General features: G+C 46.7%; 5 pseudogenes; 3 read left to right on the plus strand and 2 right to left on the minus strand.

The window, feature by feature from the left end:
- The window catches only part of LOC136449433 (uncharacterized), a 5,023-nt pseudogene extending 1,277 nt beyond the window's left edge, over window positions 1–3,746 (plus strand).
- Window positions 3,747–6,761: 3,015 nt separating this feature from the next.
- Window positions 6,762–7,364, minus strand: LOC136454189 (uncharacterized; annotated as a pseudogene).
- Window positions 7,365–21,745: 14,381 nt separating this feature from the next.
- Window positions 21,746–32,329, plus strand: LOC136449425 (homeobox-leucine zipper protein HOX29-like; annotated as a pseudogene).
- A 9,321-nt stretch (window positions 32,330–41,650) lies between these two features.
- Window positions 41,651–52,764, plus strand: LOC136454190 (uncharacterized; annotated as a pseudogene).
- A 5,051-nt stretch (window positions 52,765–57,815) lies between these two features.
- Window positions 57,816–58,418, minus strand: LOC136454191 (uncharacterized; annotated as a pseudogene).
- Window positions 58,419–58,907: the final 489 nt, after the last annotated feature.

Here is a 58,907-nt window from a genome sequence, read left to right on the forward strand (position 1 = left end):
AACGAAAATTGTAGATCTCCAAAAGTTATGAAACTATGTAGTTGACAACTTTTTGATTTGAAATCATCTTATCATGCAAAACTACGTTTGAATCTCTCAAATTTAAAATTCGAATTTTTCAAACGACCTCGGATGGAAAAACTTCCTAAATAAAAATTGTATTTTTTTATTTAAATTCGTTTAGGGCCTCAAACAAGCAATTTACTCTCGGTTTAGTATAATATATGAGGATAGATAACGGAATTTAGACACAAGTGACAGTGTAGTGCAATAGTAGAGCAGCAGACACGCGAGGGAGAGGTCGTGATTTCGAATCCCACCGGCCATGTTAGCCGTGAATTTTGCGCAAAAAATGCAGCGACTTCGATGGCCGGTGGCGCTGGACGGACGGGCGCTGGCCGGTGGCGGCCTTCCCCGAAAAAAAATTGCTATTATTTTTGGGTTTTTTCGCATTTTCATTTTGCCGAGTGCTTTTCCGGCACTCGGCAAAGGCTTTGCCGAGTGCCGGACAAAAAGCACTCGGCAAAGGCTTCTTTGCCGATTAATTCTTTGCCGAGTGCCCTTTGCCGAGTGCGGCACTCGGTAAAGCCTTTGCCGAGTGTATTTCGGGCTTTGTCGAGTGCCGCAGAGCCACAGACACTCGGCAAAGTGCCGGTTTCCAGTAGTGGTTATTGGAGATGAGGCTTACTTCACGCTGCGGTGGGGTAACGCAATTGTCAAGTATGATTGGGGCAAAAATTCCATATCCTTGATTAATCCACCGACACAGTATGTGTATCATGTTGCTCTCATGGTGATGGAGGACAGCTCACTGGGGTTTGCCTGTGTTCAGGGTTCCAGCCTTTATCTGTGGTCAAGGAAGGTGAATTGAGAAGAAACTGCAGAATGTGTACAATGCAGGTCCATCGAGCTGGAAGAAATTATACCTGTCACCAGTCCTTATGATGAGCCATTCGTGGTTGGCTGTGCAGAGGGTATGGATGCCATGATGCCATCTTCGTTAGCACAGATGCTGGCTTATTCACAATCAGGCTCCATTCTAAGCTAGTTAAGAAGGTTGATGAGTCTGGGGTCTACTTTAGTGTCCTACTACCCTACATGAGCTTCTACACGCCTGGTATTGTACTGGCCCCTGCTTCTTCTCTATGTTTGCCTAATTAGCTGGTTATGATTTGTGAATAATTAGTCATAATGTAAGTAATGTCTGTTAATTTGATTCACATATAGAGCTTGCCAAAAACAGATCTGCGTATGCTAGTTCAAACTGAATACATGATATTGGAAGACAGGAAATGATTTTTGTTATGAGATTTAACTTGTTTAGGAGCATGACCAAGCACTAGTGGAATTGCTAAATATGCTGACAAACTTGTTGATTAGTATTACACTGTTACCTTGCTTCATATTTTCTTTTAAAAAAGATTTTGTTATTTTCTGGCACACAGCTAAAATTCACATCTGAAAATCAGTCTTGTAACCTCTAGAATGAGTACTAGCTCATAGTTCATCAATCTGGAATCATGAGTTGAACGGTCAGTTATGAGTTTGGTGCATGGCATCCATTCAGATCGTGGCACATTGTTATTGTGCAAGTCATTATGTTCAACTGGGGTTGTCTCATTGAATCCATCCTTATCATACCGTGAAAAATTTGCACTTCAGTTTATTATGCCAGGCATAATTTAGTTACTGCTTGGTTAATATTCGATTCAACTACTTGGAACGGAAGTCATGTTTAATCTATGTTGTTCCTTTTTTCCTGTAAGTTTAATATATTTTGTAATGTTATTTTCACCTTCAAAGGACTGTCAAGTAGTTGTGTCAACCTTTTTGGACATACAATTGGAGATACAAGGATCTGAGCCTTAATTTAGTTTGACTGTAAAATTTTATCATTTGTAAATAGATTGAACAACTGAGTATTGCAGAAATGTGTATGTTGCGATGGATTTGCGGTCACACAAGAATGGACCGAGTTCAGAATGATGATATACGTGATCGCCTAGAGGTAGCATCAATTGAAGAAAAGCTTGTCCAACATCGGTTGAGGTAGTTTGGCAATGTCCAAAGGAGACCCCCAGAGGCACCAGTGCATTGTGGAGTCCTAAGTCAAGCTAATAATATGAGGAGAGGTAGAGGATGACCGAAATTAATATAGGGGAGGCAATAAAAAGAGATTTGAAAGCTCATGATATACCTAGAGATCTATGTTTGAATATTAGTACTTGGAAAGCAGCTATTGAAGTGCCTGAACCGTGACTTGGGGCTCTTGGTGGGTTTCAACTCTAACCTACCCCAACTTGTTTGGGACTGAAAGGCTATGTTGTTGTTGTTGTAAATAGATTGAACAACTTCATCTAGCAGGCATGGAACTGGGATGTTTTACTACTAACTTGGAAAATGATGTTAAGGTTATGCTGTTAGTCATAAAAGCACCTCTTATTTATATGGTTTTTGAGTTCATGACTCAAGTCTGTCTATTCTTTGGAATAATTTCATCGATACCACCATTTAATGTTCGCTTTTCATCTATGCCATCATTTGGTTCATGAAAACCCTGTGCTACTATACGTAGCAGTGCAAGGGAAGAAGGATCAAGTTGATTGGTTGAATAGTTGATCAAGCATTAAATTTTGTTATTTTCTGGCACAGCTAAAGTTCATCTCAAACTCAGTCTTGTAACCTCTGGAATGAGTACTACCACATAGTTCAATTGTACTGGAATGCTGGGTTGGACGGTACGGTTATGAATGTTGTTCATGGTCTTTGCAGATCATGTCACATGTCTTGTTGAATCCATCCTTATTGTACTGTCGAAAATTTGCGCTTCAGTTTATTGTAACAGAAATATTTTAGTTACTGCTTGATTATGTTAGATTCAGCTACTTGGGATGATAATCATGTTTACATTGATTCTTTTTCCTGAATTTTTAATATGACTTCTAGTGTTATTGCTGCCTTTAAAAGGGTTGTCAAATAGTTGTGTCAAACATTTTTGGATAAAATTAGAGATACAAGGATTCGAGCCATAATTTAGTTTCACCGTCAAATGTTTGTCATTTGTAAGTAGATTGAAAAAGCTTATTCACAAGTGCTGAACTCTGATGTTATACAAACTTGGAAAAATTATGTAAAAGGTTATGTTGTTATAGTCACAAATAGCACCTCTTGTCTGTATAGTGGTTGCTGAGTTCAGGACTCAAGTCTGGCTATTCTTTGGAATAATTTCATCGATACTAGCCTGTTCGTTTCGGCTTATTCGCTCGTATCTGGTTTATAATCCACGGCTTGAATAATATTTTTCTCTCACACCAAACTAGTCAGCAGTACTTTCAGCCATGGCTTATAAGCCAGTTCAGCCGAAACGAACAGGCTGATTCCTGAAGACCTCCTTGTGCTATTGAGTAGTACAAGGGAAGCAGGATTGAGCTGATTGGTTGGATAGTCGATGAAGCATGAAATGGCTGCTAGTAAAAAATGGAGATTGCTAAATGTTTAAGCAAGCTTGTTCTAGTATTGTACGGTTACCTGCTACACATTGCCTTTAAATATTATATTATTTTCTGGCATAGCTGAAGCTCACATCTCAAATTAAGTCTAATAACTTTTGATACGATTTCTAAGTACATAGCTCATTGAGTTGTAAATTCAGAGTTGACATTTTGTTATGACTTACGAGTTTTTTGGTTGGCATCTTTTTAGATCGTGGCAGATTGCTGTCGCTCAGAGGACTTACTGATCTCTGATGTGCTGCTCACAGTGATAAAATTGCAGAATTGACAAATCCAGCCTTGATTCTGATGGTGTTGGCTCGAGTTATTTTGTTTCCTGTTAGTAATTTCATGTCATTATGCTCAAGTGCGACCATTCTCGTTCAAGTTGTTCCGATCATGTTGCCGATAAAAATGTATTTTTGTCGGTTTCTCATCTGTTGAACAGTTTTAGTAGGAATGGGTCAAGCTGCCATGTTCAAGTGTTGTCCTGTAGAATATTTCCTGATTATATTTACGATAAACTGTGTTTCTGTCCGATATGTCAGGAATATTTAGCTACCTTTTGGTTAATGCTTGATTCAGCTACATGGAACTATAATTATATAGACTCTGCCGTTACCATTTTCTTAAAAGATAATATCATTCAGTGTTGACTGCTGCTCTTCAACAAGGTTGTCAACTAGTAGCAGTGTAATATTTTTTTATACATAACTGGAAGGTTTCAGTTTCGGGCATCTCTTAGTAAAGTCAGGGCTGAAGTCTGGTTATTGAGGAGTCTTTGGGAAGCAGGACCTATTGAATAATTGATCTAGTTGATTGAGCATCAAGCCACGGCTATGAAAAAATGGAGATGAAACTTTACCCCCGAGAGGGCTTAGTTGATCATGATTTCTGTTTTCTCTTTTTTTTTCCTTTTTATTTGTTTCGAAAAAGAGGATGCCATGTTTTTCCTGTTTTCTTTTTCTAAGCTAGATTTCTTATGCATCACTTTTTCATTCGTCACAAGAAAAAGATTCAGAATGTTTTCATGTGAATCTGCACCGACGATTTCTACCCAGAGTCTATTAGAAAGTCATTTGCATTGTCAGATCGAAATAATGGGCCAATTCTTACCAGTTGCCATAATTGCTACTCCCACCGTCCCAAATTATAAGTCATTCCAAAAATCTTGGAGAGTCAAAGCATCTCAAGTTTGACCAAATTTATATGATAAGATAATAACATTTATAATATCAATTAAATATCATTAGATTCTTTATTAATTATATTTTCATAGTATACCTATTTGATGTTATAAATTTTTGTAGTTTTTTCTATAATTTTGGTCAAACTTGAGATGCTTTGACTCTTCAAGATTCTTGAAATGACTTATAATTTAGAATGGAGGGAATAACACTGAACATTTACATGAGATATCCTCAAGCCCCAACCGATTACTACCTGACTGCATCCGAATTCAAAATAAACAAATTACTTTCAAAGCAACTGTGCTTTTGTCAAACCTAAGAAGGATCAAAATTTCTTGGTTCAGAGAGAAGGACATATAGTTCACTTTTCTTTGCCAAATTGAGTGGCACAGCCCATGGTCCAATTGCACCCTCGGAAGCAAAATGCCAGTGACATGTGAACACTTTATTTTTTAGTAAAGTCTACCACGGGTCCTAAACTTGCGCCACCGTGTCATCCCAGTTCCAAACTTGCAAAACACTCACCTAGATACCTAAACACCATCCAGGTCTAATCGTCCATCCAAACGGGTCTCGACCTACTATCCGCCTCCTTCTCCCAGACAGCCCATTGCAGCGCGTGGAGGCGGGCTGAGGCTGAGCTCCGCGGCATAGGCTAGGTCGACCGTGAGCACTAGGCCGATGCCGACACCGTTGATGCGCATTGACGAAGGTCTCAACCGTGATGGCTGTGAAGCCGGTGGTGAGGCCCCGGGCGATAGCTCTGATGCAGAGCACGGTCTGGCTGTCTCCGATGAGGCATTGAGCTCTGAAGGACGCTATCATGCTGAGGCTAGAGGAAAGTGCGATGGTGCATGCCATGACCTTTAGTTCATCTGGGCAACGCCCGTCTCTGGTGTTACTTTCACCAAGCATTCTGCATACGGGTGAATTCATATGAGGCGATGGATCAAGAACAAGAGGCGAGTGTATGCCATCGCATGATATCTTGAAAGTAGTTTGGTTTGGTTTGGTCATGACGGGGTAGCTGTTGGCTAGCATTGGCATCATGGTGGTTGGTGGTGCACATGTACATGACAAAGATCTCCCCTGCAACCCTGTGGGACTTCCTGACGTCCTTCCATGAGGAGTTAAGATGGCAACGCGTGCAAGGACCAAAGTGAGAGGTCTAAACACCTTTAGTCCCGGCTATAGGAACCGGGACTAAAACTCGAGACCTTTAGTCCGGATTGCATATATAGTTCTGGTTCCCAAAATCAGGACTAAAGGCGGTTGGGAACCAGGATTAAAGTGTGTTTCTCAGTTAGTGGTATATTATATGTAAAAATTATGTTTTACATATAGAAGGAGAGAGAGAGAGAGAGAGAGAGAGAGAGAGAGAGAGAGAGAGAGAGAGAGAGAGAGAGGAGAATTTCAAGTAGACAAAATAAACAAAAGTATATGTAAAAACTATTTTGATGTAAAAATATTCTAAAAATGTTACAGTAAACAAACTCAAACTATCGATGCTATTGACTATCTTGTTTTTTTTTTAGGAAAAATTGACTATCTTGTTGGTTCATTCTAAAGGGGAAAAGGGCTCTAAGCGCGAGGGAGAGAAGTGCGGCCCATGAGGCAAACAGTTAGGTTGTTCTGTTCAAGTTATTGCCACTCTGGGCCGTGCCTCAACTTGAGCGCCAACGGCCTTCAAGGTCGATTTTATTCAATTACACGATCTAGTGGCAAATTATTATTTAAAAAACATATTCGAAGGGCATATGTAAATCACAAGTTCAAATGTTCAATTGTTCGGTTTATTCAGTGACAGGCAGGCTAATTTCATAAACGAGCAAGATCTCCGCCAATTCAGAGATATACCATACACTGAATGTTATGGATCACCTCACCAATACGTAGTGAATGACAAAGTGAAGATGGCACACAAGTGCATACATGGTACATAGAATAGAAGCATCAAAATGCTTGAAAGATGAGCTGCAAGCGAAATATATACACAACGAGAGGTAAAGTATGTAGCTCGGAATGGCCAGCGAGAGCGTGGTAGTAGGATAGTACATGCACGATGCGTGTGTTCGATCGATCACCTCCAGCGATCGCCGGCAGCCGCTCCGTTGACCACGTCGGCGGCCAACTACTGGTCGCAGCTGGCCGACCTGGTGAGCGCCGCGGCCCGGGCCGCCGACGCGTCGAGGCTGCTCCTCCGCTCCTGGCACGACGCCGTCCTCCGGTCCAGGCTCCGGCGCGCGATGCGGCGCATGGAGCCCGCCAGGGACAGCGTCGGGTTGAGCCTCGTCGTGGCGTTGAAGTCCCTGCACTCGGCCTCGTGGGCGCCCAGCGCCGCTGCCACGCCGCCGCAGCCGCCGCCCGCCGGGTCCTGCTCCTGCCGCCGCACCCGCTCCTTCACCGCCTCCGCGCACAGCCCGCACAGCCAGTCGCCGCAGAAGGACGCGCGGACGCCGCGGATGTACGCCGCCGTGCAGTCCTCGCCCACGCCGCAGCACGCGCAGTGCACCGTCTCCACCTGCTGGTCGGAGCCGGCGGCCACCGCCTTGGCTGCGGCCGTGGCGGCGCTCGAGGCCACGACGTCCGGGCGCGGATTGCTGCTGCCGAAGCCGATGATGACGAGTTTCTCCAGCTTGCTTGCGATTTCTGAGCATGCCCGTCGCAGATCTTGGCTCTCCATCTGAATAGCGCGCGCTCCGTTATTAAGCACGTATACCGATTGCATATATTATTCATTCGTCTATCTATATACACATATGTAGCAGGGAATGATCATATATTCATACATCTTGTGAGCCCACTGTGCACATTATGTTTTTTTTACGAAAAATATCTCTTTTTGCTCACTCCCTCCTATGTCTATTATACCTGCATGCATGGCATCTTAGAATATATGATGGCAGGGTTTCTAGCTCACACATTAATGTTAAAAGTACCACGTTCATTTCATTGCAAATTGCAAGTCGTTTTAGCTTTTCTACATAACAATATATCTAGTAGATATAGCATATATTTAGGTGCGTAACAAAAATTATGTATCTAAAAGAATCAAAACGATCTACAATTTAGAACGGATAAATTATTTAATTACTGTGGTACGTTGATTCGTTGAGTGAAGATAGAATTTACCGTTGCAGGGAGCTCGCTCGCTCTTTTGGGCCTCGATGATATACTTGTATCTTCCTCTCTCGCTCGCTCCTAGATTGGAAGCAATATATGGTGAGAGCATGCGATCCTATATGGTATTTATAGGGCTAGATGGCATGTGCATGCCCACACAAGTAGTGCCCAAAGGAAGCACAACTTGGATGAGCTTTTCTTGCAACTTGTACATGATCGAGATCACCGGCAGCACTATTCCAACAAGCAGCTAGTTCAACCACAAAATATATATAAAGAAATTTATTAATTTGCAGAGAGACGATGATGGATAGGTGTATCCAGGGCAACATCTTGCATGTGAAAGAGAGAGATGTTGTTTGCATTGGTAGAGAGCACAGAGCCTAGAGGCATGTCATTGTGACTTTCCGAGTATATGGCAGTGCTCAACAACGACACACCTATGTGCGGTGGCGCCGCAAAGCAAAGAGATAGTATACGTCGGATCGTTAAAAGCGCAGCACTTGTAGACGGTGTTCATGCATCTATCATCCCATGCAAACTACTTCAACAGCCGTTTTCATCACTAGGCAGTAGCTAGTGTAATGAGCAATCATGGATCTTGCAAAAAGGAGTAAAAAAAAGAACATGGAAAGGGCAAAAGGCACCGTTTGTATTTTGCTAATGGATGATGCATGTGGCTGGGAATCGTCGGACACCTCTTATTTGTGCTCCCGGCCGTCTCTATGATCACATGACCTAGAGTGCTTTCGCTTTACTCTAGCGTTGTATTTGGTTTAGCTTCTGGAAATTACTTTTGCTGCTAAAAAGCAAAACACTAGCCAATAAATGAGTAGAACTTGAAGCTCGTTTGTGTAGTACAATTTTCGCAGCACCTTAGACCTTGCTTTTGGCTTTATGCTTTTTCAAATGGGTGAAAATAGAGATAAGTTTCAAAATTGTTTCAAGGGAGATTAAGAGAGAAAGCAGGTTTCATAGTGTTTCAAATGAAAAAAATTTAAATACAAAGTTATAGATCGCATTAAGCTATACAATTTTGATATAAAGTTAGTATTTATCGTACTTTATATGAAAATCTATGATTTTTATATAATATAAAAAGAGATCACTTGACATGTAAACCCAACCACCATGTCAGCAAAACCACCCAAAAAACCGCTTTGAAATGTTTTAGGGGGTATTTTGTACGGTTTTGGGAGTTAAGGGGGTAGGTTGTTTAGTATTCGAGTTCAAGGGTAAATTTGGCGACAATTTCAGGGGATAAATCAAACATTACTCTTTTTCATGTAAACTAGTCGAAATTAAAAGAAATTTTGATTTAGGATAGAATCAAAGTGACCTGTAATTTAAAACGGTATGAGTTGCATACATTGGCCACTGGCTCTTCACATTGGTCTCTTTCCCGATTGATGATCAATCCGAAACAGCAAAACATCAAACCAGTCACCGTCAGAGAGTAAATGAAGTGCCCAAATGGAGCTAGCAAGCAGCAAGCAGTGCACGATGCCCTCGTGCAGGCTACGGCCGGGAGATACATAGGTAGATGCAGCAGTAAAGGTGTGTCCACACGCGATCGAGACAGTGGTAGTAAAGTAATGTCAGGCATGCCATTACACGTGCACTTCGGCGCCTAAAATGCAATGCAATGCATACTGCAGACAGCAGCAAAAGCTGCAAGGTGAATCCTCAAGCGAGCACCAGAGAGCAGAGGCCATGCATATACGTACGTATGCATTACCGCCCTCGTGACCGTGAACGCCTCACAATTATCATCGCTTTATGCGAATGGGTATCCAATCCTTTCCTTTCTGTCGTATCATCCATATACTCCCTCCGTCCAAAAAAAAACACTATAAGATGTGTGACAATCAAACTTTCTTAGTTTGATTAGTTTTATAAAAATATTAGCAATATTTTATCATTAACTAAAATTATTATGAAAAATATAATTCATGATTTATCTAATGATACTAATTATATGTTATAAATATACACACGCCATTCTACACCTACTATTCTACACCAAACTGTTATACTGAACAGAATTCAGTATCGTTCAATAGTCACGTTTCAGTATTATTCAGTGTTTCGTGGTGTTGGGTGTAGTACTGAGTGATACTGAACGCTGTTCAGTAGTACTCAGTATTTTTTCTGCTCAGTTTTGGCTTGTGGTGTAGAATAGCACTGTCGTTATAAATATTAATATTCTTTTATATATAATGGGTTAAAATTTAAAATATTTGACTTTTCGAAAAGTGAGAATTATATTCTTTGTGGGATGGAAGGAGTATATATATCTGGTGTGTGTCGTGCAAATTATATGTATAACTCAGATAATGTTCCGACGAGAATAACTTCTACGTGATTGCAGCTTCTATGTCCTTTTTTCTTCTTCTTTTGACTAGCTTGAGGAACGCTGAGTGGTGAGGCAACTCAGTAAAACCACTGCCAAAGCCAACTGAACAACAAAATAGGCTTGCATGGGTGAGACCATGAGATCGAGGAGGTCTTTCTTTCTCTCTCTCTCTCTTGGTTTTTTTTTTTTGTGTGTGTGTGTGTGTGTGTGTGTGTGTGGGGGGGGGGGGGGGGGGGGGGGGTTCATTTTTTAAAGTTCAGGAGCCAATGTTTTATGTCCGATATCTGTGCTCATTGTGATAACTAGACACTCTTTCCCCCTCAGGCCCTGTTCGGCTTACCCCATATTCGGCTTGTTCAGCTTCTTTTTTCAGCCAGAACAATGCTTTTCTCTCACAATAATTCAGTCGGAACAGTGTTTTCAGCCAGTTTCAGCCAAGTTTCAGACCAGCGAAACCTTGCTCTCAAGTCTGGTATATATGACTGTATGGGCGGACCTTTTCATGTTATTATTTATAAATAAAAGTTTAGGTTGGCAGACCCTGTTCGCTTGAATTTATCAGCCATGGTACATAATTTTTCTCTCACAACAAAACAACATCAACCAGCTTATCAGTCGAACAGCTTCTCACCAAGTTTGACTTGAGAGCAAGGTTTCAAAGAGCGCTTGCACCAAGCGAACGGTGACCTTCTGTCTAGAGCTGAAGCGTTTTGCACTACAGCAGAAGTTCAGAACTCAAAGCATTCAGCATACATCAATTTTTTTACTGAATACCTCTCAGAAGATATTAGGAGGAAGAACAAAATGGAAAAGAAAAGGCAAAAAGGATGCTAGGGCTTTCTATTTAGTGGCCCATCTAGCCCATTAATGCAGCACCAGCCCACTTTGCCCTGCGCATGCACTCTTTCTTTTTCTACCAAACTTTGTCCTCTTTATTTCCTTCTTAGTTCTGACACGTACACACGGTGGAAAAAGTGCATTTATGCATGAGCTAGAAATGGCACAAATACAAAACATTTATCAAGATTTAATTGTGATATTCTTTTAGTAGTACGTGATATGCCCGGCTTTCAAAACAACTTGGAATAATATGGTGTATGTAAGTGTGCATGCGTGTTTATTTAAGTTTTCTCTTTGGATGTGCATAAGTTTTGGTCCGAGTGTTGGATTTTGAGAAAATTCCCCTGTATGGCACTTTGAAACCCACTTACTCCTCCTTCTATGGTACTGGTGGCAAGTTGCCCGTAAGGAACGAGACGTTGTTTAGGAAGGGCGGCGCCGGCGGCTGGCGCAACCACATGACGCCGGAGATGGCGCGAAGGGTCTGGACAAGATCGTCGAGCACGCGTTGTAGGGTTCCGGGCTTACCTACGGCAGCTCAGCGTGGGCCACGTACTCGCACCTCGTTCACCCCCTAAACTAGTACTTGAATTTTTAAAATCCCATCAAACTTCAATACCAGAAAGCAAATAAACACGCCTTAGTTTTGTGCCATTACATGTAGGAAGGCCGCCGCCCCCCACCCAGCCTGCGGGCTGCTCGCCGCCATCTGCTCAGCGGCGGCTGTGAAGGATAGAGATGATGATTGGGGGCCCCTCCCAGCGTCGTTCCTGGGCGGATCTGGCGGAGGGCGAGCTTCGGGCGGAGGCTGCCGACCTGCAGTGGGAAGATGTCCTCGGCCGTGGTCCTGTGGAGCGTGTGGCTCTCAGTGACTTGGAGGACTATCCCGATTCTGATGTGCCTGAGTCGCCGACGCCGCCGCTGCAGGGGAAGGGGAAGAGTGTGAGGGAGACTGCTGGTAAGCATCAGCGGGCGCGTCGTCATCGTCACAGCAAGCGCCGCACGGAGGGATTCATGGCGGCCGCGCGACGTTCCCACCTGGCCGTGATGCCTGATCTGCCGCCCCCACCGCCGCGGCGTGCTCTGGTCTGGGGCGGGAGGTCCCTGCCGTCGCACCCTGCGCGGCCTCGGGGACAGCCGGACCGGGAGGGGTTCTTCCAGGTGCGTTCCAGGCGCTGCGACAGGTGCCACAGTCCTCCAAGGTCGCCGCCGAGACCCGTCCCACCGGAGCTGGAGGGCTTGTGCTTCAACTGCCTCCAGCCGGGCCATGTCAAGGCGCAGTGCCGCGCCAGGCCGAGATGCTACAACTGTTGGTGCGAGGGCCACCACGCTGCGAGCTGCCCACTCCCTCGCTCCTCGGCTGTTGGGGTGAAGCGTGGCTGCTCCCCGCGGCGGTCTGGGGACGCTCGCCGGGTCGCGCCGCGACGCCCGGATGGTGCGCGCCATCGGCCCAACTCGGCGGACACCGTCTCCGGGGGTTCGTTATCAACAGGGCGGTCCACGTCGGTGCCTTACTGCTGTCGACATCCATCGCCACCGGCTGCGCCGTCGCCGCCCCCCACCACCTCCGCCTCCACCTCCGCCGCCTCCGTCACCTGTCTTCCAGCCCGCCGGCGGCACCAGCTCGGAGTTTGACAGGGGCTCCAGGAACCTTGCTGACCCTGCTATTCGGGACCCGCGCGCGCCCACGGTGGTTATCCCGCGTTCCACGGAGATCCAGGCGGCCGAGGATGCGCTTGAGCTGGCCCTGGTGGGCTTGGTGGGGGGCACCAGGCCGGTGGTTTCTATGGCCACAGTCTACAGCTTCCTCTACTCTAAGTTTGAGCTTACGATGAACGATGTGGAGTTGCGGCGGCACCACCCGGAAGATTTCATCGCACGTTTCTGCCGGCGTGCGGACCGTGACCGTGTCCTTGCTTCGCGGCCGGGTGGATCCCTTCTGCCCCTCACCTAGAGACCTTGGCAACGAACTTCACTGGCCACTGCAGAAAGCTTCAATTTTCAGGTGGTTGTGGTCATGCTGCGTGTACCGCTTCACGCGCGCAATGTGGCTACTGCCCAGATCATCCTGGGCCCTTCTTGCTCGGGGATTGAAATCACAAGGCTTCGAGACATACCTGATGATGACGACCGAGAATTCTTTGTCAAGGCATGGTGCAAACATCCGGATCTCATCGAAGACGAGCAGACCATCTCAATTCCGGAGCCTGTTTTGCCTGTTGCAGCTATGGGCAATCCTGCCCCGCCACGCCTCTTGCAGTACCAGGTTAGGATCAGGGTGGTCGCCTTCTAGGATTGGACCACACCCCCTGCCTCACCTGGTGATGATGATAGTGATGGCCCTGATGATGGTCGTGCTGATGATAACTTTCAAGACCGGGGGGAGCATTGGCCAACACCGCGGCGCGATAGTAATGATGACTCCGGTGATAGCAACTGTAATAATTATCACCCAACATGCTACTACCCACCAGAGGAAGCGGGTGGACGTGATCCATCCATGTCAGTGCAGGTGGGCGAGTTCAGATGCCCCTGTGCGTCGGAGGTCGTTGCTCGGCACACTGATGTTCATGGCACGCGCAAGGAGTCTGTGGAGGCTCCCGAGCGTTGGGAGATGATGTTGCACCGCGTACTCCTTGGACGCGGCCATCAAATTTTATGACGGTCAACACTCCATCACCGTGGATTGATAGGCAGCTCGCCTCCCCTACCATCGGCGTCATGGCGCGGTTCCTGAACGTCGCACCACTGCTCCTCCACGCGGGTGTTTCAACACTCGAAACCTGTACATGTTGATCAGGACTGGTGGGCTGATCTGACGGTGAATGAGCTTTCAAATGATGTCAGTGCTCAAGCGTGTGTTGGTCAGGAGGGGGCCACTTCCGGGTTGACCTCGAACTCGGTGGACTGGTGGGCGGACCCTGATTGAGGCTGAACTTGTCTCCACCACATATGTTGCGGCCAGCCCAGTTGTTGATGGGACTGGACTTCATGAGGAGGATGAGAGCGCTGTGGAGGAACCTATTTCTGTAGTGGATGCGGCCAATGATGCGGCCACTGTCATGGATGCGGCAGCCGCTACACAGGCTACGTTGGAGGCGGAGGTGTGCGTCCCCATGCACACGCCCCTGATCCACGCGGGACCTAGGCCTCGGCGGGCGCGAACGCCGGTCTCCATCCCGTCGCTTGCGACGGAGTGGCAGGATCGCAGCAAGGCCAAGGGCACCAAATGCAACGGTGCAGGGGCAGCTGCTGCTCCTTAAGAAGCTGGGAGTCGCTGTGGCAGAGGGTGAGCATGCCTCTGAGGTTGAGAAGAAGATCAAGCTGGCATTCAGGGGAGATATGTCGACCAAGAAAAGGGAGGCACTACAACTCTTCCTTGAAAATGGAATTGACCAGACAACTGTGGACCTAAACCTCCATGGTCTGGAGGACGCGGCGCTCTGAGCGCTACCATCACACACGGATTGTCGCCCAATTGGTTATCCAATGTCGACGACCTTCAGTTGCTTCATCTGGAACGTTCGCGGTCTCAATGATCGCGCACGTCGTAATGTGGTTCGCGAATTGCTGCTGCCTGCACAAGCCGTCGTGTGTGTGTATCTAGGAGACCAAACTCTCCAGCTTATGTAATTTGCTTGTGAATGAAATTCTAGGACCTGCTTTCGATTATGACTTCCTACCCGCGACTGGGGTGGCTGGCGGGATCTTACTGGCCTGGGTTAGGGACGATTGGGTTGTCTCTGATATTAACAAGGGACGCTTCACATCTCAGCTCGCTTTCACAAGAGGGGTGCCACGTCGACGCCATGGTGGCTAACTAGGGTCTATGGACCGCAGGAAGACGCCCAGAAGGTCGAGTTTTTGGCGGAGTTGAGGCAATTCCGTGACACTTCGCCTGGGCCATGGTTAATATGTGGAGATTTCAACATGATTTATCGTGCCCAGGACAAGAACAACGACAGGCTTGATCGTCGAAACATGGCAAGATTTAGAAGATTCATTGACAGTGTACAGGTGGAAGAAATCAACATGGTTTGCAGATCTTTTTCCTAGTCTAATCGCAGGGACAGACCAACACTCGAGCTGCTGGACAGGGCCTTCGCCTCTGTAGGCTGGCTTACTGAGTTCCCCTCACACACTCTAAGGCCTCTGTCCTCTGAATGTTCTGACCACTGCCCGCTGCTGCTCACGATCATTGCGTTCTATGATGTCCAGCGCCGTTTCCGGTTTGAGACTTTCTGGACAAAGATACCAGGCTTTTCTGGTGTGGTGGAGAGTGCCTGGTCTTCAACGGTTGAGGGGGCTGATCCATTTCGAAGATTAGACCAAAAATTTCACAAGGTTGCCATTGAGCTACGTCGATGGAGCAACTCCAAGGTGGGTAGCATTCGGCTGCAGCTTGCTGTGGCTCGCGAGCTCATATTCCGGTTTGATGAAGAGCAGGAGAGGCGGAATCTGCATGACTAGGAGCTAAACATGTACAGGTCCCTCAAGGCCAAGACCTTGGGCCTGGCCTCGCTCGAGCGGACAATCACAAGGCAGCGCTCTAGGATCCTTTTCCTGAGGGAGGGTGATGCCAACATGAAGTTCTATCATTTGCAAGCCTGCCATCGGCGGAGGCAGAACAGGATTGACACACTTCGGGTACAGGGGCCCAGGTTGTCTCCGATATATCCATGAGGTCAGGCTCTCTATGATTACTATAATGGGCTTCTGGGAACCAACTTTGAGAGGTCCAGGTGCATTAACATGCATGTAATTGGCGTACCCTCTTTTCAGCTGCTTGAGTTGGAGGGGCTGTTTTCTGAGGATGAGGTGTGGAATGTGATCAAAGACCTACCAAATGAAAAGGCGCCAGGTCCAGACGGTTTCACTGGACCTCTTCTACAAGCTGACCTGGGAAACGACTAAGGGAGACATCATGGCATGCGTTCAACGCCTTCTGGTCGCTTGATTTCAGAAGCCTGTACCACTTAAATGATGCTTTTATGGTATTACTGAAGAAGAAGGACCACGCACAGAAATTCAGGGACTACCACCCCCATCAGCCTTATACACAGTTTTGGCAAGCTTCTACTAAATGTATGGCTAACCGGCTTGCGAAGGTGCTAGACCAATTGGTGCAAGGCAACCAGAGTGCATTCATCACGGGACGGAGTATACATGACAACTTTCGGGATGTACAATTGTCGTGCAAGGAGCTACACAGGCGGCGTTCTACTTGTGTCCTGCTCAAAATTGATGTGGCAAAGGCGTTTGACTCGTGCTTGGGTTTTCCTGCTTGAGGTGCTCCAGCACATGGGTTTCGGCTTGAGATGGAGAAACTGGATTTCCGCTATTCTGTCGACGTCAAGCACCAAGATACTCCTTAATGGACGCCCAGGGAGGAGGATCTGCCATTCTCGGGGGCTGCGTCAGGGGGACCCCTGTCGCCGATGCTTTTCGTCCTTGTGATGGAGGTGCTAAACCATCTTCTTGGCTGGGTGGAACGACAGGGGTTGTTGACACCCATCGCTGAATTACATGGCTCCCGTGTTAGCCTATATGCTGATGACTTGGTCATGTTCGTAGTGCCAAATGAACAGGACCTGCTAACTGTCAAAGCGGTGCTGGGAATTTTTAGTCTTGCTTCGGGTCTTTTCTCCAACCTGGACAAAAGTATTGCCACACCTATACACTGCTCAGAAGACGATATGGCAAGGGTTCAGGGAGTACTGTCCTGTACAGTTCAAATTTTCCCATGCAAGTACCTTGGAATTCCACTGTCAGTCTACAAACTCAAGCGCTCTGAGGAGCAGTACATCATTGACAAAGTGGCTCAGCGAATCCCAGGCTGGAAAGGAAACCCTCCAACTCCGAGGGATGGTTCCATTCCACATGTTCCAAAACCAAACACTCTGTCTCGTGTCAGAGTACACAAGAAGCAGGGTGGCAAGGAAGAGCGCCGCTACTGTTGGGCGTCCGACAACAGCTACTATGGCGACGACGTCTGCTCAGATAACAGGGTAGCGACTCCTGTTAGTGATCCTAGGCTTAGGACACTTAAGGCGGTTGATCACCGTTTGTAACAGCGTTGTCTGTTGGCATATAAATCGCCCTGTAACCGACGGAGTCGGCATCGAACAATTGAACTCTGAACTCTCTGAAAACCAACTCTGAATAAACTTTGTTCCCGTCCTCTGCTGTTCTTGCTGTTCTTCCCACTCCTGCCTCTTCAAACTCCATTCTATCTCTAGTTATCCGTCCGAATCTCAGTAGATTCGTGACAATTGGTATCAAAGCCGTTGTGATTCTCCTCCTTGATTGCGCTCGTAATTCCAGACGACAGGAATCCGGGTTCCGCTTCGGTGTTGAACTCGTGATTTCAGAGGTCCGTGTCTTGGTTGAGCGGGTCGGTGGTGATCGCGGGTTGTCAGCGCTGGTTGGTTGATCCTCATCCTGGCGCCGAAGAAGAAACCCACCAAGTTCCAGCAGGAGATGGCCAAGTCAGTAGAGGAACTCTCGTCCCAGTTCGACAAGATGTTGAAGCAGTTCGCTGGGGTTTCAGGCGATGATGCAGAATTCGTTGGACTCGCTCAACTCCATGGGGGCGTGGCAGGCGACCGCCGACCAGGCGTTCGACGATTTGCATCAGCGGGTGGAGGGCGCCTCTTCTTCTCTGGAGGCCGTCACGAAGCGGGTTGATCTCGCCGCGTCGCGTATGGACTCGTTGGAGGCGCGGCTGACGATGGCTCCCGCAACCGCACCGCTGCTTCACCCTCCACCAGGGTCGAGGCCGATGGACCTCAACCTTGCTTCCGGATCGTCCTCGTGCTCACCTGCGAGGGACGGGGAGCGGCCCAAGGGGCACGGCGAACACTGCGGCGGGATTCTCGGACCCCGGCAAGGGTACGTTTGTGAATCCACCTCCTGTCATTACAGTTGATGATGTTGCACCTGCAAACTGTCGTTCTCCTTTCCCGAAAATGGAGTTTCCGAAATTTGATGGAGATTTTTCCTCGCCTTTGGCGGGATCAATGCGAGGTATTCTTCGAGGTGTACGCGGTGCATCCATCTCTGAAGATGCGATTTGCTACCCTGAATTTCAAAGGAGTTGCTGCATCTTGGCTGCAAAGCGATTCAGAGAAATGGGCGCATCACTGATTGGGATAAGCTCTGTGATCTCGTGATGAGCAAGTTTGACAGCAATCAGTACCAACTCTTGCTGAAACGATTTGACAAATTGAAGCAGAAGGACTCGGTGGAGGAATATCAGCTCGAGTTTGAGAAGCTTGCCCAGGGTCTTTTGCTGTACAATGATGCCTATGATGACACTTATTTCGTGACTCGTTTTGTGGATGGTCTTAAGGAGGAGATTCGTTCAGTCATAGCCCTGCATCGGCCACCAGATGTTGACACGGCCAGTGCGTTGGCTTTGCTTCAAGAAGAAGAGATTGCTAGAAGCAAGAGCAAGTTTGGGGGTTACCCACATGGCCATGTCAGGATGGGCTATGAAAAGACCAAGACATCTGAAGTTGAGAAAGGGAAGGGTGAGGGCCACAGTAAAGAATCTGAAGATAAGTTGGCTGCTCTGAAGGAGGCAAGGAGAAAGAATGGCTTGTGTTTCAAATGTGGAGCCAAGTGGGGTCATAATCACAAATGTGCTACTCAGATACCCCTGCATGTCTTGGAGGAAATTTTGGATGCACTGGAGCCAACAGATGATAGTGACTCTGATGGGCCTGAACAAATGGAGGATGAAGTTATAGCAACTGTATCTCAATCTAGCTCTTTGGATTCTATCAGAAGGAGGACAATGAGAATCTGTGGTCACATTGGCAAAGTGAATGTACTCATTTTGGTGGATTCAGGTAGTGTGGGGTCATTCATCAGTGATAAGTTAGCTGCTCAACTTCAAGTGAAGACTGTACCTTGCCCTCCTGTCCAGTTAATGGCTGCTGATGGTAGTCCTATGGTGTGTGATCAGAGGATACCAAATTTACAGTGGACTGCACAGAACCAGTACATTTGTCACTGCTGTGGGTGTCATTCCACTTAGGTGTTTTGACATGATTGTGGGGGCTGATTGGCTTGAGGAGCATAGTCCCATGTGGGTTCATTGGGGCAAGAAAATCACTGAGGTTCACTGCTGCTGGGAAAAGAGTGACTCTATTGGGTTTGAATCAAGAGTTAGTTCAGTGTCCAGGGGTCTCTAACAAAGCTCTCAGAGGCTTACTTAACAGACAGGCTGTGACCCATTGTATTCAGCTTAGGATTGATTTATCTCAGTCTGTGAGGTTTCATGAGACTCTGGCTGCTGCTAGCATTTCTGAGCAAGGAATTCATCAGTCAGTAGAACAGTTGTTGGATCAGTTTGCTGACATCTTTCAGACTCCTACTACTCTTCCTCCACAAAGACCCTTTGATCACAGGATACCACTGTTGCCTGGTGCTCAACCAGTCAATGTCAGAGCTTATAGATACTCACCTGCCCAGAAAGATGAAATTGAGAAGCAACTGTCTGAAATGTTGCAGAATGGTATTATTAGGCCCAGTGAAAGCCCTTATGCCTCCCCAGTGTTGCTGGTCAGAAAAAAGGATGGCACATGGCGGTTTTGTGTTGACTACAGGCACTTAAATGCTCAGACAGTGAAAAACAAACATCCCATGCCTATTGTGGAAGAGTTGATTGATGAACTAGCTGGAGCACAGTGGTTCTCCAAACTTGATTTTAGAGCTGGGTATCATCAGCTGTGTATTCACCCTGATGACACTCATAAGACAGCTTTTAAAACACATAGTGGGCTGTATGAGTTCTTGGTCATGGCTTTTGGGCTTACAAATGCACCAGCAACTTTTCAAGGAATCATGAATCACATATTTGCTCATCTTCTAAGAAAAGGAGTCATCATTTTCATGGATGATATTTTGGTCTACTCAGCTACATTGGATGAGCATTTGGCACTACTGCAGCAAGTATTCCATGGTTATCAGAGAACACCAGTTTTTCTTGAAAAGATCCAAATGCTTCTTTGCTCAAAAGGAAGTGGAGTATCTTGGTCACTGCATATCTGGGGTTGGTGTAGACACTGAGCCATCCAAGATTGTTGCTGTGCAGGAGTGGCCTAGACCCCAGAACCTGAAAGAGTTAAGAGGCTTCTTGGGATTGACTGGTTACTACAGGAAGTTTATCAAGCACTATGGCATGATCAGTAAACCCCTATCTGATTTGCTTAAGAAGGCTAGTCCTTTTGTTTGGACATCAGTGACTGAGGGAGCCTTCAACCAACTGAAATCTGCCTTAACTCAGGCACCAGTGTTAGCTATACCTGATTTCCAGAAGCAATTTGTTTTGGAAACTGATGCCAGTGACATAGGTTTTGGGGCTGTTCTGATGCAGGAGGGACATCCAGTGGCCTATCTAAGTAAACCTGTGTGTGCCAAAAACCAAGCATTGTGTACATACGAAAAGGAGTGCATGGCCATGATTATGGCAGTTGAAAAATGGAGAGCATATTTACAGCATCAAGAATTCATTATCAAGACTGATCATAGAAGTTTATTACATCTGTCTGACCAAAGGGTAACAACAAAGCTTCAGCAAAAGGCTCTCTTGAAGCTCATGGATCTACAATTCAAAATACAGTACAAAAAAGGTACTAGTAACCAAGCAGCTGACTCATTGTCCAGGTGTTCTTCTCATCTCACAGTTACAGCTGTTGCTATTTCCAACCCTGAGTGGTTAGCCAGAGTCAAAGAAGGGTACTCTGATGATCCTGTTGCAGTTAAGTTTTTGAAGGAATTATCTGACAATCCTGCTGCAACCAGCTCCTTTTCCTTGCATGATGGTATTGTGAGACATAAAGGGAGAGTTTGGCTGGGAAATAATAAGTTGGCTCAGCAGCATGTAGTTCCGGCTATGCACAGCAGTGCTGTGGGAGGTCATTCTGGAGTCCAGGCTACATATTATAGGATCAGGCAGCTCTTTACTTGGCCTGGAATGAAGAGTACCATTTGTGAATTCATCAAATCTTGTGCTATATGTCAACAAGCCAAGGTGGAGCACACCAAGCCTGCTGGATTACTTCAGCCCTTACCTGTTCCACAGCAAGCCTGGAAAGTGGTATCCATGGATTTTGTGGAGGGGTTGCCCAAGTCTTCAAGGTTTGATACTATTTTGGTGGTGATTGATAAGTACACTAAGTATGGCCATTTCATTCCACTAGCTCATCCTTTTACTGCACTACAAGTAGCTCAGGCCTAGCATGTTTACATGTTACATGGGCTACCTGAAAGCATTATATCTGTACAGGGACAAGATATTTACTAGTGCCTTTTGGAGAGATTTGTTCAAACTCACTGATACACAATTACTGATGAGCTCTTCTTATCACCCTCAAACTGATGGTCAGACTGAGAGATTGAACCAATGCTTAGAGGGCTTTCTTAGATGCAGTGTTCATTCCTGCCCCAAACAATGGGCCAAGTGGTTACCCTTAGCTGAATTCTGGTACAATACATCTTATCATTCAGCTCTGGGTAGGTCTCCTTTTGAGGTACTCTATGGGCATTCTCCTAGGCCACTTTGGCATCACCAATGAAGTTCACACTCATGCCCCTGATCTGGAGCAATGGCTAGTAGAAAGGAATTTGCTGCAGGATGTGATTCAGCACAATCTGTTGAGAGCTCAACATAGAATGAAACATTATGCTGATTTGCAGCGTTCAGAGAAGGAATTTGCTTGTTGGAGATATGGTTTATTTGAAGCTTCAACCTTACATTCAGTCCTCAGTAGCTCCAAGGAGTAATCTGAAGCTGAGCTTTCGGTACTATGGTCCTTTCAAGGTGATAGCCCGTGTGGGTGCAGTGCTACCGTTTACTGTTGCCAGATGATTGCAGGATTCATCCTGTAGTACACATCTCCCAGCTCAAGCGCCATATTCCTGCTTCAGCCTCTGTGGATGATGATATCAGTGCTATACCTGATGATCCTACAGCCAGTGTTCAACCTGTTCACTTTCTGGACTCTCGGATGGTGAAGAAGGGAGCTTCACATTTATCTCAGATCAAAGTACAGTGGTCAGGCCTGTCGGTCTCCTTGACTGCCTGGGAGGAAGCTTCTGATCTACGTCGTCGCTTTCCAACTTGTGCAGCTTGGGGGCAAGCTGCCTTTCGAGGAGAGAGCAATGTCAGAGTACACAAAAAGCGGGCGGCAAGGAAGAGCGCCGCTACTGTTGGGCGTCCGACAACAGCTACTACGGCGACGACGTCTGCTCAGATAACGGGGTAGCGACTCCGTTAGTCATCCGAGGCTTAGACACTTAAGGCGGTTAATCACCAGTTTGTAACAGCGTTGTCTGTTGCCGTATAAATCGCCCTGTAACCGACGGAGTCGGCATCGAACAATTGAACTCTGAACATCTCTGAAAACCAACTCTGAATAAACTCTGTTCCCGTCCTCTGCTGTTCTTGCTGTTCTTCCCACTCCTGCCTACTATTGGTGTGGCTGGTTATTCTAATTGGCGGATAAGAGATAACCATGATCCTGTAATGAAAAGGTAGCTGGGAGATAAGTTAGTTTGGATAGTGGGGTTAAGGAAACACAAAAGCAATAGGTGGAAGTTAAGTAATGAATTATTGCCTACCTAATAACCTAAAGAATGGTGTGTAAGAAGACAACAAGAAATACCGTTTGACACTCCAGTTCACTTTCATTTTAGTTTCGATATTACATCTGAGTTGATTATCTGGCTTTATACTTCAATCGAAGTACTGTTGTGAGTCGTGACCAACTTGTTGACATGCCAATGATCGAACTCCTGAAACTTCAGTTAGCTATCGAGTCTTTCTCAATGGGCCAGCATGAAAATCAATTATGTGATGGTTAATATCGTGCCTGTGTATTTCTTGCAGAAACTTCTTTGCCAGCATTTTGATCTTGACAGACGATTGATTGGATACCTATCTACCTGTAAGTCAGCCAGAGATGACTTTCACTGTCTTTTTCACTTCATCAGTCTACGGAACATATGTTAATCAAATACATCCTGTCACAGGATCTGTCATCTATCCCAGATGCCTCAAAGGATGGGGACATTTCCTTTTTTGTCGCTGAATCGGACATCTGTGTGGCAGCAATCACTTCAGGGGTATCTTGAGCCTTGTATTATTCGATGATTTGCTTATGCCCTTTTAATCAAGGCCAGTAAACTTTGTGGTGAAAAAAAAAAACACCTATTTTTGTCTAATCTGTCAGCTACTGAATTATAGAATTTCACTACCATGCAGAAATTTCTGTAATGATTTGCCGACTATGTTTTGTGACTGCAGCAGCAGTCAATTCAGACACCATTCATTTCCACTGAGCAGGTGTGTCCCGGAATTTGTTCGGCTCCGCTCCTTTTCCATGTGTTAGTGGCCTGCACGGTAGGTCTTCCTGGCTCCCCTCCATTCCATTTCATTATCTGCCATGCCTGATGCTTTACTTAGCCAATTTATGCCTTAAATATGCTTAGTGCTCTCTGATAATCCTAATTAAAAAACCAAAGCATTCGATTTGGCCACCACCATTGTCAAGTGGAGGAAAAGTCTGATTTTGGTGGTATTGTTAAGAAGCCTGAATGCCTGATTGCCCAGTAAAAGGAGGGATTGGTGATGTGTTGGAAAATTTAGAATAATACTATTGTGCAAAAGTGGGGTTAGGTTGGGTGTTCAACAGTTGGGCCCCCCTTGCTAAGGTCACCTTGGGATGATATATAGCAAATCTGGGGAGGCCTAAATTGGGTGTTTGGGTTGGGTTGGATGGTTGATTGGTTTAGAATAGTCATAGAGAACACAAAAGGCGTGCATATCCAGGCCATGACACGTCAGACCCAGGTAAGTGGTTGGTAGTGGGATAGGACAAGCCCTAGCTTTTTAGCTTTGGCCAGCTTTTCCATTTTCTTATGTTTTGCAAAGCATGGAGTATCTCCCCTCTCATCACAGGAAAGAAGAACATGATCTCTTTTTGAGTTTTGATATGAGAGAAAGCGTGGTCTTGGCAAGTGTCATGTGGACCTAGTATTGAATAGTGGGTTGGCTTGCAGCTGTCAAGCTGATAGCCTGCAACTTTCCTCCTTCCATGGTCCAGGCTTGAGGCTCGGCCGACCACACGTAGGGTACGCTGTATCCGTATTTCTAGTACCAATACCTCATCATTGCCAATTGAAGTATACTTGCTCAGTAGGAAAATAATAAATGACTGTCAATTCGTTTTCTGTTAGATTCAAACAGAAATGTCTAGTGCTTTTAGTCGACGATTCTGGAGATGACTATAATCATTAGGCTCACTTATTGTTGTGAAAGAAATACGTATATTTTTGTGCATATTTTTTTATAAAAATTATTAGCCTATATTAGTTGAATGCTCCAAAAAACTAATTATTTATTCCTTGGAAAGACATTGCTGTGCCAATTGATTCCTGGTTAGAATCATAATATATAACCACAGGAGTTGTAGATTAAATAAATAAATAAAATCATGGCCTGAAAGACATTGCTGTGCTAACTGATTCCTGGTTAGAATCATATAACATGTAACAACAGGAGTTGTAGATTAAAAAGAATAAAATAAAATCATGACCTTAGTTAGTGTCTGCCACAAGAAGCTATATAAGCTGTTCCCAAGTATTGGAGGGGCCAGGAGCTAACCGCCGAAACAAGCACTGAATCATGCGGTGTGACAGAAAATAGTCGCAACCTCATGATGAAATTCGGTTGCATATTCATGCGTCCTTGCTGGAGGGCCGTGCACCGTGCTTGCCTTTGATTTGATGCAGTCCTAAATATCACACGTGTGTGCCAGTGCTACCTACGAAAACGTTACATCCGTTTTAGGAAAATGTCACGGGCACCAGTGTGATCATCAGAGTGGTTAGCGCACATGGATCGATTGGCAATTGAGCCCCATGGATAGTTACAGGCATACTACTCCTTTCTTATTTATTATATATAATCTTCTGTGTTGTTTGTGACCAACTTCATATCGAGGGCATGTTTGGATACCATGTGTTAATTGTTAGCTAGCTATTTTTTTAACTCAAAAATTAGCTCAAGTTCATCTAAACGGAGGGCTATTTTTTAGCTAACTCTTTAAGTAATTATTAGTAGTCAATTAGCTAGCCAACTATAATTTGAACTAAATTTAGCCCTGACTAGTAACTAGCCATTTGTACTTGTATCAAACAACACCGAATTTTAACAAACGACGGTCCAGGAACGAGCCACCAGTTGAACCGTTTTTTTTTTTTTTTGTCCGGCACTATGATTAGGTCAGGTGAAACGGTGAAACCAGGGTCAAATTGAGTCCAAACGCCGAGCAGTTTATCTGTCAGTAAAAACAAGAAGGAAAGTGTAAAAGAGGGAAGGAAGGCTGTGCAGTTTTTTTTACCGAGGCGTGAGGCCGGCGTGGCGAGTTGGCGACGCGGGGATGTGCGTGCATGCCGGGTGTGGGTGTGCAGGACGCGGATCGCCGCCTTTAATCGGGCTCCAAGTGCCGATAAAAAAAAAAAAAACCGCTTTCACCCCGGGTCTTTGACCCGATGCAAGTTTATTTTTAATAATTTTAAACCTGGCTTTGGCGCCCCCCAGGTGTGGCGCCTCTCAAAAATCAGGCAAAGAAAGAAACCTGTTGCCTTGCCTGCCCTGCAGCGGCCTCCAATCTCGAGGAACATCCTCCTGGTCTTCGGTCTTCCCCAGGTCTCCCTCCCTATCTGTCCTCCAGATCTTGGGGCTGTTTGGATCGCGCCCTCGCCTGGGGAGCCCTGCCCAGGCATGTCGATCCAGCCCCAGGCGCTGGAAATCAACGGCCTGAGAGAGTTGCCTGGGCCAGGCGTGTTTCTCAGGTACATTTGAACAGAATAAAAAATTTCTTAAGTTAGATTAGATTTGAACAAAATCAAATTTTCGTAAGTCTGATTATGTTAATAGAAAAATAGTATCACTGTTTATGCGTCTAAATAGATTTACTATAAAAATATATTTTATAAATAAATGATATATTTATTCAATATCATAGATGCTATTGTTTTTTTCTCTGTATAAATTCAGTTGAACTTAAATTACCGGACTCCTCGAAAAATTTTGAGGGGACGGAGAGAGACAGAGAGTATGTATCATACTGCTGTTATTTAATTAGCATATCCTTACCAAGTTACGAATTAAGAAGAGTGATTTTTCAATGTTCGTGCTGGACCACGGTAATATACGTAAATAAAATTCACTCTGGATGGAAAAAGATTCAAGGGGACAGCTCGTGCAAGGGGCAATATGATATGGCCGAACTCGCGAAATTCAATGTGGGGAGAGAGAGAGAGATAGATATCTTTAGATTAGAGGATCGAGAATTCACGCCCTGGGCAGGGGGAATGTCTGGAGTATAGCGCTGGCAATTAAAATAAAAATATTAAAAGGAGCGAGAGCTAAAAGAAAAAGGAAAAGAGATTCCTTTAAGCACTGCACTGCTCCCCTGCCAAATTTATATTTCGGTACCCTCCCTCCTCTTTCTCTCTCTATCGGCGTGACGGGAAAAGGGAAAAGATGCAGGTTGTATTCTAGCGATATAAAAACTAGCAAGGAAAAGAAAAGCTCGGAATCTCGCCTAAAGCATGTGCAGAAAGCCCTCAATTATTTGTGGTATACTCGCTGTTTCATTTCAGTCTGCTGACCTGACCATAACCAATGCAAGTATATAGAGTATAGACCCATTGGAATACAGGATTCCTTTTTTCATGTGAAGATGAACTGATTTCTCTGAAATTCAATTTGTATATGATTGCTGTGAAATTCAAATTTCTAGACAATTAAATATTATAGATCTGAAATATCTTCTCTCTCTATTTAGTGAATAAATAAAACCAAGCACGCAAGCAAAAGAAGGCCGGGGATTGAATTGGAATGTAGGTACGGGACTGCTGCTTTCGGCGAATATTAATTAATATTATTACCAGAAGAGATGGCAGGACTAAAGAAGGTTGCAGGAGGCAGCACGGAACCATCGTTTTCCGAGGAATTATTACGCCGGCAAGGCGAGAAGAAGAAGAAGAAGGGGCAGCGGGGCTCCACTCCACGGCCGATTCGATCGCCTCTCGTTCGTTTTTAAAGTACCACCAGTACCAGTAGGGCTGAAGCACATCAGCTGGTGGTACTAGTGGACTACTGGTAGCGGGTAGCTAGCTCTTCTCCTCTCCCCCTCCTAGCTCGTGCATGTGTGCCAGGCTCCTCCGGCCCGGCTCCAAATCCTCCTCGTGCTTGACGATGTCCGGGCGTTAGAGGAAAGCGGCACCGGTGCTCCGGCCATGGCCTCTCGCCCCGTCCGCCCATGACCGACCCCACCCCCACCACCCCATTCTTCTACTCCCTACTACACGGCTACTACACCCACGCACGCACATGCCTCCCACCCTCGATCACTTGCATTCAGCACCACGTCGTCGATCGGCCGCCAATGCTTGCATGCCACGACCCACCACCACAGCTACCTCTACCTTCGCCCTCTCGCTAGCTAGGATAGAGCTGACTATCTGGGCACAAGTGCAATCCACCTGCTATAGGAGTATAGGCTATAGCTAGTAGCTACTGCCTGGTAGCTGCCAGAGCTCAAGCTCAGCTAGCTACGAGTCTGGGTGTTGGCCGCGCCTAGCTGATCGAGTACTTAGTTCTTGGTTGCTGTGCCATTGCAGCGGAGGCCGGGGAGGGAGAGTTGAAGAGAGGTTACTTTGCTTGTGTACAGATGGTGACGGCCAAGGAGGCCGCGGCGGCGGCCATGGACGCCAGCAAGTACGTGCGGTACACGCCGGAGCAGGTGGAGGCGCTGGAGCGGCTCTACTACGAGTGCCCCAAGCCGAGCTCGCTGCGCCGCCAGCAGCTCGTCCGCGACTGCTCCGTCCTCGCCAGCGTCGACCCCAAGCAGATCAAAGTCTGGTTCCAGAACCGCAGGTAATTAACCACGAATGCTTGCCGTTTTTATCTTCCCCGTTCGTGTCCTGCACTCCTGCCTGCCGCCGTGGCGCCGCGCCGGCCGTCCATGACCCGAATCTCCATCGGCGTGCGCATGATGCACGCACGCAGGTGCCGGGAGAAGCAGCGGAAGGAGTCAGTCCCGGCTGCAGGCGCTGAACCGGAAGCTGACGGCCATGAACAAGCTGCTCATGGAGGAGAACGACCGCCTGCAGAAGCAGGTCTCGCAGCTCATCTACGAGAACGGCTACTACCGCCAGCAGACGCAGAGCGTACGCGTCTCTCTCTCTCTCTCTCATCGGCTCATCGCTCCACTCCCTCTCTCTCATCTTCTCTCCCTTCCACTGCTGTGCCTGTGTTCATCCCTCTGCCGCGTCCGCGGACGACGTTGCTGCAGGCGGGGCTGGCGACCACGGACACGAGCTGCGAGTCGGTCGTCACCAGTGGCCACCATAACGCTGGCCGCGGCGGCGGCACAAGCCCAGCCGCGCGAAGCAGGCCCTGCTGGGTACGTACGCGATCCTTCTCCTTCCTTGCCAGCCAGCCCGTGCTGCTTTTGCCTTTATTTTGACATGCTGCTTTGGCTGGCCTACCACCGTACCTAGCAACAACCTGCATCTGTAAGCGACATGGACGTCTCCTTGTCTCTGCAGGCTCATGTCCATAGCGGAGGAGACACTGACGGAGTTTCTGTCCAAGGCCACCGGGACCGCCGTCGAGTGGGTCCAGATGCCCGGGATGAAGGTTGGTTTGGTTACGGACGGCCTTGCTCTGAATTATATTGCTTTTTCCCCGTTCCTTCTTCCTTTGATGAATTGAGTGAGTGAGATTCCTCGTGCGGCTTAATTGCTCAATCTTTGTTGTCTCGCCATGGGCACCTGCAGCCTGGTCCGGATTCCATTGGAATCATTGCCATCTCGCATGGTTGTGCGGGTGTCGCTGCGCGAGCCTGCGGCCTCGTGGGTATGGAGCCTGCCAAAGTAAGCTCTCTTGATTTGCTTCACTTCCCTGCGTGTACCCTTGTGGCTCCTGAGTATACATAACTGAGTGCTGACTATTCAGGTTGCTGAAGTCCTCAAGGATCGGCCGCTGTGGCTACGCGATTGCCGATCTATGGAGGTGGTGAATGTTCTTCCTGCCGGTAACAATGGCACAATTGAGCTTCTCTACATGCAGGTTATTCCAGCTGCTTATTCTATAAAACTGATTGATTAACTCTAAGGGAATAGCCTTCTTACTTAGATATCATGTTCTTTTTTTTTTGTGTCGGCTTTAGCTCTATGCCCCCACAACGCTGGCGCCAGCTCGCGACTTCTGGTTGCTGCGGTACACCTCCATTCTTGATGATGGAAGTTTAGTGGTGAGTGTCTGAGCGTCAAACATACATATGTGATTGTATATGTGCATGCATATATCCATCTGCCAGCTACTTGACTTTGCTTGCTCTAAAGGTATGTGAGAGATCACTCAGTACCAAGCAGGGCAGCCCAAGCATGCCTCTTGTCCAACCTTTTATCAGGGGTGAAATGCTTCCTAGTGGGTTCTTGATTCGGCCTAGCGACGGTGGAGGCAGTGTTATACACATCGTTGATCATATGGACTTGGAGGTAACGGAATCCAGATAATAATTAATAACAGCTGCTGATATTTAATTTAAGTTCATCTGCAGCAGAAATTTAAGCTACTTATATGTGTTCTCAGCCTTGGAGCGTGCCTGAAGTCGTGCGGCCACTGTATGAATCATCTGCAATGGTTGCTCAGAATATGTCAATGGCGGTACAACACCATGAACTTCAATCTCTGCTGTTGCTCTTACATAGCACATCAAATTTTGTGGACTGATTTTTTTTTTGGTTGCAAAATCCAGGCTTTGCGCTATCTTAGGCAGGTTGCTCATGAAGATACCCATTCTGTAATAACCGGATGGGGACGGCAGCCTGCTGCTTTACGGGCTCTGAGCCAAAAGCTCACCAGGTTGGGTTCTTGAACAGTACCGACAGAATGCTGATGGTTCTTGTCATGAATCTTCTTAGTAACAGCCGTACATCTTCTTTCACTTTTTCAGAGGTTTCAATGAAGCTCTCAATGGGCTTGCTGATGATGGATGGTCTGTGATTGAAAGTGATGGAGTGGACGATGTTTGTATCTCTGTGAACTCGTCCCTGAGTAAAGTGATCAACTACAATGCAACTTTCAATAATGGATTGCCTGTAGTCGGTAGCAGTGTACTCTGTGCAAAGGCATCGATGCTGCTGCAGGTTAATTTCACCTTACAGTTAGAATTTCTTTTTTATTTTTACAGTCAGAACATTCCGCTTTTTTGTTTTACATGAATTCTACCGCTATTTGTTAGGATGTTTCTCCGCCGGCACTCCTGCGCTTTATGCGGGAACAGCGGTCGCAGTGGGCTGACAGCAATTTAGATGCATTCTTTGCTTCTGCAATGAAACCAAATTTCTGCAATTTGCCTATGTCTCGCCTTGGAGGATTTAGTGGTCAGGTCATACTTCCTTTAGCCCACACGTTTGACCCTGAAGAAGTAAGCTCCTATTCTACTTTGAACTGCAACTAATCGCTCCAATTTAACAAATCTCTTTTGCTTAATGTGTTCATTGCTTAATTTCTTTTGTCAGTTCCTCGAGGTTATAAAATTAGGAAATGCCAGTAATTATCAAGACGCACTCCTGCACCATGATCTGTTTCTGTTACAGGTAACTTTTAGTTTCACTTATACATCTGTGTCATTGACTCTAGTTTCACCATGAACAAGAGAGCTTGAGTTGTAAAGTTTGATCTCTGTATAAGTTGTGTTCTCCACTGAATTGGCAGATGTACAATGGGGTAGACGACAACATGGTAGACACTTGTTTAGAGCTCATCTTTGCCCCTATAGATGCATCATTCAGTGATGACTCACCACTGCTCCCATCTGGTTTCCGCATCATTCCGATCGACGCTCCTCTTGTAAGTCCACCACTCAAAGGGCCAGTAGCATCTCAGCTTCAACTACAGATGAACTTTTCTTGATTTGTTTACCCTACAAATACATGTCAGGACACATCCAGCCCCAAGTGCACGTTGGACCTTGCCTCCACCCTTGAAGTTGGAACTCCCAGAAGCAGGATAAATGGGAGCGGTCCTGGAAATTCTGCTTGTGCTGGCTCAAAGGCTGTGATGACGATCGTGTTTCAGTTTGCCTTAGAGAGCCATCTGCAGGACAGAGTTGCAGCCATGGCGAGGCAGTACATACGAAGCATCATCGCATCAGTTCAGAGGATCGCGCTGGCGCTCTCCTCCTCGCGCCTAGTTCCTCATGGCAGCAGCATCAGTCACAGTCCTGCTAGTCTGGAGGCAACCACGCTTGCCAGATGGATCTGCCAGAGTTACAGGTCTGTGGTCTGTATGTACTCTGATTAGCTAGTTTGTGTTCGAAATACTTGAATTTTATGCTGATGCTGCTTGCTTGTGCAGATTTCATTTTGGGGCTGAGCTTATCAAATCCGCAGACGGTAGCGGCTGTGAAGCAGTGCTAAAAACCCTTTGGCATCATGCCAGTGCTATACTCTGCTGCTCTTTGAAGGTTTGCCCTATTGCATCTGAAAATTACTTTTATATTGCAAGTTGAGAATTACACTCTGTCCTATTTGCAGACAGCATCTGATTTCAGAACTTACCTTGAAACTGTTTCACATTCTAAAACGTTGCTTGTGGAGTGAAACTTTCACCAATCTGGGATACTTATGTTTATGTCTGAAAGTGAGGAAAAACGGGTTTAACCCGCTCGCGAAATAAAAAATGTCTGAAAGTGAGGGCACGGTGACAGCTCAACATTTCTATAAATGCAGGCCTTGCCAGTGTTCACGTTCGCAAACCAGTCCGGCCTCGACATGCTGGAGACGACCGTGGTGGCGCTGCAGGACATCACCCTGGAGAAAGTGTTTGATGACCAAGGGAGGAAGAACCTGTGCGCGGAGCTCCCTGGCATCATGGAGCAGGGGTTCACGTGCATCCCCGGCGGGCTGTTCGTGTCCGGCCTGGGCCGGCCGGTGTCGTACGAGAAGGCGCTGGCGTGGAAGGTGCTCGACGACGACAGTGGCGCGCACTGCATCTGCTTCATGTTCGTCAACTGGTCGTTTGTGTAATGCATCTGCCTGGTCGTCGCGCTCATGGGAAATCGGTTGATCGGTGACATGTTTTAGGTTTCGAATCGCCCTTTAATTATTGGGATGTAAAATGGTTTCGGTTTTGAAGAAAAATGTGAAATGGTAGAAGGACCTAAATAGCAGTATTGTACACGGATGGATCATGTGATGTCAAACAAAAATGACTTTTTGTTTGATGATGAAGCTAACATGGCCCCTCCTTTATGGTTTTGATTAACATATGTGTTAAATATGTGTTAGACAAATATATATTTTTAGAACAAAAAAGATTTTATTCCAGATCATGCAAGAGTTTTGCACTCAACCAATCTATTATTGTAATTCAACCTTTTGCTGGATTCAAAGAGCTCACAAAAAGCATAAGAAAAAAGGAGACCAACAAACTAAGCACTAAACTTATTATAGTAGAAGACAATCACCCATACTTGATGAAGATCTCTATTGCTGTAATTTCTAACATTCTACATGCCCATTTCACCGTATATACTAGGCCACTGCTGCCCGCGCTTCGCTGCGGGTGATGTGTTTGGTATAGGAAAAATCTGGGAAAATATGGCTCGTATGTCTAATATGTTTTCTCATCGCGTTACTACGAAAGGTTGGTCTATTTGGTACATTAAATGGGAAAATATGAGAAGGAAAGGTAACATGACCTTTTTCATTATAATGTTGTGAACGAACATAGAGGTTGGTTGTCATTACATGGTGCCTATTCGAGGCCAGCAAATCAATAAAATGTTAGTGGAAAGAAGTATTTGATGGAGTTAGACTCACATCAACAAATATGAAAATACCAACCGAACAGAATACATGAGGGTAGATCCACCTGAATGTTGTAATTGAATGCTATTGTCTTTGTTTAATGCTAAGACGGGCAAAGGCCTAAAACTCTAAAAAAATACATGAGGGTAACATTAGTTGTAAATTGTAATATACATGCACAATACAGTTACATACTGCTAGGGGAAAAACGATTTGAAATGAATGTCATTTTTTCATAACGATACAGTACAATCAGACAGTAACACCGATGATGCCACTGGTGTCTAGTAGGTACAAAGTTACATATTTCACATAGATCCAACAGAAATTTACCGTTACTGAAATTTCACAAATTAAATGTGATTTTCTATGTCACACTTTCATATTTGAATGTAAGCAACTCCCTAGGAACTAAAGCAAACTGTTGAGGAAGTGTCATGTACTGGCTTCTGCATCAAGTGTACTTCTGACTCCATCTTGAAATGAGATTGGCTTGGTACCAAGAATCTGGGTTAGCTTGGTAGTGTCCATGATATGTCTGGTGGAGAAGCTACCCCTCGATTAACCTAGGACAACAGGTAGATGTACCTCTGATTGTAGAGGGTCTGGTGGCCAGCGATTGCGCTGCGGCCAATGAGTAATAAAGCTTTGCTCTTCAAAAAAAAACTTCTTTACAAAAGACAAATATCATAATTCAGGACCAGTGACATCCACCCCTATGTAAAGCTAAGTGACAAGCTACCCAAGTCAAAGACTGATCTCTAGAAAATACTTTGTGGGCATTATGCTTATGCTTCTTCACCTTGCAATGAGTTTTCAGAGCGATGTAAGAGTAGAAAGCCCGGGATATGAGAAATTAAAGCCCGTGTGTTAAAGAATTCAAGGGTGTTTGTGGTGGACTACGTTTTCCCTTAGCATTCTGCATATATGTCAAAAAAAAAAATGTTAAAGACGCAGTTTTGGGGATACCATAAAAATAACGAGCAATCACAACATGTCAACATTAAAGGTCAGCATGAATAATGTTGCACCTTTGGAGAGTCATCATGATCACCATCTGAATTTGCACTATCATTCTCATCACTGGAATCCTGAACGTCATGTCACACACAAAAAAAATGATCAAAAGAAAGGTAACATCCAGTGTCAGGATAATGTAATCAGTGCACACGGAATGGGCTTAGATCCATGGACTCATCACTCAGTGCCAATTTTAATCATGAACAAGGTATAGTTTCCAAGATCAAGCCGTTAGACATGCACTTCAATAATACTATAAACTTGCTGGCACTTGGTTGTTCGCTGAGTTTTTTTTTCCGATGTCAACAGGTATTCTAGAAGAACAAGAGAAAGAACTAAAATATTCAGAAAATAGCAGTTGTGTCACAGTTCAACACTTCTACAAACCTCATTATCACTAGATTCACCATCTTCTGAATCAATGTAGACCAATGGACACCACCAGACCCTCTACAATCAGAGCTACTCTCAGTGCAGACCAATGCTACAAATGTAGTATTAACTTTGAGTAACTTTAAAAGCATCTAGATTCACAAACAACCAAAATGGTCATAGAGTATGACAGCTATCCAAAATCTGGGCCTGTTTAACCTATAGCTGATGCAAATCACAATAGAAGAAACTGTCACCTCACTACATAGGTCTGTAGCATCATTAGAAGGACACAATTTGATCCGTACAGGAGCGCATCACTGCATAGAAATGATAGGTAAAATAGAAGAAAAATAGGTGAACCTTACATGTGTTAGAGTTTGAGCCAAGAGCAGTAGGAGGCATATAGAAGACATCAGATTCCTGTAAGGTATAAACGATACTGCTGGTCAAGGAGCTTTTTGATACTGCTGGCCGGTCAAGGAGGTTCCTGTCAATTAGACATCAAATTCATGCAGTACTCTCTCTCTCACTTAGGAACAATGCATTCAGTTTTAGTTAATTTGCCTGTAATCGCATAATGACATTCAGTTCCTGAAATTATCTTTGGTTAACAGGAAGAGGCGATGAGGCTAATTTTAACAAGAACAACACAGGCATAATTCTTCAATATAAATTAGACGCTTACTATTAATTTGCAGTGCCCATCATATATCAACTATGGAACCCACACAATACCAGAATTGCAAGCATAGGCTAAGATGCCTGAATCAGTCATCTAGTAAAAAGAGAGCATAGGCTAGCCTAATTTCATTGAGCAAACTTTCCCATTCACAAATCATTTTCTCAGTGGCCTAGTGAGAAGTAGATAGCTTTTAATGAGCTGAGAACAGACCAAAAAGAACTTAGTGGTTCTAAAATGTCCAAGATACGCACATTATATGATCACGACACATCTGTTGCAAGATATGCATATTTGAGATAAGTCAGTTCAAGAAAAGGAGAAAATAACGGAATAAGGAGCTATCATAAACAACAGCCCAATACTATAATTGACTAATATTCTCATCACTTGCAATTTCTAAGAGATCGAAACATTTCACATAGATGTACATGATTGATATAAGGCAAGTGAGGACTTGCTGGTTCCCAGTTCAAGACACAGGAGTGAACATCTAAGAAGACGGAGGACCTCTCGCACTAGCAGAAGACCATAATTTATTACCACTTGCACTCGCAGATGATGAACACCTAAGAAGATGGAGTCGCAGAGAAGTACCTGCAACTCTCGACGAGCAGCACTGAGATCTAGGCGAGGGGAACACCGCACGGCCTGGGGTGGGGCAGCGAGCGTGGCTCCACGTGGCCTCACGAGGGCCGCCGCCGTGTGGCTGGGGCTGGGCGGCGAGCTTGACTCCGGGCTGCCAGGCGAGGCCTCCATGGAGGTGCCCATGCCGGGATCCAGAAGCAGCCACCACTGGGATCCGGCCACCACTGCTGGGATCTGCCCGCCACCACCGCCGTCACCCGCACCGGGATCCCGCCGCCCTACGCCCTTGGCCGTCGCTTGTGGCTGTGGATTTGAGAAGAGGAGGGAAATGAGAGGAGAGAGGAAGACAGAGAGCAAGGAGAAAGGGAGAAGAGACAGGAGGGAGCGGCGTCGGGGGCTGGTAGGCCGGCGGCGGCGACGAGAGAGATGGGGAAGACGAGAGATACCCAGGAGACGAGAGAGTGATTGGCATCGCGGGGATCCGGCCATGCTGGGGCCCCTGGGCGCGCCGGCAGGATGGACGCCGGTGTTGGTGAGGAAGACGAAGACAAAGCCGGGCCTCCCGAGCGTGGGGGGTCGTCCGCAGGCACAGCAAGGGCGGAGCATCGGAGCTGGAGCGGGCGCAGCACGGGCACAGGCGATGGAGAAGGGGGGCGTTGTGGGAGGAGGAGGAGCGGCGGCGTGGCGGAAGGAGCGAGGCAGAAGAGGATTTAGAAGACTGCGAGGAAGGCGCGGGTCCATGGGGATGGAGATTTTTTTGGGTCCCTCTGTATGTATACGATGGGAGAGGGATAAGGCTGATGTGGGTTGGCCAGGTTGGTGTGCCTTGGTGGTTCCAGAAGCCATGATATATGGACGGTGACTGTACATGGAGGATGAAGGTACAGAGGGGCGGACGGTTCACGCATGTATCCTGTAGATCTACATGGATTTGTGAGAGGGAAGCAAGGAAGCACTGCCAACCCCAACCACCGACCATCCATGCATGCATGCAAAGCAAGCAAGGCCCCAGCAGCATGCACGCATGCGTACTCGCATGCGTGCTGACCACCATGCTAGTTAGGCACCGACCATGCATGCCGAGAATCCACCGTTCCCAGCTACGCGTCACCGTCCATTTGCATGTCGTGTACAATCAACAGGAAGCCCAACTTCATTGAATGCGTTCAGTTGCTTGATCTATCTACTGTCGAATGCACGGAGGAAGACCGGTTGTGACGCGCTTCATCTGAGCCGTGGAATTTCTATCTAACGCACCAACTAAACAAAACGTACGTGGACACCCTGGGAGGCCGCCGATTCGGCGTGCCTTCATATCTTAATGTCTATTTTTCCTCTTTCAATAGGATAGATCATGGGCGCGTCTAGTGAATCAACATGACCAACAAATTTTTCCTCTTTCACCGTATGAAGGAAGAACAACCAATATCCGAGACAAACGGCGAAGAAACAAGCACTAGATCACGTCGTCAATAGATACCAGATCATATGGTGAAGGTCATATATAGAAGAAACACAAACATCACTGGACAATCCAACGCAGAGAAGAGATGGTCAACCAGACCATTCGGTGAAGGCTAAGAAGGGACTGCGGAGAAGTGCTTGGCACACACAGGAGTGTCGGGCGATCCGGTGAAGGCAAGAGAAAAGGGCACCGGATTATCCTATGCAGAACATGACGTGCAAAGAGGGTTGGATGGAGCCAACGAAGACACGATGAAGGGGATGTTCCATACCGTCGAATCATTTGGTGATACGATCATGGCTACGTGCTCCTTCTGGATTGCTGCGGGGGGAAAAGTTCTAGCACTTCCTGTAGCTCAATAATTAGCGAGTAGTCAGCTTTGTTTTTCGCCGTATGTAGTACCACTGTGATAGGCTGCGCCCCTCGCGCATGTAATTGACGATGTTAATGCTTCTCCCTTCTTATTAATATGATCTAAAGTCGGGCAGCCGGAACTTTCAAAAAAAGAAACGCCTTTCACGAAGGCGACGACCTAGGAGAAGAATATGTTCTAGTGGCCGAGATTACGATGAAATCATAAAAAAAAAACATAATAGGAAATAACCAAACAAAATGTGTTGATCCTAACGATCGTGGCTCATACCTGATGTCTTTCATGGCAGCGATCTGGGAGAAGAAATATGGTCTAGTGGCCAAGATGGTAAAATCGCGAAAAACATATTCGCTTTTGATACATGCAATTGGTCATGATTCTTCAGTGTGCATGTGTGAGAAGCTTGCGAGCAGCACAACAAACATCGTTTGCCTTTTTCATTATGAAGAAAAGCTGATCACAAGCGGAAACCAAACATAATTAGAATATGATCGACAACAGTGCAGTAGAGTGGCATGTGTAGCAGGTCTGAGATTAGTAGGTCGCTGGCATCAGTACGTGATGGTTCCACAATTTGTTTGGAAAGGATTGAGGCGTGCCCATGGATGTCGGTACGATGGCGAGGCTAGACGGTGGTTGCTTGAGAGTTGAGACAACAGTGCTTGAAACAGACATCAATATCACTAAGGTGAATCCAATGATGTTTTCAGTAAAATGGGCTACTAAGAATCTATACAAGATGATTAAAGAGCATGTTTAGATAGTTACCGCACATCGCCAAACTTTGTCTAATGTGTCCATAACTTAGAAAAGCTTTGGCAAGGTTTTAAGCCTATGACATATGAGGTCGAATCATGAAAGTGTGATGTGCCAAAACTTTGGCAAGAACGAAAAAAAAAAATCAGGCAGGCTGTGGCAAAGTGTTATAGTGAACTAAATAAACCCTTGAAATTTAAATTTTCAAGAGGGCTAAAGGACATAACAGTTTCGAGACTTAGTTGGATGGTGGCTTCCTTGAAGAAGAGAGCTCACCAAAGAGGAAATTTAAAACTATCTTGATTTAACGTCAGTAGAAATTGCACGGCCATGGAAGAGAAGTGGAAAAAAAATAAAGAGAAGTGGGATATGACAATAATTTTTTTAAAGAGTAGTAGTTAGTCAATTATCGCATATGGACTTTGTGACAATCACTACCATCCATCCATTTCTCTAGAGTTTAAATTCCTGAGTAAAGTCTACCACCGGTCCCTAAACTTACGTCACTATGTCATCCCGGTTCCCATACTTGCAAAAACTCATCTAGATACCCAAACATCGTTCGGGTCTCATCGTCCATCCAAACGGGTCTAGGCCTGCTATCCGCCTCCTTCTCCCAGACAGCCCATTGCAGCGGGCGGAGGCGGGCTGAGGCTGAGCTCCGTGGCATAGCCTGGGTCGACCGTGAGCACCAGGCCGATCCCGACAATGTTGACGCGTTGACGAAGGTGTCGGCCGTCACGGCTGTGAAGCCGGTGGTGAGGCCTCAGGCGATAGCGTTGATGCAGAGCATGGTGTGGCGGTCTCCGATGAGGCATTGAGCTCCGACGGACGCTATCATGCCGAGGCTAGAGGAAAGTGCGATGGTGCATGCCATGAGCTTCAGTTCATCTGGGCAACGCCCGTCTCTGGTGTTACTTTTACCAAGCATTCTGCGTACGGGTGAACTCATGTGAGGCGATGGATCCAGAACAAGAGGCGAGTGTATGCAATCGTATGATATCTTGAAAGAAGTTTGGTTTGGTTTGCTCACGATGGGGCAGCTGTTGGCTAGCATTGGCATCATGGTGGCTGGTGGCGCTCGTGTACATCACAGAGCTCTCCCCGGCAACGCTGCTGGACTTCGTGGCGTCCTTCCCTGAGATCCTCATCAGCTTCGGGATCCTCCTCTCGGCTATCTCTCCCAGACTCCGACCACGCCTATCGGGCCTGCCCAACCACACATCAACTGGCATGTCATGCTCGCAGCCAACATCCTCCCGTCCATCTCCATTGCTTTCGTGTTGTTGGTCCTCCTCTCGGCACCGGCGTCAGAGTGAGAGGTAGTGAGCGCCCATGGTGTGGTGTGAATGCCTAAGCAAGAAAGTGCGCCGACAGCGGCAGCCTAAAGCGAGGAGCGGCGTCAGCGACACGAAGTGAATTGGTACGGGGGTGGCCTGAGCAAGCAACGGTGGGTTGGTCGGCTGCTACTGCTTCCCGTGTGGGTGAGGCCGGTGGTAGCACAGCTGAGAAGGGGCAGAGGCCACCCAAGCACGGAGACAGTTGTCGCCTGCGTGACTCGCGCGCGGTGGCAATGGCAGCAGCGTCGTGAGGAGGAAGATGAGGTAGAAAACATTGTTTAGCACCAGAATGACACAGGTAAAAAAGTTGGAGGACAACATAGAGACCTAATCACTACAGCAGCCAGTGGCTTCCCCGAGTACCAGTTGTACTCGGGAAAGGCTTAGTTGTACTTGGGGAAGCCTTCCCCGAGTGCAACACTCGGGGAAGACCCTCTGGCTAATCCTCATCCGACAAAGGCGTCTTTCTCGAGTGCCGAAAATCGTGCATTCGGGGAAGGCTTTGCTGAGTGCCGTGCTGGCATTCGGAAAAGATTTGACGCCGTTGGTCAACGGCCGACGCTGTTTTCTTTTTCTTTTTTCTTCCCCGAGTGCAACACTCGGACAAGATTTACACTCGGCAAAATAAAAAATACGAAAAAGCCCGAAAATAATAGCAAAAAACCCAAATTTTTTTTTTCGGGGGAGGCCGCCACCGGCCAGTGCGCGCCTGCCTCCATTGAAGTCGCTGCATTTTTTGCGCAAAATTTGCGGCTAACGCGGCCAGCGAGATTCAAACTCACGACCTCTCCCTCACGTGTCTGCTGCTCTACCACTGCACTACACTGTCACTTGTGTCTAGATTCCGTTATCTTTCCTCATATATTATACTAAACTGAGAGTAAATTGCTTGTTTAAGGCTCTAAATGAATTCAAATCAAAAAGTGTAGACTACAAAGTTTCATAACTTTTCGAGATGTACAATTTTCATTTAGGAAGTTTTTCCATCCGAGGTCGTTTGAAAAAATCGAATTTCAAATTTGAGATTCGAACGTAGTTTTGCATGATAAGATGATTTCAAATCAAAAAGTTGTCAACTACATAGTTTCATAATTTTTGAAGATCTACAATTTTTATTTAGGAAGTTTTTCCATCCGAGGTCTTTTAAAAAATTCAAATTTTAAAATTTTCTTCCCTGCCGAGTGCCATGACGGGGCACTCGGGGAAGCCAGCCTCTTTGCCGAGTGCCAGGGTGCGATACTCGGCAAAGCAATTTTTTTTAGTTTTAACGGCGTGGGCGGACTAGGCCATCAAGTAACATTTTTCTTTGCCGAGTGCCGCTCTTCCCCGAGTGTTGCACTCGGGGAAGAGGGCCTTTGCCGAGTGCCGCTCTTTACCGAGTGCTAGGCACTCTGCGGCACTCGGCAAAGCCTCTCTTCCTCGAGTGCTATTGTTTTCCGAGTGCAACACTCGGGGAAGATTGGCTTTGCCAAATGCCCGAATTTTAATACTCGAGGAAGCCTGCAACACGGAGAATTTTGCCTCTCTCTCGTAGTGAATAGAACTAAAGTGAGATTCAAACATTGTTTAGATGACCATTTTTCAAGATTAGCGACCAAAATAACACAACAATACAAGTTCATGCCCCAGAAGGACCTGGTTCCGTCTCCGTGTTGTGCATTTATGCCACTGTCGTGTGGACCGCTCGGCCCTGGGGGCCACATGCAGTCGCTGCTTGTGATCTGTGTGCAGTCGCAGCATCTTTGGTGAGCCAGGCACGACACGATGGTGAGGTGACGTTTGGATACTGGGAAATGTGGGGTGGGTTAGGGAAACGAGGGGAGAAAAATATCCTATCCATTGTTTGGATGTATGGAACGGGGATAGGGATAGGGAAATGATGTAATCTTTTCCCTAACCTGCAAACCTAATGGAGGGGGTGGGTTATGACCGAGCCCGCGTCGCTTCGGCGCCGGCCGCCGGAGCCAGCGTCGCCCCGTGCTGCCGACCGAGGATGTGCGTCGCTTTGCCGCACAGGCCGCCGGAGCCCGCGTCGCTTCGCCGCGTAGGCCGCTGGAGCCAGCGTCGTCTCGTGCTGGCGACCGAGGCTGCGTGTTTCTTCGCCGCACACGCGTTGGGCGTTCTCCGCTACAGCTAGTCCGCACACGCGTGATGGCCGAGATCTTCCTCCGCCTCCCACCGGACGAGCCCGAGCACCTCTTCCGCGCCGCCCTCGTCTGCAAGCCGTGGCTCCGCACCGCATCCTCTGCGACCCCGGGTTCCTCCGCCGCTACCGCGCCTTCCACGGAGCCCCTCCCCTCCTCGGCCTCCTCCACCACAGGCTCATGGTCATCCAAGGAGACCCCGAGCCCCGCCTCACCCCCACCACGGCGGCGCCCCTCTCCCCGTACCCCGACCGCGGCCGCTCGCGGGCCCTCGACTGCCGCCACGGCCACGTCCTCCTCCACGTGGGGGCCGACTGCTGGCATTTCGTCGTTTGAGACCCCGTCACGGGCGACGAGCACCGCCTGGAGGAGCCTGGCATCCCGTGGCTGATCTACTCCGCCGCGGTGCTGTGCGCTGTCACTACTGGAGGCGCAAAGGACTAGAAACCCTCGGCAAAGGCTTTGCCGAGGGCTGCCCTCAGCAAAGACCCCTCGGGGAATTTTTAGACGGTGAAGGGGTCTTTGCCGAGGGCCCTTTATCGGGCACTCGGCAAATAAAAGACGCCGTCAGATGCCGGCGCCGTTGGCGGTTTCTTTGCCGAGGGCTGACCCTCGGCAAAGAAATGGTTTTTTTTTTGAATTTGTTTGCCGAGGGCCGACCCTCGGCAAATAAAAGTTTTTATTTTTTTTAAAATCTTTGCCGAGGGCCTCCTCTATGGCCCTCGGCAAAGAAATTTTTAGGATTTTTTAAAAATTCTTTGCCGAGGGCCGGCCCTCGGCAAAGAAATGGTTTTTTTGAATTTTTTTAACCCTTTGCCGAGGGCCTACTCCCTGGCCCTCGGCAAAGAAATTGGTAGGATTTTTTAAAAATTCTTTGCCGAGGGCCGGCCCTCGGCAAATAAATGGTTTTTTTTAATTTTTTTTAACCCTTTGCCGATGGCCTACTCCCTGGCCCTCGGCAAAGAAATTGGCAGGATTTTTTCTAAAAAATCTTTGCCGAGGGCTATTGCTTGGGCCCTCGGCAAAGGACACTTCTTTGCCGAGGGCCTTGGTCATTGCCCTCGGCAAAGAGGCAGAAATTTAATTTTTTTTTTGTTTTTTGCATTCCATCGACACAAGCATTTCATATATATATACATATATATATCACACAGAACCCATTTTCTCACAATATATCACAACCATAATTGTGAACCACAAATCACAATATATTACAACGACAAGTCACATGTTCATCATCATTCACATGTTTATTACGACAAGTTAATAAAATCCAAGCACAAGTCACAACCATAAATCACAAATCACGCTAAAGTCCAACCACATCACCTAGCACGAGTCCTCATCAAGCTAGCCTATGAGACGATGGTGAAGGAAAAGCAGGATCACTCGGTGACGCACTAGCGGGTTGATTGGAACCCGCGAACTGAAGCTGCACAAAGGAGCAGAGATTGCATATGTGAGTAATTCGGGAAAACAGTTTTGAAACTTAGAGATTGCATCTAGTATTGTAGGAATACAAAAATATTAGACTCAATTGAAAATTTCGGCAGCACCTCCCCTGCACGGGGAGGTTTCCAAAACCTGCAAGAAACGACGGCACGAACGCCGACATCCACAACGGCACGAACGCCGACATCCACAACGGCACGAAGGCCGACATACATGCAAAGCACAAGCGAAAAGTGAACTTTCATACTTACAGGAGTAGCTGCAGGAGTAGGAGGTGGAGGAGCTGAAAACTGCACAGGTACACCCGATGCTTGCCCAAGACTTTGCATGATCACCATCATCTCCGCCATCTGCTTCTGCGCGGCCTTAAACGCGACCTTCTGGGCCTGCAGCTGTGCGGTCAGCTCCGCGTTCTGCTCTTGACTTTGCCTTTTTGTTTCTTGCAGCTTGGCCTACAATATTTCACTCCAATGTATCAGTAATGCAAATCTAATTTAGGTGTTTAAATATGTACGTACGATGAGTAAAACAGGAATTACCTGGAGTGCTTGGACCTGCTGCAGTGCTGGAGACGGCCGTGGACGTATGGGCTGGCTGGAGCTCGTGCTTCGTGCTCGGATAGCGTCGAGGGAGGGAACAGTGGTGGAGTCGATGGCGCCGTCTGCAATCCATAGCCGCCCGTGCTTCTTGCCTCCGAGCCTCATGATCGCCTCTGCATCAATGGGCTCAGTGCGCACATTGTAATCTTCCCCATAGATCCCCCTTACCGTTGACGTGTACTCTTGGACTTTAGTGTACACGTTCGGGTCAGAGTACACCTGGGGCGGGGCAGCCGGGTCGAAGGAGACAGAGGACGACGCCCTGCCCATGTGAGACATAGCCCACGCAGAGAACTCCGGGATCTCCTCGCCCGGGTGCGCAGCCTCCTGCGAGAAAGACGGGAAGATGGTGAGAAATCAAATAGAATTGAGCGTCAAAATAAATAAAAGAAATCACTTACGTATGCTTGTTTGTATCCGGGGAGGCTACGACTGCCTTGATGGTGAGTTGGACCTTGCCTCATCAGATGCTGTTCTCGCTGCCTCTCGTGCGTGTCAACAAAGTCCTGTGATAACCACTTGTCCACGATCATGGCCTAGCACTCAGGATACGATCGGCACCACCAGGGAATCACCTACAAGTCATTGAGTATTTGACATATAAGAAGAAATTGAACCTACTTAGTATCAGAACGAATCATTATGAATGTTATTCGCCTACCTCAAGGTACTGGTCCCGGGTCAGCGTAATCTGTCTTGCTTGAGGCTTGGGGAGGAACTGCCTAAGTACCGACCTGTAGTAGTCTATGTGGGCCTGGACGCGCCCATGGTGGTGCATCTCGGTGACGTACTTCCTACAAGCTGCGGCAGCCGCCCGATCCACCTGGGCCTCAAGTCCTTCTTCGGCCTTGAAATATTTCTGCATACAAAACCAATGTATCCATTCATTATTTCAATAAAAGATTTAACCAATGAATGCGATGTATTAAGCAATGTTGTGCGAGAGAGACTTACCCAAAACTCCGCCAATACTCGCTCCTGCTTGTTGCGGTAAGTGTCATCCGTGACCAGCGCGTACCTGTCCCAGTTGGAGGTCGGCTCCCACACCACCGGCTCTTCGGACAGTTGCACAATGCCGGGGTACCATTTCCTGCACAAAACACCAAGGATGCTCGCGGGGCTGCGTGCTGGAGTACCTGACAAAACCAACCGGGCCCTGCACAAGTGATTAAGAAAATTTATCAGTTTCTCTTAAGATTTCCAACATATCTTATGAAGTAGTTGTGATAACATCCATAGTTACTTACCTCTTTGCCATAGGCCGTATCACTGAGCGGTTGTGAGGAAGCGGAACCGGAGGGAGGCTCGTGGGACCTCGCTCGTAGAGAGTTCGGGTAGCAGTACCCTCTCCCTCGCCCTCGAGCGCCTCGCCTCCCTCACCCTCGAGCGCCTCGCCTCCCTCGCCCTCGAGCGCCTCGTCTCCCTCGCCCGTCTGCTGACCCCTCTCGTCCTCCGATGAGGACGAGGCCTTGGCCGTCACGTGCTCCTCCTCTAGCACCTCGTCACGTGTCGTGGGAGGAGACCGCTGCCTCCTGCGGCGGCTGCCCCTGGTCCTCCTCTCGTCACCTCCTGCGGACGCTACCTCGGACGACGACCTCTCACCTCGAAGGAGAGGGCGGTCTCTCCCGTAAACCGAGGGCGTGTCACGGCGTGGATGTCTGCTTGCCATCTTTGTCCAATCACCTGCAATCATAAAGAATGAACAAGACTAATTAGTACATATATTAGAAATAGATTCAAAATATATAAACAAAACATAAATTAAAAAACCATAGTATTACATGTATTAGGAATAATCTTCATGATTGGGATCATAGGTCTCATCATCACTGTCAAAATTGTCCAAATGGGCAACACTATCCGAAGGTTCTATGTTGTCATCGTCGTCATTGCCTAGAAGTAATCGCTCAAGCATTGCTATGTCCTTGGCATTTACCACCACATCTCCATCGACCTCGTCATCAACCGTTTCGTTGTCTACTTCCATTTCGATTGCTTCGGGTAAGACTATCTCAAACGTGCCTGGTAGCCCATCTTCTTGATAGAACTGTCCATCATATGTGTTTGTGTTGAAGTTATAATCATCATCGTTTGGGGCAGGTAGTTTACCATGTGGAGATACCTGGTGCACAATAGCCCAACCCTTAAGATCCTCTTTATCTTGGTTGGCGTATCGAGTATAATACACTTGCACGGCCTGTTGAGCCATAATGTAGACATCTTTTCCAGGATAGATGGAATCTTCTCGAATCTCCACTAGCCCAAGATGAGGGGTTCGTCTCGTTGATCGAGGATTAAACCAGTGGCATTTGAACATGACAGGTTTAAGAGGTTCGTCTCCATAAAATGAGAGTTCATAGATTTCCTCAACTCTACCATGATAGTCGAGATCATCAGTGCCGGACGTACAAACTCCGCTATTTGTGGTTTTTCGTTTGGGCCAAATCTGCTCGTAACTTGTTGTGTGGAAGCGATATCCATTCACGTCATAGCTGGTAAATGACTTCACCCTAACATCACAGCCGTTTGCAACCTGTTTCAACTCGTCGCTCATGGACGAATCGGTCTGGGCCTGCAAGGTGAATCATGATAGATCGTTATATTAATCAAACGTACGATCACCTTGGACGATCGAACATACAAGCTAAATTGGACATTACCTTTTGTTTGAACCAAGAAATGAAATCAGGCCTCCCCGCTCCCACACCCCGCGAAACAAGGGTGTCTTGTTCATGCGAGGTAGGATCCCTTGATTGATGCCAGAATTCACGAACAAATTCCCTGTCCGAATGAGAATCAATGGGGTTGGATGCAGAATAGTGATGGCATATTGAAATAAGTTCGTTGAGAACTTACTTGATGAACGGCTGCACCTCGGTAAGGTTATTCAACACATATAACATGATACTGCGCCACTCTTCATTTTCCAATAGCTTTGGGGTTGATCCACTTGCGCTGCCGAGTTGGCCTTGGAAAAGGCTCAGGGTCGATTCATTTTCGCCAGTATTGTAATGAGAGGGTGGATTATGATTGCTAGGAAGGTTCGGCTTGTAGTATAGCGTTGTGAAGTTTGCCACCTCCTCCCGAAGGCATGCCTCTGCAATGGAAGCCTCAATTTTGACTTTATTTGTACATTTTTTACGAAGAGTCTTTAGACATCTCTCGATCGGATAGCACCAACGGGCCTGCACGGGCCCCCCAAACGTGCCTCGGACGGGAGGTGCACAATCAGATGTTGCATCGGCAAGAAGAAGCCAGGTGGAAAGATCTTCTCCAGCTTACAGAGCAACACAGGTGTCGCTTTTTCCAAGTCCTGAGCGATGGTCCGAGATATCTCCTTGGCACAAAGTTGGTGGAAGAAAAAGCTCAACTCTGCCAGCACTTGCCAGACATGCTCAGGGACATAGCCTCGGACCATCGCCGAAAGAAGCCGCTCAATCCATATGTGGTAGTCATGACTCTTCATCCCGTTGACTCGTAGAGTGCCTAAGTTCACTCCCCTGCTAATATTCGCTGCATATCCATCTGGAAACATTAACATCTGCATCCATTTTAGTACCTCCCTCCTTTGATCAATCTGCAAGACGAAATTGACCTTAGGCCTTTTCCAGTTCTTATTTCGGCCACTAGGAGGCTGCATCGCTTGATTCGGTCTATCGCACAACGTCGCTAGGTCCACTCTAGCCTTAATGTTGTCCTTAGACTTGTCAGTGTCCATGAGAGTTCCCCAAAGTGCCTCGGTGATATTCTTTTCAGTGTGCATTACATCAATGTTATGTGGCAGAAGAAGGTCATCGAAATAGGGGAGCCTCGTCAAGCCGGATTTATGAGTCCACATATGTTCCTCACCATATCCCACAAAACCACCTTCTTCATTGGGCACGAGAGCATCTATCTGAACATGAACCTCGGCACCAGTCGTCAAGTGCGGTTTAGGGTCTGTCACTTTGACACCTTTCGTAAAGCTGTTGATGTCTTCTCTAAATTCATGGTTTAGAGGGAGGAACTGACAATGCTGGTCGAACGACGAATACTTGCCACCCTTCTTCAACCAAATGAACCTCACGGCTTCCTTGCATACTGGGCATGGGAACTTCCCATGAACACACCAGGCGGCGAATAACCCATACGCCAGGAAGTCATGCAGGGAGTTGTGGTACCAAACATGCATTTTGAAGCTTGTCTTTGTAGCTCGATCGTATGTCCATACCCCCTTCTCTCAAGCGTGGATCAATTCATCAATCACAGGCTCCATGAACACACCCATATTACTCCCCGGGTGTCCAGGAATTATCAACGACAAGAATACGTTATGCCGTTGAAAGGAGATGCCGGGAGGGAGATTGAGGGGGATAACAAAAACAGGCCAGCATGTGTATGGGGCAGCCATCATTCCATAAGGATTGAACCCATCTGTTGCCAGCGCGACACGTACATTACGAGCCTCAGCTGCTTTGTCACGATGTTTGTCATTGAAATACGTCCATGCTTCAGCATCAGATGGATGTACCATCTTCCCAGGATTGTACCGTTTGCCATCTTTGTGCCATGTCATCTGTTTCACGGATTCCTCAGTCATGAATAGCCGTTGGATCCTCGGTAGGAAAGGAAGGTGACGTAGCACTCTCGCGGGGATCGAAAGCTGCTTCTTCTGACCATCACCAGAGTCTACCTCTAGGTACCTGGAGGATTTACACTTCGGACAGTAATTTGCATCCTTATGTTCTTTCCTAAATAGGACGCACCCCTTCGGACAAACATGTATCTTGTCATATGGCATCTTAAGCATACGAAGGAGTTTCTCTGCCTCGTACAAGTTCGTCGGCAAAGTGTGCTTCTCTGGTAGCATGGTGCCAAACACGGCCAACATCTTATCGAAGCATTCTCGACTCAGGTTTAACTCGGCCTTCAACCCCATTACGCGTCCAATCACATCTAGCTGAGAAATCTTTGTACGCTTGTGAAGGGGTTTCTGTGCCGAGTCCAACATTTTGTAGAAGTCCTTTGCAGATTCCTCCATCTCCTCCTTCTCACGTCGTTCAGCGAAGTGAGCTTGGTGGGCGTCATCTAGCATGTCTGCTACCCCGGCATCATCATCAAAAGCCTCGAGGCGTGCTCTCACCACCTTCGCTCTTATACGATCTGCTTCACCATGGTAGATCCACTGCTGGTAGCCAGGCATATAACCATTGAACACAAGATGTCTACCCATGGTCTTCTCGTCTACTTTTCTCCTGTTGTCACATTTGCTGCAGGGACACCAAACTAGAGAATGTCCTCCTGCTCCTGGGCCAAATGCATGTTTCAAGAAACCATCTGTCCCCTTCACCCATTCATAGTCGTAGTCACTCCCGCTTCTCCAGCCCGTGTACATCCACTGACGGTCCTCCATCCTTTAACATTTACAGCATAGAGTATCGTGACCATCAATTGCATCTACGCGGTGTTCCTACTGTCTAATAGGTGAGGATAGGTCCTAATCCCACCCGCGGATGCGTAGATGAGGTCAGTTTCCATGCTCCGCTCCTTTCCGAGACAGAATTTCGGCAGCACCTCCCCGCTATTCTCCCAATACACGTCCTGCAAGGGAGAGTGTGTATCTGGAGAACAACAGGGAGGTGTTGCCGAAACTCCTTCCCGGACCAGAGCGGACCATGGAAACTAACCCATCAACGCATTCACGGGCTGTCCAAAAAACGTGAACAATCCGAAACAGATACGGTCGCAGATACGCAAAAATCCGCATACCTACGACCGTATCTCTTTCGGACGGGAGACGCCTAACTGGGTTACGCGCGGGCTACGACAGACATGCGCAAAAAGAGGTTATTTATACCTAGGGTGTCGGTGAAGTAAGGCTAGCGGGGCAGTGGCGAATCGACGCAGTGGCGAGGCGACGCAGTGACGGCAGAACCGCGACGTCGACGAAGACGATCGGGGTCCTCCGGGTCCCCTCCGACGTACTCTTCTTCTGCATAAAAAGACAATAGGTTATTTTTTGTTCAAAATTTTGGCAGCACCTGCCCTGCATGGGGAGATTTCCAAAACCTGCAAAAAAATGACACGATGGCCGACATTCACAACGGCACGAAGGACGACAACCACAACGGCACGAAGGCCCTCATATCAACTTACGGCACAAAGGCCCACACAACCAAAACGGCACGAAGGCCGACAACCACAATGGCACGAAGGCCCTCATAACAACTTACGGCACGAAGGCCCACACAACCACATACGGCACGAAGGCTGACAATGAGAGTTTTACCTAGGGTTGCGGTGGAGTCGGGCATCGCGGTGCGGAGGTCACTTTCTTCTCCGGCGCGGTCGAGCGGCGTTGGAGTACTCCTCTCCCCCTCTTCCCTTTCTTCTCTCCTTTTCCCCTTCTTCTCCTTCTCTTCCCCTTCCTCCTTCTCCTCTTCTTCTCCTTTTCTTCCCCTTCCTCCTCCTCTTCTCCTTCTCTTCTTCCTCCAACTTCACCCTCTGCCTCCTCCCCTCCAACAGCAGCCGGCGACGGGGGCGGCCTAGGGGCTGGGGTCGGGGCGGGAAGGCCGATGAGGGGGAGCCACCGGAGGGCCGGCCGGGGCGGTCGACCTCCCCTTGCTCGACGGAGACGGGGAACAGAGGCAGGGCGCGACCTCGGCCGCCACTGGGCGTGGTGGGGCGGCAGGGCGCGCTGGTGGGGCGCCGGGGCGCGCTGGGCGGCCGAGGGCGGGGCGGCGGTTGCCGGCGCGAGGCGCGGCAGCGGGCGCGCGGCGCGGTGGTGGAGGCGCGGGGCGACCCGCGTGCACGCGCGGTGGTGGGGCGCGTGGGGCTGCCGGGCTCGGGGCCCCACATGTCATGTCTGGGTTTCAGGCATCCGACGTCGCAACTCGCTCGAAGCCTTCTCAATTTTTTACCACAGCCTACACATGCGATAACATGACATCTCGCCAAGTTTCGTGATTTTCGGACTTCGTATGGATTTTATATAATTTTAAAACACTTTCCCGGCAAGTCGGTCGCCATGTTACACGAACAAGATGCGTGAAAATTTGATGCGAGCTCATGGATAGGGACTCAACATGCACCAATTAACATGAATAACATTTTTCGAAACACTACATTATAATATTCTATGCACCTGCAGTTCAAATTTGACATATTCAAAAAAAATCAAAGAATCGAAATAAATTAAGGAAATATACAAAACAAAATCAAAATTGGCCTAAATTTTAAAATTGAGTTCAAAACAATGTATTGTAGCACCACAAAAAAACTGGGCTAAAAAAACCAAAAAAAAATTGCCGAGGGCTCTTTGCCGAGGGCCTGACCCTGTGGCCCTCGGCAAAGAATTTTAAAAATAAAAATAAAAAATCTTTGCCGAGGGCCGTGGATCTGGCCCTCGGCAAAGGTCTTCTTTGCTGAGGGCCTAGCCTCGGGCCCTCGGCAAAGCCGATTTATAAAAAAAAAAATTGGCCGAAAACTGGTTTTTAAAAAATCTTTGCCGAGGGCCTGGTCTGGGGCCCTCGGCAAAGACTTAAAAAAAAATTTGCCGAGGGCCTAACGGGTGGCCCTCGGCAAAGTTTGACAGGAAATGGCCGCCGTGACCCAACAGGCCTACTTTGCCGAGGGCATCTTTGCCAAGGGCTGAGGCCCTCGGCAAAGATTTGATTTGCCGTGGGCCTGTCTTTGCCGAGGGCCGTACCCTCGGCAAAGGCCTCTTTGCCGAGGGCTCCCGTGTATGGCCCTCGGCAAAGAGTCTCTTTGCCGAGTGCCCGATATTTGGCCCTCGGCAAAGCCTCAGGTCCTCGGCAAAGTACGCGTTTCCAGTAGTGTGTGCCTGGCTGTGACAATCTCGACTTCCACGGCGGCCCCTTCCGAGTGGTTTTTGTGGTCACCGACGACAATGAGGAGCTCGTTAAGGCGACCGTGTACTCATCAGAGACAGGTGCGTGGAGCACGTCGGTGACTCTGGACAGTGGCTGTGAATCCTATGCCCAGCATAGGCGATCGATATGTTCTTGCTGATAGTAGGCTCTACTATATACCCTATGTCCAGCCTAGACGAGGCGCTGCTATTGGAGATGAGGCTTACTTCACGCTGCGGTGGGGTAACGCAATTGTCAAGTATGATTGGGGCAAAAATTCCATATCCTTGATTAATCCACCGACACAGTATGTGTATCATGTTGCTTTCATGGTGATGGAGGACAGCTCACTGGGGTTTGCCTGTGTTCAGGGTTCCAGCCTTTATCTGTGGTCAAGGAAGGTGAATTCAGAAGAAACTGCAGAATGTGTACAATGCAGGTCCATCGAGCTGGAAGAAATTATACCTGTCACCAGTCCTTATGATGAACCATTCGTGGTTGGCTGTGCAGAGGGTATGGATGCCATGATGCCATCTTCGTTAGCACAGATGCTGGCTTATTCACAATCAGGCTCCATTCTAAGCTGGTTAAGAAGGTTGATGAGTCTGGGGTCTACTTTGGTGTCCTACCCTACATGAGCTTCTACACGCCTGGTATTGTACTGGCCCCTGCTTCTTCTCTATGTTTGCCTAATTAGCTGGTTGTGATTTGTGAATAATTAGTCATAATGTAAGTAATGTCTGTTAATTTGATTCACATATAGAGCTTGCCAAAAACAGATCTGCGTATGCTAGTTCAAACTGAATACATGATATTGGAAGACAGGAAATTATTTTTGTTATGAGATTTAACTTGTTTAGGAGCATGACCAAGCACTAGTGGAATTGCTAAATATGCTGACAAACTTGTTGATTAGTATTACACTGTTACCTTGCTTCATATTTTCTTTTTAAAAAGATTTTGTTATTTTCTGGCACAGCTAAAATTCACATCTGAAAATCAGTCTTGTAACCTCTAGAATGAGTACTAGCTCATAGTTCATCAATCTGGAATCATGAGTTGGACGGTCAGTTATGAGTTTGGTGCATGGCATCTGTTCAGATCGTGGCACATTGTTATTGTGCAAGTCATTATGTTCAACTGGGGTTGTCTCATTGAATCCATCCTTATCATACCGTGAAAAATTTGCACTTCAGTTTATTATGCCAGGCATAATTTAGTTACTGCTTGGTTAATATTCGATTCAACTACTTGGAACGGAAGTCATGTTTAATCTATGTTGTTTCTTTTTTCCTGTAAGTTTAATATATTTTGTAATGTTATTTTCACCTTCAAAGGACTGTCAAGTAGTTGTGTCAACCTTTTTGGACATACAATTGGAGATACAAGGATCTGAGCCTTAATTTAGTTTGACTGTAAAATTTTATCATTTGTAAATAGATTGAACAACTGAGTGTTGCAGAAATGCGTATGTTGCGATGGATTTGCGGTCACACAAGAATGGACCGAGTTCAAAATGATGATATACGTAATCGCCTAGAGGTAGCATCACTTGAAGAAAAGCTTGTCCAACATCGGTTGAGGTGGTTTGGCCATGTCCAAAGGAGACCTCCAGAGGCACCAATGCATTGTGGAGTCCTAAGTCAAGCTAATAATATGAGAAGAGGTAGAGGAAGACCGAAATTGATATGGGGGAGGCAATAAAAAGAGATTTGAAAGCTTGGGATATACCTAGAGATCTATGTTTGAATATTAGTACTTGGAAAGTAGCTATTGAAGTGCCTGAACTATGACTTGGGGCTTGTGACTTGGGGCTCTTAGTGGGTTTTAACTCTAGCCTACCCCAACTTGCTTGGGACTGAAAGGCTATGTTGTGTTGTTGTGTTGTAAATAGATTGAACAACTTCATCTAGCAGGCATGGAACTGGGATGTTTTACTACTAACTTGGAAAATGATGTTAAGGTTATGCTGTTAGTCTGTCTGTTCTTTGGAATAATTTCATCGATACCACCATTTAATATTCGCTTTTCATCTATGCCATCATTTGGTTCATGAAAACCCTGTGCTGCTATACGTAGCAGTGCAAGGGAAGAAGGATCAAGTTGATTGGTTGAATAATTGATCAAGCATTAAATTTTGTTATTTTCTGGCACAGCTAAAGTTCATCTCAAACTCAGTCTTGTAACCTCTGGAATGAGTACTACCACATAGTTCAATTGTACTGGAATGCTGGGTTGGACGGTACGGTTATGAATGTTGTTCATGGTCTTTGCAGATCATGTCACATGTCTTGCTTGTTGAATCCATCCTTATTGTACTGTCGAAAATTTGCGCTTCAGTTTATCGTGACAGAAATATTTTAGTTACTGCTTGATTATGTTAGATTCAGCTACTTGGAATGATAATCATGTTTACATTGATTCTTTTTCCTGAATTTTTAGTATGACTTCTAGTGTTATTGTTGCCTTTAAAAGGGCTGTCAAATAGTTGTGTCAAACATTTTTGGATAAAATTAGAGATACAAGGATTCGAGCCATAATTTAGTTTCACCGTCAACTGTTTGTCATTTGTAAGTAGATTGAAAAAGCTTATTCGCAAGTCCTGAACTCTGATGTTATACAAACTTGGAAAAAATATGTAAAAGGTTATGTTGTTATAGTCACAAATAGCACCTCTTGTCTGTATAGTGGTTGCTGAGTTCAGGACTCAAGTCTGGCTATTCTTTGGAATAATTTCATCGATACTAGCCTGTTCGTTTCGGCTTATTCACTCGTATCTGGCTTATAATCCACGACTTGAACAGTATTTTTCTCTTACACTAAACTAGCCGGTAGTACTTTCAGTCATGGCTTATAAGCCAGTTCAGCCGAAACGAACAGGCTGATTCCTGAAGACCTCCTTGTGCTATTGAGTAGTACAAGGGAAGCAGGATTGAGCTGATTGGTTGGATAGTCGATGAAGCATGAAATGGCTGCTAGTAAAAATGGAGATTGCTAAATGTTTAAGCAAGCTTGTTCTAGTATTGTACGGTTACCTGCTTCACATTGCCTTTAAATATTATATTATTTTCTGGCATAGCTGAAGCTCACATCTCAAATTAAGTCTAATAACTTTTGATACGATTTCTAAGTACATAGCTCATTGAGTTGTAAATTCAGAGTTGACATTTTGTTATGACTTATGAGTTTTTTGGTTGGCATCTTTTTAGATCGTGGCAGATTGCTTGTCGCTAGAGGACTTACTGATCTCTGATGTGCTGCTCACGTACAGTGATAAAATTGCAGAATTGACAAATCCAGCCTTGATTCTGATGGTGTTGGCTCGAGTTATTTTGTTTCCTGTTAGTAATTTCATGTCATTATGCTCAAGTGCGACCATTCTCGTTCAAGTTGTTCCGATCATGTTGCCGATAAAAATGTATTTTTGTCGGTTTCTCATCTGTTGAACAGTTTTAGTAGGAATGGGTCAAGCTGCCATGTTCAAGTGTTGTCCTGTAGAATATTTCCTGATTATATTTACGATAAACTGTGTTTCTGTCCGATATGTCAGGAATATTTAGCTACCTTTTGGTTAATGCTTGATTCAGCTACATGGAACTATAATTATATAGACTCTGTCGTTACCATTTTCTTAAAAGATAATATCATTCAGTGTTGACTGCTGCTCTTCAACAAGGCTGTCAACTAGTAGCAGTGTAATATTTTTTTATACATAACTGGAAGGTTTCAGTTTCGGGCATCTCTTAGTAAAGTCAGGGCTGAAGTCTGGTTATTGAGGAGTCTTTGGGAAGCAGGACCTATTGAATAATTTATCTAGTTGACTGAGCATCAAGCCACGGCTATGAAAAAATGGAGACTGAAACTTTACCCCCGAGAGGGCTTAGTTGATCATGATTTCTGTTTTCTCTTTTTTTTTCCTTTTTATTTGTTTCGAAAAAGAGGATGCCATGTTTTTCCTGTTTTCTTTTTCTAAGCTAGATTTCTTATGCATCACTTTTTCATTCGTCACAAGAAAAAGATTCAGAATGTTTTCATGTGAATCTGCACCGACGATTTCTACCCAGAGTCTATTAGAAAGTCATTTGCATTGTCAGATCGAAATAATGGGCCAATTCTTACCGATTGCCATAATTGCTACTCGCACCGTCCCAAATTATAAGTCATTTCAAAAATCTTGGAGAGTCAAAGCATCTCAAGTTTGACCAAATTTATATGATAAGATAATAACATTTATAATATCAATTAAGTATCATTAGATTCTTTATTAATTATATTTTCATAGTATACCTATTTGATGTCATAAATTTTTGTAGTTTTTTTCTATAATTTTGATCAAACTTGAGATGCTTTGACTCTTCAAGATTCTTGAAATGACTTATAATTTAGAATGGAGAGAATAGCACTGAACATTTACATGAGATATCCTCAAGCCCCAACCGATTACTACCTGAGTGCATCCGAATTCAAAATAAACAAATTACTTTCAAAGCAACTGTGCTTTTGTCAAACCTAAGAAGGATCAAAATTTCTTGGTTCAGAAAAAAGGACATATAGTTCACTTTTCTTTGCCAAATTGAGTGGCACAGCCCATGGTCCAATTGCACCCTCGGAAGCAAAATGGCAGTGACATGTGAACACTTTATTTTTTAGTAAAGTCTACCACGGGTCCTAAACTTGCGCCACCGTGTCATCCCGGTTCCAAACTTGCAAAACACTCACCTAGATACCTAAACACCATCCGGGTCTCATCGTCCATCCAAACGGGTCTCGACCTACTATCCGCCTCCTTCTCCCAGACAGCCCATTGCAGCGCGTGGAGGCGGGCTGAGGCTGAGCTCCGCGGCATAGGCTAGGTCGACCGTGAGCACCTAGGCCGATGCCGACACCGTTGATGCGCATTGACGAAGGTCTCAACCGTGATGGCTGTGAAGCCGGTGGTGAGGCCCCGGGCGATAGCTCTGATGCAGAGCACGGTCTGGCTGGTCTCCGATGAGGCATTGAGCTCTGAAGGACGCTATCATGTTGAGGCTAGAGGAAAGTGCGATGGTGCATGCCATGACCTTCAGTTCATCTGGGCAACGCCCGTCTCTGGTGTTACTTTCACCAAGCATTCTGCATACGGGTGAATTCATATGAGGCGATGGATCAAGAACAAGAGGCGAGTGTATGCCATCGCATGATATCTTGAAAGTAAGTTTGGTTTGGTTTGGTCATGACGGGGTAGCTGTTGGCTAGCATTGGCATCATGGTGGTTGGTGGCTGCACAGTGTACATGACAAAGATCTCCTCTGCAACCCTGTGGGACTTCCTGACAGTCCTTCCATGAGGAGTTAAGATGGCAACGCGTGCAAGGACCAAAGTGAGAGGTCTAAACACCTTTAGTCCCGGCTATATGAACCGGGACTAAAACTCGAGACCTTTAGTCCGGATTGCCATATATAGTTCTGGTTCCCAAAATCAGGACTAAAGGCGGTTGGGAACCAGGATTAAAGTGTGTTTCTCAGTTAGTGGTATATTATATGTAAAAATTATGTTTTACATATAGAAGTAGAGAGAGAGAGAGAGAGAGAGAGAGAGAGAGAGAGAGAGAGAGGAGAATTTCAAGTAGACAAAATAAACAAAAGTATATGTAAAAACTATTTTGATGTAAAAATATTCTAAAAATGTTACAGTAAACAAACTCAAACTATCGATGCTATTGACTATCTTGTTTTTTTTTTAGGAAAAATTGACTATCTTGTTGGTTCATTCTAAAGGGGAAAAGGGCTCTAAGCGCGAGGGAGAGAAGTGCGGCCCATGAGGCAAACAGTTAGGTTGTTCTGTTCAAGTTATTGCCACTCTGGGCCGTGCCTCAACTTGAGCGCCAACGGCCTTCAAGGTCGATTTTATTCAATTACACGATCTAGTGGCAAATTATTATTTAAAAAACGTATTCGAAGGGCATATGTAATTAAATCACAAGTTCAAATGTTCAATTGTTCGGTTTATTCAGTGACAGGCAGGCTAATTTCATAAACGAGCAAGATCTCCGCCAATTCAGAGATATACCATACACTGAATGTTATGGATCACCTCACCAATACGTAGTGAATGACAAAGTGAAGATGGCACACAAGTGCATACATGGTACATAGAATAGAAGCATCAAAATGCTTGAAAGATGAGCTGCAAGCGAAATATATACACAACGAGAGGTAAAGTATGTAGCTCGGAATGGCCAGCGAGAGCGTGGTAGTAGGATAGTACATGCACGATGCGTGTGTTCGATCGATCACCTCCAGCGATCGCCGGCAGCCGCTCCGTTGACCACGTCGGCGGCCAACTACTGGTCGCAGCTGGCCGACCTGGTGAGCGCCGCGGCCCGGGCCGCCGACGCGTCGAGGCTGCTCCTCCGCTCCTGGCACGACGCCGTCCTCCGGTCCAGGCTCCGGCGCGCGATGCGGCGCATGGAGCCCGCCAGGGACAGCGTCGGGTTGAGCCTCGTCGTGGCGTTGAAGTCCCTGCACTCGGCCTCGTGGGCGCCCAGCGCCGCTGCCACGCCGCCGCAGCCGCCGCCCGCCGGGTCCTGCTCCTGCCGCCGCACCCGCTCCTTCACCGCCTCCGCGCACAGCCCGCACAGCCAGTCGCCGCAGAAGGACGCGCGGACGCCGCGGATGTACGCCGCCGTGCAGTCCTCGCCCACGCCGCAGCACGCGCAGTGCACCGTCTCCACCTGCTGGTCGGAGCCGGCGGCCACCGCCTTGGCTGCGGCCGTGGCGGCGCTCGAGGCCACGACGTCCGGGCGCGGATTGCTGCTGCCGAAGCCGATGATGACGAGTTTCTCCAGCTTGCTTGCGATTTCTGAGCATGCCCGTCGCAGATCTTGGCTCTCCATCTGAATAGCGCGCGCTCCGTTATTAAGCACGTATACCGATTGCATATATTATTCATTCGTCTATCTATATACACATATGTAGCAGGGAATGATCATATATTCATACATCTTGTGAGCCCACTGTGCACATTATGTTTTTTTTTACGAAAAATATCTCTTTTTGCTCACTCCCTCCTATGTCTATTATACCTGCATGCATGGCATCTTAGAATATATGATGGCAGGGTTTCTAGCTCACACATTAATGTTAAAAGTACCACGTTCATTTCATTGCAAATTGCAAGTCGTTTTAGCTTTTCTACATAACAATATATCTAGTAGATATAGCATATATTTAGGTGCGTAACAAAAATTATGTATCTAAAAGAATCAAAACGATCTACAATTTAGAACGGATAAATTATTTAATTACTGTGGTACGTTGATTCGTTGAGTGAAGATAGAATTTACCGTTGCAGGGAGCTCGCTCGCTCTTTTGGGCCTCGATGA

The sequence above is a fragment of the Miscanthus floridulus genome, chromosome 5 (assembly GCF_019320115.1).
Source record: "Miscanthus floridulus cultivar M001 chromosome 5, ASM1932011v1, whole genome shotgun sequence".
Taxonomy (NCBI): domain Eukaryota; kingdom Viridiplantae; phylum Streptophyta; class Magnoliopsida; order Poales; family Poaceae; genus Miscanthus; species Miscanthus floridulus.